The following is a 72,089-nucleotide window of genomic DNA, read 5'->3' as shown; positions in this document are numbered from 1 at the left end:
TAATAGGTCACGGGTAGCTTGCCAGGCTTTGCCGTGGGTGCGAGATACTCTCGGTAGCTTGCCGGGCTCTTTGTGAGGGGCGGAGGAATCGAACCTGGGCGGCCCAGGTTGGCCGCGTGCAAGGCAACTGAATTTTTGTTTTGGCTTTCCAAGCAATGCTCAGACCAGCAGTTAGTTCTTTGCAAAGGAGCGCGATGTCATGCTGCTCAGGCCCAGAATGGGATACCGGGGCCCTGCAGGGCTGCATCTGATTAACTCCCTGAAATCCACCCCACTATGAGTACAGGCCTGGCACGCACCCTAACTGAGGATGATCTCCCACCCCCAGGAAGTAGCTTACTGTTTAAGGGAAGAATTTTAGAACATTGCCGATAATTATCTTGCACGCTCTTCAGGTTTAAATACAAGTTTTCTTTGCCATAACAGAAATGCTGTAACCCAGCCATTCCTCAGTTAAGATATATTATCCCCATTAAACAGTCCGATTCTGCAGAGCAAGTTTGTTTAAATGAAAGTTTTATGATGGTCTCAGCTTTGCTCTGCTCATTGTTAACTCCCCAAGCTCAAACTGTCGGCCACTTCAAAAGTGAGATATAAGGATTTAATGAATAAATGGATGAATTTTCTTTTCCAGGATAATAATATTCTCTGAAACGTTCTCCACAGATTACATTCCAACCCCCACCTGTCTCAGCCCCTTCCTGCTACCACCAAAGAGACGTTTCATTGTTTCCTTTCTATCCTGCCCAGCTTGAATTGATTAGACACAGTCCTCAGACCTTGATAGCTATGCTGTCATTGCATTAATCACCACCACCATCATCAAAAACATTAAAACATTTATATCATTAATAAACAGTAAAAGTTCGTGTCAAAGAACATTGTAGAGCCCCTGGAAAATGTTTTCATTCAAAGCAGATTGCATTTTGCTTATAAATTAGGATCCTTTCAGTTTCAAAGGAAAGGAAATCTAAGAAGTGATATATATATATATATATATATATATATATATATATATATATTCTTTTTGGGTCACACTCAGCCACTCAGCAATGCACAGGGGTTACTCTTGACTCATGCACTCAGGAATTACTCCTGGTGGTGCTTGGGGGACCATATGGGATGCTGGGAATTGAACTCAGGTCGGCTGCGTGCAAGGCAAACACCCTACCCACTGTACTATAGTTCCAGCTCCAGAAGTGCTATATTTTTTTGTTTGGGGGCCACACTCAACAGTGCCCACGGCCTATTTCCATCTCTGTAATCACTCCTGGTGGGGCTGTGGTGACCATATGGGGTGCTGGGGACTGACTCTGAGTCAGCCTCATGCAAGGAAAGCACCTTACCCACTGTTATATCACTCCAGCTCCATTCGAAGTGTTGTGTTTTTGTTTGTTTTGTTTTTTACTTTTTGGGGTCATACCCTGCAATGCTTAGGGGTTATTCCTGGTTCTGCACTCAGGAATTATTCCTGGTGGTGCTTGGGGGACTATATGGAATGCCAGGAATCAAACCCAGGTTGGCCACATGCAAGGCAATCGCCAAACACATTGTACTATTGCTCAGGCCCAGAGTGCTATTTTTTTTAAATCTTACAAACTATTTTAAAATTGAAATTTTTTTGCTTGGCAGTTACTAATGAAAAGTCAAAGCCTGAATTTTTATCAGGAGAACAGTTGAGGATTGATAGGAACTTGGTTTACAAATAAATGATCTGTATTGCCTTGGCTGATCTTCTGGTGTGCTGTTTTGTTTTTATAATGTTACCAGATTTTTCTCTTCATCAATACAGGAGAGAGGGTGATTGCTTTTCTGTTCCCACCTCCATATCCACCTCTAAAATAGTTTAGTGTTGTCATGCCTTATAACACCTTTCGCTACTTCTGAGAATCTTTCCCCTATACCGTGGTACTTTTTATGTGATATGTAACTAGGGCAGGGGGAGTGGATTAACAGAAGACCTATGTGCAAAGTTCTGTCAAATCCCGAAAGTTCTTCAGGTTAGGCATGGAATTGAAAAGACCTTCATTTCTCTTTCACTTGTAATAAAGTACATTAGACTGTAAAACATTATTATAAATTATGATTACAATTATTCATTTTCCAAACAACCTTGGAACCCCATATGATTTCATAAATCTTCCAGGAGTGACCCCTCATCACAGAGCCAGGAGTAGGCCCTGACACTGCCAGGTGTGGTCCAAAAACCAAAAAATTTGTCATCTCCTCTCTTCTTCCTTCCTTCCTTCCTTCCTTCCTTCCTTCCTTCCTTCCTTCCTTCCTTCCTTCTTCCTTTTTTTTGGGGGGGGACTAGAATTAGAACTAGAAAAAGTCAACCCTGAGGCTCTTGTGAGTACAGGGACCATCATTTGCCCAGGGAACCACCAGCTGAGATATGTTCTATTCCACAGTCATCTAAGAGAAGCTGCATTCCTGCCACCATGTCTTCAAACTCACTAGAATTAAACTTGGGAAAGTCCCTCTTCTTACAGATGTATATGTTCTGGTGAGCAGAAACTTGAACTAGTCCCTGCATAGTTCAAATTACCACATTCACCTTGTTTTGCAAATTGGTGAAGACAGGCATGGTGATTTGACCAATATGGACTCTGGATACTGCATCCTGGAGCTTTCCAGGAGGTTAAAATTGGTAACAGCGTGAGCTCAGATATGAGTGTCTTCTAGAAATGGTTGTGTCCCACATATGCAAGGCTGTCCATAGAAGCAGCATGCTGCAAACACCACTATGATTCTACCTGCAATGATTCTGCACTGGAAAAAGAGCAGAGTAGTCTCAATTGGCTGCAGACATTACTTCTTACAAAGAAAATAAGTGAAGCCAAAGTTTTATTGAACAATATTAGGTATTTTACTTAGCATTATTCTAAAGATTGTCATATATAAAATTAATTATATAATTTATATATGTATACTAATCATATAATATATATAAGTAGTTTGCTTGTGGTAGAAGAAAGTATTTTCTTTTTTTTCCTTAAATTTTTATTAGTGAAACACCATGAGGTACAGCTGTAGACTTACAAATTGAAGAAAGTATTTTCTACTGTGTTCAGTTAATTATATTGCATTGATCACAAATTAGTCATGCATTCAGGCTAAGACTGCATTTTAGGTTTTCTTTACATTTCTGTGAGATGTACCACAAAAGACAAGTGTTATTAGACAACTTTCATAACATAAAATCAGTCTTGGTGTTAAGTTCTTCACCAATTGTCAGAATGAATCATAATATTTAGGGAATTGATAGAATAGAATTCTGAGTCTGGAATAAACTTTACTTTTATTTTCAATTGATTTCTGACAATGGTGCCTAGACAATTAAACAGGGAAAGAATATTCTTTTCAATTTATAGTGCTGACATAACCAGATATCCACATGCAAAAAAAAAAAAAAAAAGAGGGCCTGAGAAGATAGTATTCAAGGTGCTTGCCTTGAGCATAACTGATCCTGGTTCAATTCCTGCCACCACATTTGATTCCTCAAATACTGTTAGGAATTACTCCTGAGAACAGGAATAGCCCAAGTACCACTAACTATGATTCCCAAATAAAAATAAAATTTAAAATGAAGGTGGAGTGACTGGAGAGATAGTATAGTAGGTAGAGTCTTGCACGTGGCCAACTGGAGTTCAGTTCCTAAAACTACATATCCCCTGAGTTTCACCAAGAGTGATCCCTAAACACAGAGCCGGAACTAAGCCCTGAGCACTGTGGGTATAGTCCCCAAACAAACAAACAAACAAACAAAAATTTTAAAAGGTGGATTTCATTTTTACACTGTATATTAACAAATTCAAAATAAAAGAATTAAAAATAAATGACAAACTAAATAGTCAAGGGCCTAATGATACAATTCTTATTTGTTTTTATTTTTTTCTTTTTGAGTCACACCCGGCAATGCACAGGGGTTATTCCTGGCTCTGCACTCAGGAATTACTCCTAGAGGTGCTTGGGGGACCATATGGGATGCTGGGAATTGAACCTAGGTCGGCTGTGTGCAAGGCAAACGCCCTACCCACTGTGCTATCACTCCAGCCCCTAACTATACAATTCTTAAAAGAAAATAAAGGAGTAAATCTTTGTGATCTGAGATATTAAGGATTTTTTAATTAAATTCATTTATTTATTTTGAATACCCATCCCTCCACCAGTAACCATTTCTCACCACCACGGATCCCAGTAACCCTCCCACTCCCCATCCCCCTCCATCCCGCCCTGCCTCTGTGGCAGGGCATTCCCTTTTGTTCTCTCTTTCCTAGTGGGTGTTGTGGTTTGTAAAAGAGTTAAGGCTGATTTTCAGGGAGAAATGTAGGATAATTTACTTTCCATTGATCACTTTATATATAAGGAGATGTCACACGGCCGCATAAGCGGCCACGTGGTTTGGAGTAAAAGTCCTGGTTCCTGCATAACCTTTCTTCTCTGTGGCTGTGTGCTGTAAAGATGGCGCTGGGGGGCAGTTTGTGGGCATGACTTCCGGAATCAGAGGTTACTGGGAGCCGGGGCGTCCCCGGCACTTTGGAGTGAAAGCCCTGTTCCTGCATGCACAAGCTGTGCTTGTAGAGGCTCATGGTCACCGGGGTTCCATCTGGAGGAGGCGGGATGCTGCACCTACCCCATCTGGTGCTTCCCGGTGATCTCGGCTCTCTTTGGGACCTGGAGCATTCTCTGGGAGCTGCAGCCTTTCTTCTCTGTGGCTGTGTGCTTGATATTAAGGATCTTAATAATTAAGGATCTCTCAGCTATGACATGCTGAGATAAAAGAGAAAAATAAGGGCCAGGGAAATAGTGCAAGGGTTAAAGTCCTTGCCTTGCACCTGGCTTGTAGCCCTAAGAGTGACCCCTGAACACAGAGCTAGAAGTAACCTAGCATAATACCTGGTGTGGTCCCCCCGTCAAGAAAAAAATGGACAAAATTGTGTTCAATTTTGTCAATATTATGAGTTACTGTGCTTTTTTGGTTTTGTTTTGAACCATACCTGGCAGTGTTCATTGATTAGTCCTGGCTCTGTGCTCAGGGATCACTTCTAGCAATGTGGACCAACCATATGTGATATCAGAGCTTGAATTAGGTTAACTATATGCAAGGCAAATGCCTTCATCACTGTGCTATTTCTCTGCCCACCCCCCATAATATTTTATGTTTCAAAGAACACCATTCATAAAATGAAAAGATAGACCAAAGAATCAGAAAAGATGTGTGCAAATTATATATCAGGTCAGAAAGGTATATCCAGACTTTATGAGAAACTCTATCAAGTCAAAAATAGACAAAAGTCACCAAGCTAACTGTGACAACTACATTTTAAAAAAAAGATCCAGATACATGTTTTTCCAAAGAAGACACATGGTAGTCAATATACACTTAAAAAGACACTCAGGCTGGAGGAATCAGTCAGGATGGCAGATGTGTGCAGAAAGTAGATAAAGGACCAAACATGATAACCTCTCAGTATCTATATTGCAAATCATAATGCCCAAAAGTAGAGAGAGATTATTGGGAATACTGTCTGACATGAAGGCAGAGGGAGGGTGGGAAAGGGGGGCATACCGGGGATATTGGTGGTGGGGAACGTGCACTGGTGGAGGCATGGGTGTTTGTTCATTGTGTGATTGTAACCCAAACATGAAAGCTTGTAACTATCTCACAGTGATTCAATAAAAAAATAAATAAAATAAAATAAAATAAACAAGACACTCAGTCTTGATTCCAAGATTGATACCTAGTAATGCTCATGGAAGCATTATTCATAATAGCTGTCCCGTTTTGTCCTCTGGTTGTTCATCAATTTGCTCGAGTGGGCACCAGTAATGTCTCCATTGTGAGGCTTGTTGTTACTGTTTTTGGTATATCGAATATGTCACGGGAAGCTTGCCAGGCTTTGCCATGCGGGAAGCCACTCTCGGTGGCTTGCTGGGCTCACTGAGAGGGGTGGAGTAATTGAACCCGGGTCGGCTGCATGCAAGACAAATGCTATCTTTGGCTAAATGCTATCCCTACCCACTATGCTATCTCTCTGGCCCTTCATAATAGCTAAAACATGAAAACAACTAAAGTGCCCATTAAAATGTTAATAAGTCAAATTTGATATATCCATGCAATGCAATTGTAATTATACATGCTGAGACAGTGATTACCCTGAAAATATGATGAGAGCTGAGGATGTGGCCTTAGTGGCATAGCACATGCCTTGCATATATAAGGATCTGGGTCTAATCCCTGGCACCATGTGGCCACTGAGTGCTGCTAGGTGAGACCCACAAGCATTGCCACCAAAGCATACATTATGAAGGGTGAAAAGGATCAAAAATTAGAACCACTTTTTGTATGAATCCGTTTGTTTGAATAAGCGTATGTATACCCAGAATAGGCAAATCTACAGAGGCAGAAACTAGGTAAGAAGTTGTCTTGGGATTGGTGGTAAATGGGGAGGGAATGCTAATTATCCTTTTGGTGGGGGAGGGATATTCTCAGACAGATTGTAATGAGCATTACACAGCTGTTAGTAAACTAAGAATCACTGCGTTGCATATTTTAAAATGCGAACATAACACACTTATGCAAACGGAGTCTCAATACGGCTATTATTAAAAAAAATTACCCTGAGTTTGAGCATGTAATTTGTTAGGTAGGGTATTTGTACTACAGTGAACCAGGCTGTTCCTAATTGGAACTGTGTCAAGATTGGAGTATTTAGTTTTCATGCAGAGGAAGAATGAGAACCCTGCAGTTTGTGTCTGGATTTGAATCCTGACATGACCTTTTATTAAGTCAAAGGATCTTGGAAAAATTATTTACTCTGTGCTTCAGATTCCTCATTCATAAAATGGGAGTAATAATGCTACTATGTCAAAAAGTTTTTACAAAGACAAAATGAGTTAAATATTTTCATAGTATCTGGTACAGAATAAGTCATTGAACATCTATATAATAATTTATTATTATTTTATCATCTACAGAATTCAAACATAACCCTCTGGTGCTCATTGAATTCCAACTATTTCTACAGCCAACTTTGTGGAGTAAACATGAAAAAAGTAGCCATCTTCTGAATAAAGAAAAATAGATATCTTAAGGATAGATTTTGGACAGATAACATCAAAACAAATAGAGAAGAATAATAAAACATTTGCCTCATATTGCTACATTTCATTTATAATGTGAGCAAGGGAGATATTAGCAAATATATTCTAGGAATTGTAATTAGACTCACCTTTTAAGACTTGTAATTAGGAAATTCTTTCGCTGCTAACTCAATTGTTGAATTAAAAGGATTGGAAGCATTTTGTGGCAGTGGGTCTCACAATTCTGACCTGAATTGCATTATAGTGATTCAGTTCCGTGTCCTAGGAAACTGGAAGGACAGAAAGAGTATTTGCCAGAGGTAGAAAGAGTGGGATAGCTGAGGGTCACCTTAAGAGCCATGAATCTTTATTAGAAAGGATCTTGAGAGTAAATTGACCAAGGGTGATGGATGTTCTAGGGTTAGAAAGGTTAGTAGTAGTTCAAGAATAAGGAAAGTAGTTCACATGGGGAAAATTAGTTATTAGTGATGTAAGAGTATTCAGCCTTGGCCAAAGAAAAGTTCTGTTGGCGTTAGGAGGGTCCATGTTATAGGTTCATTATATTGGCTGGTATATTTTTAAGAGTCTTGAAAACTTGAGCCTGGAAAATGTCAATGACCATTGCCGATATTCGGAAGAATATTCGTTTTTCTGAATAGAGGAAAATATGTTCTACTTTTAAAAAATCATTAGCTCTTGTATTTGATATAATTGCCAAGTTTCAGATCATACTCGTGATCTCATTATTTATGTATCTTTGAAAGAAATTGACTTACTTTCTAGGTGAAGCATGCCATATATGACATACATGTAACACATCTCAGATAACAAACAACAAGCTAGGTGACTGACTTTTATTTATTGTCCAGTGAGATTTCTCATCTGTAGGGAATGATTTTAAGGTCATTTTCTAATTGGGTCTTAAGAAGCGCAATTATTTGTTCAATTGTTATGTTCTTGTCTGAAAACCCTGTTGAAAAAAAAACCCTGTGTGACTTCACTTCTCTGTCCACATCAAAGAAGAAAGGGAGGAGTAAGCTAAGACTTTTAAAGATAGAAGACAATGATATAGCAAAACAAAATCTTGGTCTAGTATAAGGCTGTGGGATTATTATTATATTTATAATTTATAATATTATAATTATATAAGATTATATATAATTATATATATCTTTTAATATAAGATTATAGAATCAATCTGTATTAATTTAACTAAAGGTAGATTAGAAAGAAATTCGAGATTGATAATCTGTTTCATTTGACACTAGACATAGTGAGAGTTACAGGGCGGGGTCCCCTTGGATGTTGCACACACATTTCCTTTGGGATTTCCCCGAATTATTTTTCACTGGTGTTCATGATTTTTAGAGATTGTGCAAACTTATTACTATTATGTTTACGTATCACATATTTCATGTAGTCATTTGTTGCTTCTGAATATGGGGGATATATACTTCCTACAGCAGAGAATGGTATAAATAGAAGTAACATTAAGTTGAGAAGCATATTCATTTTGATGAAATGACCTTGTTTCTGAATTTTCTCCACAAACTAAGAACTGCTAGTGGTGAGTTTAGAGAGGGGGAGAAACAGATTTATGGGATATATTGCTGAAATTCATTCCATTATTCAGACATTAAGATTCCTTCTGGAACTTCCTCAGCCTATTGGTTTTCCATCGCAAAGGTGGGTAGAGTCATGCTGTCTTCTTATAGGAACGATTGTCTATTGATGTTAGGGTAAAAGAAAAGTTGGCTTGATTAAGTGTCACTGGGGCTGTTAAAATAAATTTGAACAATGAATAGAGGATCCACTCATTCCTTTCTGCCACTTTTTCTCAGTTTCGGTGTCATTTGTCTATTAGATGGCTATTTTGGGGTGGTCACACCCAGAGGAACTCAGGACTTACTCCTGGCACTGTGCTCAGGTATCACTCCTTGCAGTGCTCAGGGGTCCACATCAGATGCTGGGGATTGAACCTGGGTCTGCCACATGTAAGGCAAACACCCTACCTGTTGTACCATCGCTCTGGTCCCCATTTATTGAGTTTTGTCTCTAAACGCCTTATTTAAAAAAAAAAGAGACATGGAGTGAACAACCTGGTATTTATTACAGCTGTTCTTGGGTGTTAGTCTCTTATTTTGTTACTTTATGTTACCCAGATGAATGCAACTTTCTACTCCATGGCTTCGAGGCCAGCCACATATTCTAGGGGTAAAGGCAGCTCAGATAGAGAAGGGAGCACCAAATAAAGGGTGCTGGGAAGATCTGCCCAGGATGGGAGATGCATGCTGAAAGTAGACTATAGACCGAACATGAGTGCCACCCAATGCCTCTTCTGCAAACCACAGCACCCAAAAGGAGAGAGAGAACAAAAGGGAGTGCCCTGCCACAGAGGCAGGGTGGGATGGGGGATGGGGGGGGTGGTGGAAAGTGGGCACTGGTGGTGGGATGGGTACTCGATCATTGTATAACTGAAACCCAAGCACAACAACTTGTAAGTCTACAACTGTACCTCATGGTGTTTCACTAATAAAACAAAAACAAAACAAACAAAAAAGACAGCAAATGAAATCTTTATAGCATGAAAAGGGTTTACTAATGCAAACCAGATTTTAATATCTAGATCAAAATAGTGTTTCTTAAGGCCTTGTCTCTGCAGTGGAGTATCTACCTCACCTAGAAAATTCAAAACACAAATTCTCAGGTCCTTGGCCAGAGTTGCTATAACAGAAATCCTGGGGTCCAGCAATGTGTATTTTCAGAAGCCCCACAGCAGATTCAACCAAACACCACAGAGAGAATTCTGCTCTCAATGTTGATGCAGTTAACAAGTGGGCAGCATTTTTGAATTTCTTGGACACTAGAAAGGCATCATCTTCTACAAGTGTACCTTGGGCAGTCACTAGGTCCACAGAAGAGTTAGTCCTAGTAAGGCTCACCATTCAGGGCACCGGGACTCACAAACTTCACATGCAAGCAGAGCCAGTTCCTGACAGCAGGAGCGGGCTTTAGCCGGAGGCCCCTGCTCACAGAAAATCCAGGTCTTTCCCGTTCTCAGCCACTTCTCCCCACGAAGAAGCATGAGTTCTGGTGTTGCTAAAATAACAAGGGTTCAGATTCCACTTCTGGCTGTCCAGTATCAAGTGGTGGGAAAGTTATTGCATTCTTCTGAGCCTCAGATTTTGCATCTTTGGAATGAATATTTCCTGGAACTCACCATGAGGTTTATGTGTGTGACCTGTAGCAGGTATTCAATAAAAACTGGTTCCATTGCGTTGTGGTGCCCTAGGACAGACTGGGGCTGGCTAAAGTCATGCTGAATGGTGATCTGGGCTGCTCTAGTTGTTAATTATTTCACAGACAAGTTCTGCTTAGTAGTAAAATCACATTTTCTCATAGAACAGAAGTGCAAGTCTTACATATACAAATGCAGGTAAGTGGAAAGTATACTTAAGAATATGGAAAATAATGTTAATATTTAAATTATTGACAAAACAAGATGTGTCACATTTGGGGCTATCAATCAAATTTAAGACTATTATGCAATGATCTCTTCTGACACCATCACAGGAATGTTTGTGAGGAAGTTAAATAAAGGCCAATGATCACATTGTTGGCATGATGAATTCTAACAAGCTGTTGGGCCATGACTGGCTTTCTCTGCACTTTTCAAGGTGCAGTTGAGCTTGGAATTGACCCACAATTCAAAAGAAGCTCCAGGGTTCCAGGAAGGGCATAGAGGACTGTTTTGCAGCTCTGAGAGAGTCAGGTGCAAAATGTGGGTACCCTGAAATGCCCCCCCTCCACGGTGCCAGGTCCACTGTCTGTGCCTTATGAAGCCTTTGAGGTCCTGGTACCTGGTCCCCATTTTTTCCAGCAGACCATCTGCACATTAATAATTTACCTTTGCTACCTTGAAGACTTTCTCAAATATAAACTCCACTGCAAACAACACACCCAAACCTCTTTGATTTGTATCCTTATTTTCAAAACATGATTTCTAAATTATCAGTATTACTATCTCCATCAAAATGTTATTTAAGAACACTAATTCTCCAGTTCCTGGTCTGTGGCCTGCCAAGTCTCAAAATGTAAGAGATTTTTTTCAACAGCTTTGAGGCAATTTCTAAAGCAATTGACCGTCTTTTATATTGCTCAGTTGCAGTTTTAGCCAAAGATCAGAATTCTGTCAGTAAAATAAAATCAAGTAAAACAGAACATTAGAAAAACAAATTACTACGACTCATTTCTCGTAGGAGGTGTAAGGTTCTCTCAAATTTCTCTTATTGTGGACTGGGCTTACAGATACTCATTTTTAGCAGGTTCAGCTTACCTGTTTGTTCATGGAAACTATATGTCATATCTAAGTTGTTAGATAATAGTCATGATCACATAGACTATTTTCCAAACTTGGATATCACTATTCAATGTGAATCATACTTCTCTTTAAAAAATACATTTTAGCATTTAAAATATTGTACTCCAGATTCAATGCCTATTTCAAGAGAAATAAATGGACTCCTAAAAAAATCACACATGCTATTTTGTGAGGAAAAGTACACCCAGATGAAGTAATGGATATTTAAAAATTTATAAATGTATACTAAGAATTTGCAGAAATAACACTTTTTAGGGAAAATAAGAAAAAGGTACAGAACCAGGCAGAGCACTTTAAAATTTCTGGGGCTCTATATAACTTTGCTTTTTGACAAAGGCAATTTTAGATTAAAATTGTGAGGGAATGAGTAAGTCAAAGAGAATAATTGACTTTTGTGTAAAACCCCAGAAGACCACTTTTGTATTTTTATCATTGAAATACCCATTAAAATGGGTCTCTCAGGGCCTGAGAGATTGTATGGCAAATAGGGCTTGCCTTATAGATGGCTCACCTAGGTTTAATCCCTGGCACCTCATGTAGATTCCTTGAAGCAAGCCAGGAGTGATGCTGGAGCTATAAGTGAGCACAGAACCTGAAGTAAGCTCTGAGCACAGGATTAAGCCCCATATACCACCAGATATGGCCCAAAACAGACAGAACAAGAAAACAATGATCTAATTTCTTCTTATGCTATATAATATACCATGAACATCAACAATATACTTCTCACTTCCAATGTATTGAAAATCTCAGCTACATATTTTTACATAACAGTCCCATATGTTCTAATGGTTTTCAATTGCCCTTCCCCAGTTTTACATGTGAAATCATTTTAAATTTATTTCAACTTTACAATTTGGTGCTCTGTTTTCTGAAACATAGACCATAGACATAGATTTTTCTGAAAATCATAGACCAGCACAGTTTATGCATTAACTCCTGATCTACCATGAGGTTGGTTTTTGCCCCTCCTTCTGAAAAGTTTACAACGGTCACAAGTTGATGTAACAATTTAGGGTCATTTTGGAGAGAAAAATTTCATATACTCAAGTTAGCACTGAGGTGGTTCATGTCAAAGCTGGAGAACAAGACCTGCATCCCAAATGAGGGCATCTTTTTTTCTGCTGCTTAGTGACTGTGAGAAATGGCTGGGTTAGAAGAGAAAAATATTTTAGCGTTGCAGAGCAAAGGTGACTTCCTGTTTTGTTCTAGGGTTTGTTTCCTTCACTTCTGGAAGAAGGCAGTGTGTCCAGACATTCTGTAATTCTTTTGCTCCTGATTTCCGTTGAAAGGATAGGTTGCAGGGCCCTCCAGGTCATTCCATTTACAATGTGCCCTCAAAGGGAGGGGTTGAGAGTGGGAAGGAGGAAAAGAGGTCGCTCATTAGTGGATAGTGCAGACCAGGAGGCGATCTGTTTTCTATTTTCTTCTCTAAATTGTTCCTGTGGATGGAAAGGGTTTTATTGTCTTCATCATCATCATTATCATCCTTTTTATTACCTGACATGGTGTTATTTCCCTACACATTTCTCTTAAGTTATTTTATCTTAATGAGTAACAACAGGGGGGGAAATTCAAGTACTTAAAGTTAGTTTTTACTGAAGTTTTAAAAGCAAAATTCAACAGCTCTCAATTCTGCAGGGGAAGGAAGGAAGGAAGGAAGGAAGGAAGAAAGAAAGAAAGAAAGAAAGAAAGAAAGAAAGAAAGAAAGAAAGAAGGGAGCAAAATGTTTCTAGCTTTTGGCGTCGTAGTAATAATTATGCGCAGCATATATATTATTTTAACTTTTTTTTTTTTAACGAAAGCACGCCCCATCGCTCTTTAAAATACAACCTCAGTTCTCTGAAAGCTATGGGTGGATGGAGGCCCCACCGATGCTCCCAAGGGCCTAGAGACATGAGATTGGGCAAATCGTTCCCCCCTTAGGTCGGATTTTCTGCAAAACTGGACCTTGTTGAGGTGAAGCGGGCACTTGCGTAAGAAAGTGCGCAGGGATTAAGACTGGGGTAGGCTCCCGGGGACGGGGCTTTTCGGTGAGGGACAGGGTGGACGCCGCAACGAGGTGCTGGGGGGCGCTCCGCCGGTGCAGCGCAGCGCGTGGGGGCGGGGAGAAGCGCTTCCAGAATCGGCGCCGGCTCGAGTTACCGCATCCTCGCGGCCTCCCGGGGCGTCCCTGGCCCCGTCGAGGCTCCGCCCGCGTTTCTGGCCGCAGCTCACGCCGCGCATCTCTCCTCCGGGCTCGCCTTGCTACAGTTGCCAACGCTCCTCGCCCACTCGTTACCCCTCCCCCCTGCCCGCCTCCTGCCCGGGACTGCGGGAGACTTTCCAGCAGCTTTGAGGACCCTTTTTGCAACCCTTTTTGCAACGGGACGCCCCGGAGCTGCAACCGCGTCCGCTGAATCCCGCCTCGATTCGGGTTTTCCCTCTCGCTTCCTCTGGTTTTCCCCTTCTCGGACCTTCTGCGAAAGTCCCCAAGGAGGCTCCGGGAATAAACCGACGCCGCGGCGCGAGGAGGAGACGTCGGGGAAGAGCCGCGGGAGCCGCCGGGGCGGTGGCCGAGCTCCAGCAGGCTCCAGGGACCCGGTGGGCAGAAGCGGACTCGAGGACGCTGTGAGGTCGCCCTGAGAGAAGGTCCCGGACCGCCGCGTGCCCGTCCAGGCGGGGGAGGAGGAGGAGGAGGAGGAGGAGCAGGAGGAGGAGGAGGAGACGAGACGGCGTCGCGCGCCCCGCCGCCCCCAGCGGGCCCAGCCGGGAGCATGGAGCGCGGCCGCCTCGGACCCCCCGCGGGTCCCGCGGCGTTGGTGCAGCGCGGCCGCCCCTGGGGGCCCCCGTGGCCGCCCGCCGGGCCGCTGGTGCTGGCCGCGCTCTGCCTGCTGGGCGCACCCGCCGCCCGCGCCGCCGCCTGCGAGCCGGTGCGCATCCCGTTGTGCAGGTCCCTGCCCTGGAACATGACCAAGATGCCCAACCACCTGCACCACAGCACGCAGGCCAACGCCATCCTGGCCATGGAGCAGTTCGAGGGCCTGCTGGGCACCCACTGCAGCCCCGACCTGCTCTTCTTCCTCTGCGCCATGTACGCGCCCATCTGCACCATCGACTTCCAGCACGAGCCCATCAAGCCCTGCAAGTCGGTGTGCGAGCGCGCGCGGCGGGGCTGCGAGCCCGTCCTCGTCAAGTACCGCCACGCGTGGCCCGAGAGCCTGGCCTGCGAGGAGCTGCCCGTGTACGACCGCGGCGTGTGCATCTCCCCCGAAGCCATCGTCCCCGCCGACGGAGCGGGTAGGTGCGCGCGGCCCAGCTTCGGCGCGGCCCTCCCGCCCCCCAGGTCCCGGCGGCGGAGCTGCCCTCCCCTCTCGGGTGCTCCCCTTCCCTGCCTTGCCTTCCCCGCCGCCTCGATCGCTCCTCTCTAAAGCAACGATTTTTTCCCCCCCATCTCGCCTCGTCTGGGGGCCACGGTGCAGCGGTCTGCCGCAGGAGGTGTGATGCTTTTCTGCAACGCACGACAGATGGATCACACCTCTGTCGGCATTGCACCTCTACTTCTGCACTTTCTTTCTTCATTTGTTGGAGCTTTCTTGCACGCGCAGGCATCGTTTGCTCTCCCCTTAGCTTCTTGTCAAGTCTGCGTGGAGAAAGTAGAAAACGGGGGGGCCCCCTTAGATGCCACCGGCTCAGAACGCCAAGATAATTCAGTGACCTTACTCAGACCCGCAGATGTTAGTGGTATGTGTTTGCTCAAAATCCAATTTGAGCAATTACCTTCACCTTAAATTTTCCCTGCCTTTCAGTGAGATAAATTGTTCTTCCTGTCCAGACTGAAACAGCTGTGAAACATTGCTATGCACTGCTAATTAGCTTCTGTGACTCGCTCCAGCCCCAGCCACAGAGCTGGCAGAATGAAATTGCTGGGTTCTTTTCACGTTCCCGCATGACTTCAAGTCATTTTGCAAATGACATATGGACAAAGGGAGCTGTATTTAAGGCGTGTCATCATCATCCACTCATGTAATGTAATTTTAAATTTCATTCCTTATCCCACTCTCTTAGGCTGTATGATTTATCTTCCATAACCTTTCTTTGTGTGTGTGTCTCAATCACACATTCATTTCAGTCTTTTCCTACCGTAAAACTTTATTGCAGGACTCAATTGCAAGTTGTTGCCTTATTAGTTTTGGGGTTAATTATTGCAGTCGTTACTCTAAAAGCCAGCTAAACTTCGTTCATTATGGTCTATTTAATTCTGTCAATGTCATTCCCACCAATGAACCCCAAACTTGAATTTCAACCGTCATACATACTAACAAGGAAACCTAGTCTTTTTCTCATGGCCCACTCTCATTCTTCCTCAGGTCAACTCTGTACTTAGATGTGTGGACTTAATTACCTTCATCTCTGTTCATTTCTTGGGCATGAACTTTTTTCCTCCCATGCCTCTCAGTTTACTCAGCAGAGTTGAGGTTCGTAGTGCATTTCTAATATGGTTCTTGGTTGCCAGGGAACTGATTTGGAAAAATTACTTTCTGTGTCCATGGACTTTTTACCATAGTGAGGAGGGGTTAAGTGCAAATAGCCGTAATTTCAAAAGCAGACAGGAAGATTTCAAGAATTTTTTTTATTATCACCTTAATTCATTTATCATTCTTGGAATATGTCTTGTCTAATTGACTTTAATGAAAATCAAGGGCTAGTTGTAAAAGGTAGTAAGTAGGAAATAGATTGTTCTTTGGGCTCTACCAGCACTCAGGAGCTTTGGACATAAGACAGGCTCTTCTGACTCAGAGGAGCTCATTCAGTTGCTACCCTCCTTTGCCAGGTACTTAGAATCCATTAAAATGTTGCCACTAACAGGTCAAGGAATAGGAATGAGTTGCCCTTAGTCCTTGCTGAAATGCATTCCTCTCTTTCCAAGAGAAGACTTTCTCCAAAACCTCTCTGGGATGGGCCTCAAATTAGTGGGGTTTGGCAAGGTGAAGGACTCTCCAAGCCACAGTCAATGTGGATGGGTGGCAGTTTCCCTAAGTGTCCCAGAGTTACCTATAATTGTGGACCAACTGTAGAAAAATTGTCTCACTGATGCAACTTAAATAGGATCTGCATGGAATCAATTTGTCAGTCCTGGGGACCTGACTTCTGCACTGTTCAAAATATCGTATCGGCCTTGCTGAAGGCATTTTGCTAGAAAAATAATTGGGCTGTTTCCATTGAAACCCACTTTAAGAGATCGACTACCTTCTCCACTCTACCAGAACCTTCAGTGTGAATCAGAGAGTATGGGAGCAGGAGTGGAATGAAGGGAGAGTGAACCTAACAGATGGAAGTGGATGTTTCGAGCCTGAAAGTTTCCCTGCCTTCCCGGGCCAGCTTGCTGAAAATTACTTTCTCTAAGATGAGTCAAACTGTTAGGCACCTGAAATGGCTAGTTTAATTTCTGATGAGATGTGATAATTCATGAAGCAGAGTTCTCCTCTCTTCCTCTAGGTAGAAAAGAGTCCTCTCTCTGTGACAAAACTATCTACTCGATTCTAAAAATGAAGTCTCTAAATAAAATACAACCACTTTCACATTCCTTCATGGCCAAGTGTTTTTTTCAAATCCTACTATTTACAGAGATCTACACCCTCGTGGTATAATTCCACAAACTCCACATAACTCCACAATCATAGAGCATTTTACAAAGCAGTCCTTTTTTGTCTGTTTTCTGGTTTGGGGGCCACACCAGCTGCGCTAAGGGATTACTCCGGGCTCTGCACTCAGGGATCACTCCTGCCTGTGCTCAGCAGCCACATGGGGGCTGGGGATCATATTCCAGTTGACCACGTGAAAGTCAAACACCCTGCCCACTGTACTATTGCTCCAGTCCCAAGCAATCTTTGGAGTATTGATCCAAAATACTAGAGGCAAATATCAGCTTACTTACTCAGCTAGTTCAGACATTTAGCTAAGACTTTACTGTGTATGATAAGTAAAGAGCATGGATTTGGTGTTGTAAACTCCAGTTATTGAATCTTGACTGTGTGTCATGTTATTTATAGGGAAATTATCTATCTTTATGATCAGAATTTTCTGATCTGCAGCATTGGGAGACTTCAGTAATGTTTATCCCATGGGCATGGTGCAAATGAAGTGAAACAGCATAGAAAGTTCCTGGGTTATAGTTTGCCCTACTGCTACTGCTATTTTACTATTATCATTGTTATATCCGATAGCTATTTTGTTGTTGTTGTTGTTGTTTTTTAAATGATAATTGGTCAGTGTGGCCACAGCTTAGAACTCTCATCACCTTGGCACCGGGAAATAAATTTTACACGGAGGGCTAACTAGGAAAGCAGATGTCATTTCTTCCAAATATATCAAGTTAATCTTTCATTTTATACAAAAACGACCTGGATGTCAGGTTCAAGAACAAATCACTTTGAGAGCAACAGGAGGAAAGTCTGATGGCTGTCTGTTAGTTACAAACAGTTTGTCTTAGAAACGGAGACGTGAATACTTTTAGAAAATGTATGGTATGATATTTAACAGCTGTTTATACAGCACCCATGGTTGGCCCTGCCAAGGGCTTTATAATCATTCCTCAGTCAGCACTGGTTTCGCGGTAGTGTTCACTTGTCGCTCCAGCTTTGGCTCAATGCTTTTCTCCAGGCCCCTTCTCGCCTGGCAGAGCTGTCCTAACTTTCACATGCACGAATTGCTATTTAATCATTTCTCCACTCTGAGGAACAGGCAGTCTTTTCTTCAACACTGCTCTACAAATATTTGAGGGGCCAGCTACCAAGAAGGAAGAATTATTTAGTGTGATATGAAAAGGGAAATGGAAAGGAGAAATGGAAATTTTAGATTATAACTACAGAGAAAATATAATTCTAAGAATTCTTCATCATGTGAAACATTGGAGGTTCCCTGGAAGGGTAGCACTATAGTACTGTCATCCGTTGTTCATCGATTTGCTTGAGTGGGCAACAGTAACGTCTCCATTGTGAGACTTGTTGTTACTGTTTTTGGCATATCGAATACGCCACGGGTAGCTTGCCAGGCTCTGCCATGGGGGCAGGATACTCTCGGTAGCTTGCCAGGCTCTCTGAGAGGGGCGGAGGAATTGGACTCGGGTCGGCTGCGTGCAAGGCAAACACCCTACCTGCTGTGTTATCTCTCCAGCCTGGAAGGGTATGAGAAAAAAAGTTTTATGCTGTTACGGTTTTTCATTTCATTTCATCATCCTGTTAATCGTCGATTGCCTCGAGCAGGCCCCAGTAACGTCTCTTTCATCCTAACCCTGAGATTATATTCACGGCTCTTTAGGAGAATGAGACCCATCATTGTTACTGGTATTTGGCATATTTGGTAGGCCACGGGGAGTTTGCCAGACTCTGCCCTGTGGGCAGGCTACATTCGGATAGCCTGCAAGTTTGTCCAAAGTAGGAATGAGGTAATAAGATGTCGCGCGGCCGCAAATGCGGCCGCGCGGTTCCGGGATCTGGATTTTATAGTCTCTGAGTCTTGGCCGCTGATGGGATTACACGGCGCCAGGGGGCCAGGTGGTGGGTGTGACCCCCGCCTACTGGAATTTGGAGGATCTGGGTGGAAGATGCTCGACTCCAATTCGAGTAGGCTTGGAGGTCTCGGCCCCGGAACCCGCGTGGCTTTGTCCCTCTGCCAGTACCTTCAAGTGTGCAGAGAGTGGTCTCAGCATGGTGGTGGCTGGTCCTGGAGGTCTTCGGCTGCCGTAGCCCTGGTCGGGGCGGGGAGGAAAGCTCAACCCGCTCCCCTCCAAGAGACTCCGGGAAGGAACACCCAAGCGCGGGGGTAGAGACTGCTGTTACGGTATTCAATTTTATTTATATCTAACGCAATAAACAGTGGTAATGTAATGTTTATAGTCCTCCAATATTTTTCTTTGAAAATTTTATTTGAAACCCCATGATTTACAATATTATGCTATTTTACAACGATAGAGTATTATGCATCCCCCAGATTATCCCCTTCCCTCTGCCACTGTCCCAGTTCCGGCCCCACCGCGTTATTCCTTTCCACTTTACTCCCCTGTGGGAGCTTCCTGTCAAAGACCAGTTCTCAGTTTCTGTTACATTTGGACCTTTATTACTCACCTACTGTGCTTCTTTGTATCACACATACGAGAGGGAGCATTCGGTGTCGTTCCTCTCCTTCTGATTGACTTTACTCATCATGATACCCTGCAGATTAATCCAAGCAATTTTTTGGTTTGGTTTTATTTTGGGGCCACTCTCAGCAGTGCTCAGGGTTTACTCCTGGCTCTGCACTCAGTCACCAATCCTAGTGGGCTTGGGGACCGTATTTGGTGTAAGGGACAGAGTGCTGATTGGCCATGTGCAAGGCAAGTGCCCTACCAACTGTGCTATCACTTCAGCCCAAGGTTTTTCTTAACTGGAACATAGGAGACTTTATGTAATTTCTATTTTTATGACAATTTATTATCATGTGTCATTACCATTTTCTGGGATTATAGTACCATAACGAGTCAAGATAACGTCTAATTATTACAATGTCTATTAATTTCAACTGGCTTTAGTAGTCCGTAGATGGTAAACTTATTTTCTTCCCAATTAACAGAAACATGAGAATACTTTTGTTTTAAAATTGATGTATGATTGGCATATAGCATTTTGTCAGTTTCAGATATACAGCATAATAATTTGATATTTATATTGTGAAAGGTTCATCAATCTGCCACAATACAGTTATGACATTTTCTTTTTTTGAATTATTATAGTCCTTTTATTTTATTATTATTTTTAGAGCATTACAAGGCTGTTCATGATTGGATTGCAGTCATAGAATGTTTCAACAGCCATCTCTCTACCAGTGTAATTTCCCAGCACCAATGTCCCCAGTTTCCTTTCCACTCCCCCAAATTTCCCTCCCACCCCCCCGCCAGCCTGCCTCTATGACAGTCCCCTCTCCGCTCTGCTCCGCTCCTCTCCTCTCCTCCCCTCCCCTCCCCTCCCCTCCCCTCCCCTCCCCTTTCCTCCCTCCTCCCCTCCCCTCCCTTCTTCTCTCTCTCTCTCTGTCTTTCTCATTCTCTCTCTCATTTTAGGCTAATGGTTTGCAACACAGATGCTGAAAGGTTATCATGAATATACCTACTTTCAACACTCGGTTCTTGTCCAGAGTGATCATGCCCAACTATCGTTGTCATACTGGATCTTCCTCTGTCTTAATTGCTTCCACCTCACACACTTGTGATACTTTCCAGCCATTGACTAGTTCTCCTGGCCCCTGTTTTCCTTGGCCATGGATAATAGTCTCATACTATTTTTTTTAAATTCCACAGATGAATGCAGTCATTCTTTATCTGTCCCTCTCCTTCTGACTTATTTCACTCAGCATGATACTCCCCTGTTCATTCTTTTATAGGCAAATTTTATGACTTCATTTTTCCTAACAGCTGTGTAGTATTCCACGGTGCAGATATGCCATATTTTTTTATTCGTTTGTCTGTATAGATTCTGGCTATTGTTAATAGGGCTGCAATGAATATTGGAATGCAGATGGTGTTTCTGCTGTGTTTTTGGGCCCCCAGGGTATATTCCCAGAAGTGGTATTGCTGGGAGCTCAACTTATATATATATTTTTTTGAGGAATGTCCGTATTGTTTTCCAAAAAGGCAGCACCAGTAGGCATTAGCTCCAAAAGTGAAGAGAATCTCTTTCTCCCCACATCCACTCCAACACTGGTTGTTCTTGTTTATTTTGATGTGTGCCAGTCTCTGTGGTGCGAGATGATACCGCATTGCTGTTTTTATTTACATATCCCTGATAATTAGTGATGTAGAGAACTTTTTCATATGCTTTTTGGTCATTTGAATTTCTTCCTTGAGGAAGTTTCTGTCCATTTATTCTCCCATTTTTTTTGATGGGGTTGGATTTATTTTTTTTTAATTGTAAAGTTCTACCAGTGCCTTGTATATCTTAGATATTAGCCCCTTATCAAGTGGGTATTGGGTGAGTAGATTTTCCCATTCCATGGACTGTCTTTATATCTTGGTCAGTGTTTCTTTTGAGTTGTAGAAACTTCCAAGTTTAATGTAGACACGTTTGTTAATGTTTGCTTCCACTTACTTGTTCAGTGGTGTTTCATCTTTGAAGATGGCTTTAGCATCAATGTCATAGAGGGTTTTGCCTACATTTTCTTCCAAGTACTTTATGGATTCAAGTATGATATTGATATTTTTATTTTACTTATTTATTTTTCCTGGAAGTTAAAAAAAGTTTTTATTGAATCATAATATTATCATTATCACTGGAGCAATAGCACAGCGGTAGGGCATTTGCCTTGCATGCGACCGGCCCTGCCAACCTGGGTTTGATTCCTCCACCCCTCTGGAGAGCCCGGCAAGTTACCCAGAGTATCTTGCCTACACGGCAAAGCCAGGCAAGCTAACTGTGATGTATTCGATATGTCAAACACAGTAACAACAAGTCTCACAATGGAGATGTTACTGGGCTTGCTCGAGCAAATCGATGAACAACGGGAGGACAGTGGTACAGTGCTAATAATAAACACATTTACAAAGTTGTTCATGATTGGACTTCAGTTATATAATGTTTCCTTTTTTTTATGTAGGAGTACTGCTATTTATTCAGCCACTGATGAACTGATTGAATTGGGCATGAACTCCACCTCACTTTTTATTTTCTTTCATTTTTTATAATTTTATTTATTGAATCACCATGAGAGCAGTTACAAAGCTTTTGGGTTTAAGTCTCAGTCATACAATGAAACACCTGTACCTTCACCAGTGCCCACTCTCCACCACCAAAAACCCCAGTATACCCGCATCCCACACCCTCCCCCTATTTGTGGGGCAGATGATTTCTACATTACTCTCTCTCTACTTTGATCACATTCAATATTTTGACACCAGACCCACCACTATTATTTGAGATTTTACCCCAACACTCAGATTTGCTGAAAAGGCAACAGTAGACAATTTGTTTTCTATTGCTGATTAAGAATAACATATGATGTCGTGTGACTGCAGTAGTGGCTGCGCAATTTTGAAATTTTGAAATTTTAACACTTAAATCTAGAGGGATTTCTGCCAAAACCTGCTGCGTTCCGAAATTTGTTCCTGAAGTCTCTGGGATCATAGCCGTTAAGCAACTGATCAGAAGCCAGAAAGGCTGTTCATGGGAGGCGACTCGGGGTCTCCTTGGGGTGGGGAGGAAAGGGCTGACTCCACCCCCATCCTGTAAGTCCCCACATGTCTCATCACTGAGGCCCCAAACCTGACTGTCTAGTGGCCTCTGGAGGATGGCAGCCACCAAGTCACCTAGGGGGAACAAAAGAAGGGACAACATCCTTTCCCCCCCTGGGGTGGCCCAGCGACAGTAACCTACTGCGGGGTCCGGACGCATTTCTGCCAAAAGCCACTGGGTTCCAAGATTTGTTTCTGAGTCTTTTGGATCATGGCCGTTAAGCAGCTTGATCAGGCGCCAGAGAGGCCGTTAGTGGGTGACAACTTGGGGTCTTGTAGGGTGGGGAGGAAAGGGCCGGCTCCACCCCATCCCGTGAGGCCCCGCGTGTCTTGTCACTGCGGGCCTAAACCTGACTGGCCAGCGGCCTCTGGTGAATTGCAGTCACATAGCTGCCAAGGGGGAGCAGGCGAAGGGACAGCACACTTTCCCCCCTGGGGTGGCCTGGCGACAGTAACCTATTGCAGGGTCGGGCACATTTCTGCTAAAAGCTGTTGGGTTTCGAGATTGGTTTCTGAGTTCTGGGATCATGGCCATTAAGCAGCTTTATCAGGGGCCAGAGAGGCCGTTCATAGGTGGGAACTCAAGGTCTCGTTGGGATGGAGAGGAAAGGGCCAGCTCCACCCCCATCCCGTGAGGCCCCACGTGTCTCGTCACTGTGGGCCCAAACCTGACTGTCCAGTGACCTCTGGAGGATGGTGGCCACCGGGTTGCCAGGGGGAACAGGCCAAGGCATGAAACCTATTCCCACCTGGGTTGGCCCAGCACCGGTAATCTACTGCAGGGATCGGACACTTTTCTGCTAAGAGCCATTGGGTTTCGAGATTTGTTTCTGAGTCTCTGGGATCATGGCCATTAAGCAGTTTGATCAGGAACCAGAGAGGCCATGCCTCCAATTATATAGCTGAGCCCAAGGTGTTTGTGGGTGTTAGGTATTTCTCTACCTAACTTTTGGCCGTTTACTTTCTTGGTAAACTTTGCCCCAAGTTTTTGAGGTCTGGCCAAAGGCACAGCAGCAATTTTGGGGGTATCTGGAAGTCTAAAGGCACCATCAGGCTACTGATGCAATCGCCTCACAGGTAAAATTGACATGCTGGCAGCACCATACCCCCTCATGTAATGTTTCAAAATCCATCTCTTCATAATGTTGAGGTCTTTAATCCATTTTGATCTGACTTTTGTGCATATCATTAGATAGAGGTCGGAGTGCATTTTTTTACATGTAGCTGATAAGACATTTTCTTTTGATAAGATCTACGCTCTTAAAAACTTGCAAATATGCTATATAGTATATTAGTATTATAATCACAGTGTTGCCCATAGAAACCCCATGACTTACTGTGTACATGGAATTTTGTGTCATTGACCTTGATCCATTTTACCCATCAGCTCTAGCAACTACTACAGTCTGTACTCTACATCTATGAAAGGTAAAGGTAAAGGTAAAGGCCCTCCCGTTGATCGTCGATTTGCTCGAGTGGGCCCAGTAACGTCTCCATTGGAGACTTTGTTGTTACTGTGTCTGGCATATCGAATACTCTCAGTAGCTTGCCAGGCTCTCCGAGGCGGGTGGAGGAATCGAACTCGGGTCGGCCATGTTGGCCGCTTGTAAGGCGAACGCCCTACCCGCTGTGCTATCGCTTAGCACATCTATGAAAAGGCATATTTTATTTATTTTTAAAAATCTCCTTATTTTGTTTCATTTCCTCTGATTCCAAGTGAGATGATAGTATTTGTGTTTTCTCTGTGACTTATTTCACTTAGCATAAGTGCTCTCAAGTTCCATTTATGTCAAGATATGAACCCAGGTCTCATACATGCAGGGATTTACTGTTGAGCTCTAAGTAGTCCTGGCCTTTATATGTTCTTCTTTGATCAAGTAATCAATTTTGTATATCATAGTGTGGAGTGTGCACGGAGGTACAGATATTTCTATTCCCACAAATATTGCTCAGGTCTCCAGTTTCCTTTCATCCTCCCTGGCACTTATTATTTTTCATCTTTTGAATTTTATTCTTTCCAACAGGTGTCAGGTCATGATGGTTTTGTGTTGCATTTCTGATATTGAGTTTCTTTTAGTATATCCCTTGTTCATCTCTGTTGCTTCTGAAAATAATTTCTGATCAATTTCCATAGGCAGCAATCATTTAATGTGTGTCAGTAGTGTGATGCATCTGGTTTTTGGAGAGGGAGGTGTGTTTAGTTTTTTTAACCAAGAGACAGATGTTGGGTATATGCCTAATACGTGTAGACTCTTCCTAAATAAAAATGTGCTCGTAATTTATTATTTCATGGAACTCAAAAAACAATTTAGGATTGAAAAATATTGCAACATTGATGAGGACTCAAGAGAAGTGATCAGGAAAGGTGATCAAGAAAACTGATAATTCTTTCAGAAGAAGGAATAGATCTTGTCCTTGCTTGACCTCCAGATGAAAACTTGACAGCCTCACATCATTAATTAGAATACGTGTAGCGATAGCACAGCGGGAGGGCATTTGCCTTGTGTGCAGCCAGCCTGGCCAAGCTGGGGTCGATTCCTCTGCCCCTCTCGGAGAGCCTAGCAAGCTACTGAGAGTATCTCGCCCACACAGCAAAGCCTGGCAAGCTACCCATGACGTGTTCAATATGCCAAACATAGTAACAACAAGTCTCAATAAATAGAGACGTTACTGGACCTACTCGAGCAAATTGATGAACAATGAAAGGACAGTGACAGTGTTTGAACCAAGTCAAACTTGGGACAAACTAGTTTGTATGGAATAATTATTTTTTTAGGTGGGGGGGTCACACCTGGTGATGCACAGGAGTTACTCCTGGCTCTGCACTCAGGAATTACTTCTGGTGGTGCTCAGGAGACCATATGGGATGTTGGGAATCGAACCTGGGTTGGCCGCGTGCAAGGCAAACGCCCTACCCACTGTGCTATTGCTCCAGTCCCGGAATAATTCATTAAAAAATTTTTTATTAGTGAATCACTGTGAAGTTACAGTTACAGACTTATAAACATTCGTGCTTGCGTTTCAGTCATACAGTGATCGAGTGCCCATCGTTCCACCAGTGCCCATTCTCCACCACCAGTGATCCCAGTATCCCTCCCGCCACCCTCACCCTATGACCCCCCCACCCGCCTCTGTGACCGGGCATTCCCTTTTGTTCTCTCTCTCCTTTTGCTGTTGTGGCTTGCAATAGAGTAGAGTGGCCATCATATTCGGTCTATAGTCTACTTTTGGTACGTATCTTGTATGGAGTAATTCTGGAAATTTTAATAATATGTTCTGAATTTTGCTTTATCACCTCCTTTCAGATTTTCCTGTGGATTCTAGTAACGGGAACTGCAGAGGAGCAAGTGGTGGTGAGTATGTCACTCTCTTCTTGATTTTTATGTGTGGTTGAATCAGTCTGATGAAGCCTAGATAATCAAGTCTTATTGCATCCTTTTGGACCCTACATTTTATTTCTTTCTTTCGGATTTGGGTCCACAACGGATAGTGTTAAGGGGCTATTACTTGCTCTGTGTTCAGGTGTGACACTTGGAAGTGCTGAGGGACTCAGATAGAGATGCACATCAGGCGAGTGCTTCAACCCCTGTACTATCTCTCCAGCCCAAGGGCCCTACCATCACCTGGCACTGGAGTATTTCATTTGTAGAACCCCATGAATAGCAGTTTGTAAAGCATGGTGCCCAAAATAAAATTTTAAAAAATAATATACTTTTATAAACTGGGATGAATTTCTTTCACTAAACGTAATGCCTTTTAAATTTACCTTAAATTGTTGTGTGCACAAATGTCCACTAATTTTAATAATTAAATGTTTTATGACTTGTATGACTTAACATTGTTTATCTATTGATGCCTTGAGATTATTTGGGTTACTTTCAGTTTTTGTCAATCAGAGGCAGAGCTACTGTAAACATTTGTACATAGGCTTTTGTGTAAATATAAGTTTTCATTTCTTAAGGGAAAATATATAGTCATAGAAATAATGGAGATATGATAAGGATGTGTTTGATTTTATTGAAAAACTGGCAAACATTTTTCTGAAATGGCTGTGCAGTTTTTCACTAGGATTGTGTACAAATTCAGTTTCTTCACATCTTCAAAGGTACTCAGTATTCAATCAGCTAATCAGTGGCTGAATAAATAGCAGTACACCTACATTTAAAAAAAAACAAAGGTACTCAGTATTGTTAGTTTCTTGGATACTGGGGAGTGGAGGTAGGGAAAGGGTCCTTCAAGCACTGCTAAGTGGTCCCAGGAGCCCTTCTGTGAATAGTTGTCCCCCAATATGTGTGTGTTTGTGTGTGTATACACACATATACATATACACACATGATTTGTAGATATTATTATATATATATGATTATTCCCTCCTTCTGCTTGTTTTGAATTTACTTTGATGCTTTTTCCAGAGGTGCCCAGAGCTTACTCCTGGTCCTGTGCTCCTGTGCTCAGGGATCATTCTTAACAGGACTCCATACAGCCGGGTCAACCATCCCCAAATGTTGAGAAGGGCCAGAGATAGTACAGTCGGTGAGGTGCTTGCCTTGTATGTGAGTTCAATCACTGGCATATGGTTTAGTGTTATGTATATTATGCATATTTATATAGTTTTTGAAGGCATAATGATTTACAATAGTTTTTATGTTAAAGTCTTAGGCATAAAGCGTCATTGTACCATACAGCAGCAGTACCAACATCCTCTCCACATTGGCTCTAGATCAGGATTAAACTCAGTCAGCACTGGTTCCCGTGAACATTTCTACCTCACTAATGGCCTTTCTTCCCAAGAGATGAAGGAAGGGTGTGGATGAAGAACAAATTAGAGAGCATGATTGACTTTTAAGAGCATTGGCTGTATTTTGACAGTTGAAATTAATGGAGAGGAGTAGAAGGAAAGAATAAAGAGTTAGAGGGTGAAATGATTATTTACAGATAAGATCAGTGTGTTTATGAGTAGGAGGAGCTTCAAATTGAGATGAGATTTGTGTGAGGTGGAAAAATTTGTCTAATGGGGAGAAACACATGTTTTATTGAAGATATGATAATGGGTTATGAAAATTTAGGGGATTTTGTCACCTGAAACATAGTAAAATGAGACACTGGCGAGCCAGCATTCTTGAGAAGCAAATAAATTTGAGATTCATATGTTCACATGATGGTGGTTTGGGGACCATGGGTATAAGGGTAGTTGACAGTGACAAAGACAGGAAGGGAGGAACCTCTTCAAAGGAGGATGGTGGTGGGAAATGGATGGTCATTGTTTTTGAGGATGGCTTTGAGTGGTCTGACCTTGGCACATGCCCCTCCCCACTGTTCTGGGCCTAATTCTGAATGCATGGTGTTGGTTGTTGCAGCATCAGCGTTGCCTTTCCTAGCTCCTAAGGGTTATTACTTTCCTTGCTTGTGGAATGAGAGTCCAAGACTCTGCTTATATCTTTGACTTGGTTTTATTCCTTCTTGTCTAGATAACTTTTCTACAGGGCTGCCAATAGGCAGAGTTTGACACAGGTCTTGGCTACCTAGTGGAATGGCCACATCCAAGCTGTGTGTTGTAACCCAGCAATACTTCTCTGGACCATGGTGTCTCTAGTGCCCTTCCATGGTCACAAGTTACTGCAGCTCAGACATGGCAATTGTGGGGTTTAAGTTGGCACATGTGGAGAGAGGGTCAGTGTGCCCCACTTTGGGGTCCTTTGGAAATCCAGAAATTGGATTTGGTCAGAAACTTAATTGCCGCACTGTATATTGTACATTTTGTGATTTACTGCTATAACATCTGGGGCCTAAGTAACCTGCCATACCCTCTGTTTTTTTGTGGGGGAAGGGTGCAGATTTATGTCTGGCAATGCTCAGGGTTTACTCCTGAATCTGCACTCAGGAATTACTTCTGGTAGGGCTTGGGAGACTATATGGGATGCCAGGGATTGAACCCAGATTGGCCCTGTGCAAGACAGATGTTTTGCATGCTGTACTTGCTCAGACGCTTGATATCACATAGTGTCCAATCAGAAAGGAAGATAGTTTTCTAGCAGGGTGTTAGGCTTCTGAGTGCTCTCTTAGTTGCTGCCACCATTGTCCCAGGATTTGTTGAGAGATGGGAGACCAGAAAGTGTTATGAGCAACCCTTTTCCATTTAGAAAAAAGGCCTAAAGTAGAGGTTGAGGAAGCACCAACACTGATTTGAATGTGTCTGTCTCTCTGACATAGCTCTGAGGGAATGCTGATGGGAAGATGGTAGATGAGTCTCTGTAGAGCCCCTTTCTCGGGTTATTCAGCGGCATGACCCCCTTTTCTTAGAGTTGGCAGACTTTTACTGGAGTGCTGATGTCTATTTCTAGTTTCCAGGCTGGAAACCAGGCCAAGGAAATCCAGAGGGACAAAATGATGCATCAGTATCAGCTGGATGGTTCTTGTCTTTCCCCTATCTTCCTGCTCTTGTTTACTTTTCAGAGGTTGCTGAAAGTAGCTGATTCATGCATTTTCTTTAGGTTTTGCAACTCTTTTCAGTGAGAGAGACATACTGGAACCTACTGACTCCTTATTACTGTAAAATAAAGTTTTAAATGAAATTTCACAGGCATGCAGGAAAAAGCACAGTTTCCAAGCATGCAGCTCGGAATACATTTCACAAAGTAAACACTTATATAAGCACTACACAGTCAAGAATCAGGGTGCACACTGTTACTGCTTGTGTTTTGTTTCTACCCTTCTTCCTAAAGGTAACTTATTTTTTTCTTGGACACCATATTATATTTATTCACTTTATTCTTTACAGCTTCCCTCACCCCCGCCGCCGACCCCCCCCTTTTTTTAAAAAAAAAATAGAATTACCATGAGATACAAAGTTACAAAGTTGTTCATGATTGGGATTCAGTCATACAATGTGCCAACCCTCAACCCTTCACCAGTATACATTTCCCACTTACCAGTGTCCCCAGTTTAAAGGTAACTTCTATATGGTATTATGTATGAAACATCATTGACCCTTTCTATATATCCTATATATGTATTTAGTGTGTTAATGAGAGACTCCCTTTTCTCTTCACTATGTCATGTATAGCAGTGCTTAATAATTTCCATTGCTAGAGATTATTTTATTTAATTTTTAATGTTTCATTTATTTATTTATTTTTAAGTTAAACCACAGAGAGATACACAGTAACAAAGTTGTTCATGATGGGTTTCATTAATATAATGTTCCAACATCTGTTCCTTCATCAGTGTTCATTTTCCACCATCAGTGTTCCAAGTTTTCACCTCTCCACATGGTGGATACTTCCCTCCTCCCCTTTCTCTTTCTCTCTCTCTCTCTCTCTCTCTCTCTCTCTCTCTCTCTCTCTCTCTTTCTCTCTCTCTCTCTCCCCTCTCTCTCTCGTGTTTTGCCAACTATTTACACCATATTATTTACACTATATTGTGTTTATTATCTCCAATACCAGGTATGGTTTCCTAAGCACACCCAAGGAATGGGCCTTATCTCTTGTATTAGCTATCTCCAGTCTTAAGACTCCTGAGTTTTTTTTTTAAAAAGGACCCCACCCCTAAAATAAAAATTTTTGTTTTGGTTATTCAAGACCCACAATGCTCAGTGGAGACAATTACAAGCTCAAACGTGAATGAATTAGAAGAGGAACATTTTATAATCCCTGGCTAATGGGAGGCGCCTAACAAATATTATTTAGTAACAATAAGTCACATTAATACTTAAGCCTGTAAGTCATGTATCGGTATACTATATTATAGTAATAATAGAGATCATGACTAAAATAAATATGATAAACACTAGATTTCATAGTCTGCCCTTTTGCTCAAAAATATAAAAGGAGGGGGCTGGAGCAATAGCACAGCAGGTAGGGCGTGCTATTGCCTTGCATGCAGCCGACTCGGGTTCGATTCCCAGCATCCCATACGGTCCCCCGAGCACTGCCAGGAGTAATTCCTGAGTGCATGAACCAGGAGTTACCCCTGTGCATCACCGGGTATGACCCAAAAAGGAAAAATATATATATTTTTGGCGCCGTGTAATCCCATCAACGGCCAAGATCCAGAGACTATAAAACCCAGCTCCCGGAAGTGTGCGGCTGCGCAACATGTTATTATCTAATTCTTATTTTGGACAAAATGGGAGGCTACCGAATGTAACCTGCCCACACAGCAGAGTCTGGCAAATTCCCCGTGGTGTACCCAATATGCCAAATACCAGTAACAATGATGGGTCTCATTCTCCTAACCCCGAAAGAGCCTTGAAATTGGCACTTTTTAAAATCTCAGGGCTAGGACAAAGGAGATGTTACTGGGGCCTGCTCAAGGCAATCGATGAACAAGAGGATGATCGTGATCATGATCGTGTATTTATTCATTTTAAATATTCTTTAGTGTTTGGTCTTTCTTCAGCTTTTTGTTGCTATCATGAATGCTATCTTTTTTCCTGTAAGAATGTCATATCTAACATTAGTTACTATGTATATTTTCTACCTTACTCTAGTAATTAGAACTGATTTGGGTCTGTGTATCCTGACTTTCTGTAAGTTAACTATGTATGGAAATGTAACATTTATAGTAATTCCCTTGTCTATGAAGGATATGCTCCAAAACCCCTGTCAGTGCATGCCTGACTGACGAAGTACAAAACCTTATATAAAATGCCATTTTTCCCCTTATACATACATACCTATGATAAAATTTAATTTATAAATTAGACTCAATGAATAATAATAAGGAAATAAAAAGGACAATTATAACAATTTATTGTACTAAAAGTTATATCACGGTCTCTCTCAAGATAGCTTATTGACTAAGTATGTAAAGCCAAGAAAAACAAAAAGGCAGAAAATGTGCAGCCTTCTGTATTTTATGAAGGTATAAATGTACTTAAGACATAACTTTTCATTACATTAGAGCAGTTTTCACTGTTGATTTCCACTGAATCTTATCAGAATAAAATTATTTTATATGAGGTTTGTTCTTATGCGCACCTCAATAAATGCTTGATTTTTAAAAACCACAAAGAATGAAATAATTTTAATCATTTTGTTATTTGTTTAATGTAGTTGAGATTGTTTTCATAGTGTCATAAGTTAGGGGAGAGGAAATTTTTGGTTTCCAGTAATGGTGCTATTTCAAAAATGTTTCTTGCTATTATATTTAGTGAAAACAGACCAAAAATCTTATGTGAATGATAGTAAAATTGGTGAGTCAGAATGTCTGGTTGAGCACTTAAATGTGCTATCAATTTGTCTAGACTTAAGATTAGAGTAATAGACTACTTCAGTGTGTCAAAGAGAGAGAGAGGACATTGGCAACACTATAACTAATATACAAAAATAGTTCTATGTGTAAAAACTCCCTAGAATGATTGCAGTGTCCTTGGATTCAGTGTTTACTGTTCCTTTTTTATAAGTGCTTTCCTGTTCCATGGTAGAATGGGAGGAGGGAAAATGAACAAACAGGCAAAAGTCAAGTTTACTCTGGATGTGAAAAAGCACTTTGATATATGTATTGAAAGGAAAATACAATTTGTTCACACTCAAAATTTCACTTTGGAGTAATATAGAGTAGAGATTGATTATAAGACAGGAAATTAAGAAGACATAAAAACATCAGTACCTACATAATTTCTTTTCAAAAGTATCTAGTTTTTTTCTCACTGGACCTAGGAAAAAGAAATTCTTTTGCATGGATAATTTGTCTTTTGCTGTAAAACTTGACTGTCTTTTTGTCTTTTTTTTCAAGGGGGGGTATAAAAATGACAGAAACGTTAGGACATTGCTATTATAAACTGCTATTATAATGAAGAATAATTTCTCATTTCCTTAACATGGACTATGAGGATCAATAATTTCAGTTATTTTCTACTGAGTCACTCATTCTATTAAATCAATAAAAACTAAGGCAGGTATTCAAAAGATACAGTGTGTTGGTGGGAATGCTGACTGGTTCAGCCCTTTTGGAAAACAGTATGGACGATTCTCAAAAAATTAAAAATTGAGCTCCCATTTGACCCAGCAATACCACTCCTGGGAATATACCCCAGAGAGGCAAAAATGTATAGTCGAAGTGACATCTGCACTTGTTTGTTCATTGCAGCACTCTTTACAATAGCCAGAAACTGGAAGAAACCTGAATGCCCAAGAACAGATGACTGGTTAAAGAAACTTTGGTACATCTACACAATGGAGTACTATGTAGCTGTTAGAAAAGATGAAGTCATGAAATTTACATACGAGTGGTACCACATGGAAAGTATCATGCTAAGCGAAATGAGTCAGAAAGAGAGGGATAGACATAAAAAGATTGCATTCATCTGGGGGACATAAAGTAACAAAATAGGACATTAATACCCAAGAATAGCCGAGATCAGTACCAGGAGGATTACTCCATGGCTTAGAGGCCAGCCGGGCATTCTAGGGGAAAGGGCAGCTCAGATAAGGGAGCACCAAATAAAGGGTGTTTGGAGGATCCTCCCAGGAGGGGAGATGCATGTTGAAAGTAGACTATGGACTGAACATGTTTGCCATTCAATGCCTCTTTTGCAGACCACAACACCCAAAAGGAGAGAGAGAACAAAAGGGAATGCCCTGCCACAGAGGCAGGGAGGGATGGGGGGGGGTATAGGTGTGGGAGGGATGCTGGGATCCATGGTGTTGGAAAATTAGCACTGGTGGAGGGATGGGTGTACTTGATCATTCTATAATCGAAACCCAAGCACAAAAATTTGTAAATCTACAACTATATCTCATGGTGTTTCACTAATAAAAATTTTTAAAAAATTAAAAAACAAACAAACAATCAAAAGATACAGTGTAAAGATCTGTTTTCATGAAAAAAATTCTGAAAAGGAATCCTCCCAGCTTTTCACTTTGTGATGGTTACAAAAAATTTGAAAAATCATCAATTTCCCCAGAGAGGAGAGAGAGTTGGCAAAATCTGACACCAATTGACTGTATCAGCGTGACAAAATTATTTAACCTCCCCAAGTCTGTTTCCTAATATAAAATCAGATCACATTGACCTCTGAGTTTCCTTCGGATAATATTTTCTAATTAGGGAAACATTAGTAGTATTCCCTGGTGGAAGTTGGACACTCTCCCAGAGTTCTCACTAACATCTCCTGGCCCCTTTTCAAAGGTGTTTCAGACAAACTCCTCAGCAGCTGCTAAGTAACTGGAGATTCCTGATTGCCTGTCTCTGCTGGGACTGCTGCAGCCACCACTCTTTACTGGATGGCCTGTGCCCAAGTTTGGATGGAATAAAATCTCTTTCCATTTCCAAGCTCCCTCCCTCCCTCCTACCCTCCCTCCTTGTCTTTCTTCCTTTTTTCCTCCTTCTCTTTCCTCTTTCCTTCCTTCTTAAAAAAAATTTTTGGGACCACATCTGGTGATGCTCTGGAGTTACTCCTAGGTCTACCCTCAGGAATTCAGGAATCACTTCAGGGTCCATGTCTTGGGATGCTGGGGATTGAATTCAGGTTGGCTGTGTTCAGGGCAAGTGCCTTACCTGCTGGACTCTCTTTCTAGCTCCCTTAGGGTACATTGTTAACGCAACACTTGATATCTCACAAGAAAAAAGGGACAAATTGCATTCACTTTGTTTTGGAGATAGTGAACGACCTTATATCCAGAAACCTTGTGAAAGGCAGTTTATTAAAAAATTTCCAAAGACATAAATGCTGAAGGAATAAACTAAATTTCCTTTTCATATTAATTTAGTGTTAGTCTTCTCAATCTTGAGCAATTCCTTTTTATAAAGTACAAATTATTATGAATTGAGATCTTTATTGCAATATTTGAGGTTTGTTTTTCCAGCTAAAGTGAGCAAATGTTGTTTTTACTTTTGAAAGTCTTTATTATATTACTTAGTTTCACCAATTAGCTTGATTTTCCATGAACTGCCTTAATCTAAAATGTAATTAAATATAATATTCTTTATTTTGTTTCTATATTTAGGAAATATTATTTTAAACACAATGAGAAGGTACTAAGTCCAATGTATGGGAAAATTAAAGGAATATCATATGAGTTTTATTGATAACAATTTGTTGAGGTATTTACATAAAATATGATCTTTCTTTTTTCCAGTGTAGTCAAATATTAGAGGTGTTTCATTTCAATAGTTTTTGCATTCATTTCTTGGTTAGCTAAAGTAAAATTATTAAATAAATTATATTTATTTAACTTTTTAAAAATTATATTTAACTTTTTTTGGTTGGGCAGACATCCACGGAGTCTTCTTATTTTTAAAAATAATTTACTTATATTTAGAGTCACATGTTTATAATAATGTTGGTCTTCGTGTATATGGTTACCTCAACTCAAAACCACCAAAATGTTCAAGATCATTGACCAGCACCCTAAAGTAATCTTAAATATATACCAAATTGAATTTTTGGGGTGGGGTTAGAGATGGGATTTGGGCCACACCCTGAAGCACTCAGGAGTGACCCCTGGCTGTGATAGGGGGAACCATATGCCCATTTGTCATAGGAGGGATTAGATCAGGACTGGCCACATACAAGGCAGTTGGCCTTACACCTGTATTATTTGTCAAGCTTTACATTGAATTTTGGTAAATGTGTGATTCCATTTAATTACATTTCCAGATCAAGATAATATTTCCATAAAACCTCTGAAAATGATCTTTTCTCTAATTACTTATCCCTTATTTTGAGCCAGGCATAACTCTGACATTATACTGTAGCACTGTCCTCCTGTTGTTCATTGGTTTGCTCGAGCGGGCACCAGTAATGACTCACCACAAATTGTGAGATGTGTTGTTACTGTTTTGGCATATCAAATATGTCACGGGTTGCTTGCCAGACATTTTACTACCATAGATTAATGGTTTGTTCTTCAGGTCTCACGGATCACGGATCACGGTCCTCCCGTTGTTCATTGATTTGCTCGAGCGGGCCCAGTAACGTCTCTATCACGAGACTTGTTGTTACTGTGTTTGGCATATCGAATACATCACGGGGAGCTTGCCAGGCTCTGCCGTGAGGGCGAGATACTCTTGGTAGCTTGCCGGGCTCTCCGAGAGGGGCGGAGGAATCGAACTCGGGTCGTCCATGTTGGCTGCGTGCAAGGCAAATGCCCTACTGCTGTGCTATCGCTCCAGAACACGGGGCTGGAGCGATAGCACAGCAGGTAGAGCGTTTGCCTTGCACACAGCCAATATGGCCAATACGAGTTCGATTCCTCCGCCCCTCTCGGAGAGCCCGGCAAGCTACCGAGAGTATCTTGCCTGCATGGCAGAGCCTGGCAAGTTACCCATGAGGTTCTTCAGGTTTATATGACAAAAATCATATCGTACATCTTCTTTTGTGACTTACTGCTTTTGCATACTGTTTCATACCTGGAACTACATATGGTTTTGTGAGCCCCACTAGGAATTATCCTTGAGCTCAGGGCCAGGAGTAAGTCTTGAACACTGTGGACCCCTGCCAATAAAAGAATAGAAAATAATTCTAGGGGGTATGGTGCCACCAACAGGTCAATCTGTACCTGTGAGGCGAGTGCATCAGCAGCCTTCAGACTTCCAGATACCCTAGAGTTGCTGCTGTGCCTTTGGCCAGACCCCAAAAACTTGGGGCAAAGTTTACTAAGAAAGTAAATGGCCAAAACTTAGGTATGCGGAAGACACACCCACAAACCACCACCAGTTCAGCTGCATACTTGGAGGCAAGGCCTCTCTGGTTCCTGATCGAACTGCTTAACGGCCATGATCCTAGAGACTCAGAGTCAAATCTCAGAACCCCGTGGCTTTTGGCAGAGATGCGTCTGGCCCCCACAATGGGCGACAGGTGCCAGACCACCCGGGGGGAAAAGGTATTGTCCCTCTGTCTACTTCCCCTTAGCAGCTCAGTGGCTGCCATCTTCCAGAGGCGATTGGACAGTCAGGTTTGGGCCCACAGTGACAAGACACACGGGGCTCATGGGATGGGGGTGGAGCCGGCCCTTTCCTCTCTGCCCCAACAAGACCCTGAGTTGCCATCCCACAAATGGCCTCTCTGGTTCCTGATCAAGCTGCTTAATGGGCATGATCCCAGAGACTCGGGAACAAATCTTGGAACCCAGCAGCTTTTGGCAGAAATGTGTCCAGTCCCTGCAGTAGGTTACCGGCGCCGGGCCATCCCAGATGGAAATAGGTTTTGTGCTTTGGCCTGTTCCCCCTGGCAGCTCAGTGGCCGCCATCCTCCAGAGGTCATTGGATGGTCAGATTTGGGCCCACAGTGATGAGACACACAGGCCTCATGGGATGGGGGCGGAGCTGGCTCTTTCTTCCCAGCCCCAACGAGACCCTGAGTTGCCGCCCACGAATGGCCTCTCTGGCCCCTGATCAAGCAGCTTAATGGCCATGATCCCAGAGACTCAGGAACAAATCTTGGAACCCAGTAGGTTTTGGCAGAAATTCCTCCAATATTGTTAAAATTTCGTAATTCCGGGACTGGAGTGATAGCACAGTGGGTAGGGAATTTGCCTTGCACGCAGGTGACACAGGTTCGATTTCCAGTATCCCATATGGTCCCCTGAGTATCACCAGGAGTAATTCCTGAGTGCAGAGCCAGGAGTAGCCCCTGTGCATCACCAGGTGTGACCCAAAAAGCAAAAATAAATCACGGTCACGATCACAATTATTCTGTTGTTGGTTAATTGCCTCAAGCAGGCACCAGTAACGTCTCCTTCGTCCTAGCCCTGAGATTTTAAAAAGTGCCATATTCAGGGCTCTTTCAGGGTTAGGAGAATGAGATCCATCATTGTTACTGGTATTTGGCATATTGGGTACGCCATGGGGAGTTTGCCAGACTTTGCCATCTGGGCAGGTTACAGTTGGTAGCCTACCAGGTTGTCCAAAGCAAAAATAAGATAATAAGATGTCGCATAGCCACAAATGCAGCCGTGTGCTTCCAGGAGCTGGTTTTTATATTCTCTGGGTCTTGACCGTTGATGGGATTACACTGTGCTGCGGGGGGAGGCAGGGAGTTGGTGAGTGTGATTCCCACCTACTGGAAGATGGAGGATCTGGGTGGAGGATGCTCAGTCCCGATCCGAGCAGGCTTGGAGATCTCAGCCCCGGGACCTACATGCCTTTGTTCCTCTGCTGGTACCTTCATGCGTGTGGAGAGTGGTTTCAGCATGTTTGTGGCTGGTTCTGGAGGTCTTCAGCTTCCGGGGCTCTGCTTAGGGCGGGGAGGGAAACTCAACCTGTCCCCCTCCAAAGGGCCTCTGGTGAGGACAGCCAGGTGCGGGGACAGGAGACTCTACGCTGTTCTCTTCCGGGAGCTGGGTTTTATAGTCTCTGGGTCTTGGCCGTTGATGGGATTACATAGTGCTGGGGGCAGTTGGTGGGTGTGACCCCTGCCTACTGAAAGATGGAGGATCTGGGTGGAGGATGCTCAGCCCTAATCCGAGCAGGCTTGGAGATCTCAGCCCCGGGACCCGCATGCCTTTGTTCCTCTGCTGGTACCTTCATGCGTGTGAAGAGTGGTCTCAGCATGGTGGTAGCTGGTTCTGGAGGTCTTCGGCTGCTAGGGCTCTGCTCGAGGCGGGGAGGGAAACTCAACCCGTCCACCTCCAAGGGGTCAAAATAAATAAATAAATAAATAATTCGGAATTCCAAAATCGTTCGGCCACTGCTGTGGCTGTGTGACATCATATGTTATTCATAACCAGCAATAGAAAGAAAATTGTCTACTGTTGCCTTTTCAGCAGATCTGAGTGTTGGGGTAAAATCCCAAATAATAATGGTGGATCTGGTGTCGAAATTTTGAATGTAATCTAAGACTAATGTGGAAATCATCTGCCCCACAGGTAGGGGGAGGGTGTGGGATTCGAGGTATACTGGGGTATTTGGTGGTGGAAAATCAGCACTGGTGTATGGATGGGTGTTTCATTGTATAACCGAGACTTAACCCGAAAGCTTTGTAACTGTTCTCACGGCGATTCAATAAATAAAATTATAAAAAAGGGGGAAAAAAGTAAGGTGGAGTTCATGCCCAATTCAATCAGCCTAATCAATGGCTGAATAAATAGCAGTACTCCTAATTAAAAAAGTAATAAAAAGGTAAATATAAAAAAAGAATAGAAAATAATATTGAAGTATTTTAGTAAAGTAAAAGTAAGTAAAGGCCCTCCTGTTGATCATCGATTTGCTCGAGCAGGCCCAGTAACGTCTCCATTGGAGACTTTGTTGTTACTGTGTCTGGCATATCGAATACTCTCGGTAGCTTGCCGGGCTCTCCGAGAGGGGCGGAGGAATCGAACTCGGGTCGGCCATGTTGGCTGCGTGCAAGGCAAACGCCCTATCCGCTGTGCTATCGCTCCAGCCCAAGTATTTTAGTAAATAGCTATTTTTGCTTTGGGGGCACACTTCACAGGGCTTCGGGCCTACTCCCAGCTCCATGCATGAGGGTCACTCTTGGCAGTGCTCAGAGGACCATGTGTTGTTGGTGATGAAACCCTGGCCTTCAGCATGTAAGGCTTTGAGCCATCTCCCTGATCCTCAGAAGAAGGTTTTTTTTTTTTTGTCACACCCGGCAATGTTCAGGGGTTACTCTTGACTCTGCATTCAGAAATTACTCCTGGTAGTGCTCAGGGGACCATATGGAATGCTGGGAATCAATCCCGGGTTGGCTGCATGCAAGGAAAATGTCCTACCTGCTGTGCTATCACTCCAGCCCCCTGAGCAAAAGTTTTAGAAAGAAATTAATAGTACGAAATGCATACATACACACCCACATATGATTAATGTGGATTAATTTTATAATTAACCCAATGGGTTAATTTTCTGTTTATAGAAGTCCTTACATATTTCTTGAAGGGCTGGTTTAATGGCAATGAATTCCTTGAACTGCTTGAAAAGCCTCTTTCAAATGTAAGTATTAACCTAGTTGGGTAGGGTAGTCTTGGTTGGAGTTCCCTTTCCATTCAACACTCCATATATATCAAGCCACTACTTTCCTGGCCTTTAGTTTCTATAGAGAGATCTACTAATAGTGTTATGAGATCTATACCAAATTCTGTTTGTGAATTACTATTTATATCCTTAGCAAGAGTCAAGTGATGTAGACAGAATTAAGTTAGAAATAGATTTATAACTTGCTTATGGCCACAGAACTAGGAAGGAATGAAACTGAGTGTCTGTGTTTGTTTTGTGACATTCTTTAATAACTATTAGAATGGTTATGTAAATTGCCATGTTGGTTGTTAAGCAAGATTACTTACATCTTATATGTATCTGATAGTCTTTAAACTCTGGGCATGTTAATTTTGCAGAGTCATACCTGTTCCTCTGAGCATATATGAACTGGGATAATAGTACTTAGTTTCGTGAACAGTGAAGCCAATTGTTGATCGTAAGAGAGTGATGGGGAGAAACCAGTGAGAAGATGAGAGAAAGGGCCCTGGAAGTGTCTGGTGGTTGTGCGTGGCTGCCTATGAATGGATGCTGGCATGTTATACTGAGGGTCCTGATTTTGAAATTTGAGGCCAATGGATTGCTAATATTAAAATATTCCCCACATTCCAAGGACCCATTGTAACTTCTTAGGTTATCTTGTCATCACCAGCCCCTTTAACTTTCATATTTTTCTCTTAGATAAGAATAACTTAGTTATTTTTTTTCCCTCCAAGGTGAATGCAAGTGAATTAATATATTATTCTCTCTCTCTTTCTTTCCCTCAGAAATTAATATGCTAGGGCTAAATAAAAATAAAGTTAAAGGCAGTTCTTTTAAAATTGAGCCTTGTGAGAATAAATTTATTCTCCTCTTAATTACTCTTATTATTTTATTGAGCTACTAGTTATTTCAACTACATAGCTTGAGTTAGCAAATAGAGCATATTTGCACTTGGTTATATGCAGAACTTACTCCTGGCTCTGTTCTCAGGTGTCACTCCTGGAAAGACTCTGGCAATGCCCTTTAACTTGGGAGACCCTTTTTATGCTCTTAATTCCTAACTCAAGGTATGCTTGAAATAACTAATAGATTCTTCCTCAAGTAAGGTTATATGGTAACCACTCATAGCAGACTCAGTCCTGTGATATTTTGCTAAACATGTTTATTAGAGTTTTTCAGAATTGCAAATTGTAGACAGTGCATAATTTTTTATAAATAGCATACTTTGGGGGGCTAGAGTGATAGTACAGCAGGTGGGGAATTTGCCTTGTATGTGGTCAACCCAGGTTTGATCCCCGGTATCCCATATGGTCCCCCAATCCCACCAGCAGTTATTATTCCTGAACTCAAATCCAGGTGTGAGCCCTGAGAAGTGCTTGTGTGACCCCCAAACCAAACCACCACCACCATAACAAAACAACTAGCATACAGTTGTATCCATATCTAGATGAAAATAATTTAGAAATGAAAAACCATTTATTTCTACAGAAATATTCTCATCTTAAACATGTCTCTAATTTAAAAATATTTACATTGTTTGGGGGAGGGGACTTTGGCTGCTCTCCTGGAAAGGCTCGGGGAACTATATGACAGACGAGGGGGATTAAATCCAGGTAGGCCACATGCAAGGCAAGTGTCCTACCCTCTGTATTTCTAGGGAAATAGATGTTTGTATGAATAAACTGTCAAAGAAAGATAATCCTTCAGATCTATTTATCTTTTCGTGAATTCCGTCAGAAATTAATATGCTTGGGATAAATAAACATAAAGTCAAAGGCAGTTCTTTGAAATTTAAAAAAACCATGTTTTGGTACAAAATAGGACAACGATGGAGCAGAATTAGATAGCTTTCCAGCTTTTGTATTTTTCAGTCTGGGGAAGGATCTCCAAGAGTGTGTGAGGACCAGTGACCCTCCCAGCAGTACTTGACCAGTGGTGAAGATCTGGGCCCAGGCCCAGTAGCACAATGATGCCGGGGACACCCACAAAAAACTGCCTCTTAGTAGGCAATGACCTATTTCTATAAACACTAAAGGCATCTCCTTTAGGATTCAGGGGTCATGTGCTCCTCAGGATTGGTAGTGAAGAGGATTTGTTTTGGGGGGCTTGTTGGAGTGAAATATATGAGCATATAGGCACTGAATAATAGACTTTGTAGATACAATAAACTTGAGTGTAGTTCTAGGGAAACACAGGTCAGAAACACAGTATTGCTGAGATCTTTCTCATTTAAAATGTATGTCTCAGGAAGAAAATGTGATTAAACAAAGAACATCTAACTTTGGAAATTTTCTCATGGTTACGTATTGTATTTTTCAGAACGCTGCAAGTGTAAACCCATTAGAGCTACACAGAAGACCTATTTCCGAAACAATTACAACTATGGTAAGGACAACTTTATGACTGACCTATAAATTGCTTTATTTAGAAGGGTGTGTGTGTGTGTGTGTGTGTGTGTGAGAGAGAGAGAGAGAGAGAGAGAGAGAGAGAGAGAGAGAGGAGTAGAGGTGTGTGTGTGAGAAAGAGACAGAGAAAAAGAGAGAGAAAGAGGAGTGAGGTTTTTAAGAATCAAAAACAAAAAACAGCTTCTTTTTTGGCCACAGCTCATGGTGCTCAGGGTTACTCCTGGCTCTGCACTCAGGAGTCACACCTGGTGGAGCTTACAGGACCATCTGGGGTGTCGGGGATTGGACTGGGGCCGGCCATGTGAAAAGCAAGTACCCTTCCCACTTTTGCTCCAGCACCCCAAAACAGCTTTTAAGAGCATCTTCTTCATGAGACAAGCAATATTTCATACGGGCAAAATTCTTAACAAATGCTTGATTCTTATATCAGGCATATTGCTGACTTTCTGACCTTCAGGCATATTGTTCGCCTTTCCACATGCAAGGCAGATGTCCCACCTGCTGTACCATCACTCCAGCCCCCCAATAACCACACAGCAAAGTATTTAGAACCATATAAATAACTACACAGAAAAGTGTTTCAGATCAGAAACACTTAGGGAAGGAGAGACGATGGGTGAGGTGCTTGCCTTGTACATGACTGTCCTGGGTTGTATTCCAGGCATCACATATGATCCCCAAACACTGCCAGGAGTGATCCCTGAGTGCACAGCCAGCAATAAACCCTGAGGATGACTACGTATGGCCCAAAAACCAACCAACCAAATTAAAAAAAACCTACTAATTGCCATGTTTATCTACCAAGTCAATAATAATCTTCTGTCAAGACAGCAGTTTAATCCAGAGCCCGGCAGCTTGCGGCAGAAAAGTGAATGGACCATGCATTAAACTGTAGTGCCATGCCTCCCCGGGAGGGAAAGGGTGTTGCTTCCTTCTGCCTCTTCCCCTCCCCCCCCCCCCCCGCCCCCCGGCAGCAAGGTGGCCGCCGCCTCAGAGCTTATAGGAAAGCAGGTATGAGCCGGCAGTGAAGGGGCAACAGCAGTCTCATGGGAAGGGGGGCAGTACCGGCTCATCCTTCACACCCTAACGAGGTCACAAGTTGTCCCCCATGTGCGGCTCTCTGGCACGACCATGGCTCCAGAGGCAAAAGAACTTAGTCCAGAGCCCAGCAGCTTGTGGCAGAAAAGTGAATGGACCATGTGTTAAACTACGGCACCATGCCTCCCTGGGAGGGAAAGGGTGTTGCTCCCTTCCGCCTTTTTCCCCCCCCAGCAGCAAGGTGGCCACTGCCTCACAGCTTATAGGAAAGCCAGGTATGAGCTGGCAGTTGTGGGGCAACTGCAGTCTCATGGGAAGGGGGGCGGTACCGGCTCATCCTTCACGCCCTACTGAGGTCACGAGTTGCCCCCCACGAGTGGCTCTCTGGCACAGTCTAACACCAGACGCACAGAAACCAATCTCATAATTATCTGGCTCTTTGCAGAAATACAAAATCATTATATGATTCTCATAACCATCTATAGAAAACAAAATATTTCACAATGCCTTTTCAGCAATTCTGATTGGGGGGGGGGGGAAATTCTAAACAATAATGGTGTATCTTTTGTCAAAATAATGAATGTAATCAATGTAGAGAAAAGTTAAGTAGAAATCATCTGCCTCACAGGCATTGGGAGGGGTGGAGGGGGGTATATTGGGGTTCTTGGTGGTGAAAAATGAGTAGTGGTGAAGGGAGAGGTGTTTGATCATTGTATGACCGAGACTTAAACCTGAAAGCTTTCCAACTTTTCCCACAGTGATTCAATAAATAAATATAAGAAGAAAAAAATAAAATTATAAAAGAAAAAATGTAAGGTGGAGTTCATGCCCAATTCAATCAGCTAATCAGTGGCTGAATAAATAGCAGTACTCCTACATAAAAAAAAGACAGCAGTTTAAATTTTATTAATGTCACTGATGCTTTCAACATAACAAAATGATTGTTGAATACAATAAACATTTATTTTAGTCTTCATTTTTAGCAACTGGAAAACTCGATTGTTTGGCCACCCTAAATGTAATAGCAAGTGATGGTTCGACTCTAGACTACCAGTGCTCAAAGCTACTTTCTGAATAATCAAAGGAAGGTCATCAGCTATAATTTAAGTTCAACTGGCTGAACTAGGAGCACTTAATGCACAAAGAATGGCAAAACTGGTCTTGATTGTTTCTTTACTGGGTCTTTCTCATGGGTAGCATTGGCAGAGTCGGAAAGTAATCGCCAAAAATGATTCGTATTCAGTTAAAGAAAATACATTGTTATGTAGTTCGGCCTAGAAATGTGATATTCTGATAACATCTTAGTTGAAGAGCTACCAGGCCAATTGTAGCTGACAGAAAGCTGAAAAAGGCAGCTACTTGTTGTGTCTGCCTGGTACTATGTGAGATAGCTTCCATATTCTTGTAGTTTCCTCATCTGCTCTTGGAGGTATAATATTAGCCTGATTTCATCAATAATTATTGAACTGAAGTTACCTTGTCTTAGATTATTCAGAAAGTAGGTTTGGGCACTGGTAGTCTAGAGTCAAACTATCAGTTGCTGTTACATTTAGAGTGGCCAAATAATAGTGTTTTCCAGTTGCTAAAAATGAAGGCTAAATTAATGTTTATTGCATTCAACAATCATTTTGTTATTTTGAAAGCATCAATGAGATTAATAAAATTTGAACTGCTGTCTTTACAGAAGATTATTGTTGACTTGGTAAATAACCATGGCAATTAGTAGTTTTTTTTTATTTGTTTGTTTGGTTTTGGGGCCACACGTAGTCATCCTCAGGACTTATTGCTAGTTCCCACTCAGGGATCTCTTCTGGCAGTGCTCGGGGATCCTATGTAGTGCCTGGAACATAAGCCAGGACAGTCATGGACAAGGCAAGCACCTTACCTACTGTTTCTCCTTCCCTCAATTGCTAGTTAAGATAAATTTAAATGTTACTCATATTTAACAAGAGTTATCAGCACTTTTAATTTGCCTAAGTTAAATTAGTTTGGTTTCTAACTTAAGAGGAGATAAAATCTTGCTAACTTGAAAAAAACCAGATTTTAAAAAAGAATATTATTACAATGAGAATTATATTGAATTTACCTGTCTGATTTCAGAATAAGACACACATAACTTGTTTGGTTCTACTTTTTTACTTTTAGGTATTAAAAGAGAAATGAGCAAGTCCCTGCAAGAGTGATCTTTACTATCTTAAAAATATTTGCTGTATACTAAAAGATACAAAGTAGAAATTCTCAGTTTAATCCTTTTAGAATAAAAATATCTAGATACCTAAGTTCATATTCAATAGACTAAATTTTTATTTTTCTCTTACTACTTAAAATTAATCTGGTTTCACAGAACATGAACATACTTTCCAGGTTTGAAAGTTTAAGATTATTGAAATTCAGTGTCTGCTTACTTATCTGAACCAGACTGATATGAAAATATATGAGGGAAGAAGTGGGTTTAATTTTTAGGAGAGTATCATTTTAAATAGAAAAACACTATGTGGACATTTAAGCACAGTAATTAAATTTCCTATCAGGGAAATTTAGTTGTTTTTGTGTTTTCTTACTATCAATTAATTTTCTTTTACTTCTGTAGTCCTACAGTGATTTGTGCTGCTAATTTGGATTGTGGGGGAACCAAACCCAACAATGTATAGAGATTATTCCTGGCTCAGGGTTCACTCCTGGCAGGGCTAATGAACCATATTGGGATCAAACTTGGATTGACTGTTACAAGAAAAATGCCCTATCCACAGTAACCCACAGTACCATTTTTCTGGTCTTGTGTTGCTATTTTTGGCTATAAATTTAAAATCTTGGAAAGAGTATTATACATTATAGAATAAAAAAGCATTAGACAGGGGTTGCTGTGTAAATATTATATAATAATATGGGATATATATATATATCACAATGAATAGGGTGGAGATAATTATTTCCTTCATAACCACACAAACAACAGGTAGCCCATAGTTTAAGAATTTTTTGTAAGGATTTATAGCTATTTTTTTAAAAAAAAAAATGAAAGGCACTCAAATACAAAGAAATGCCCCAAATAAAATGCACCTTTAATTTAATAATAAGTTGATTTATTTTACATTTTTAACGTATCTGATATGTCAATTGAAAAAACAGAGTGGGAGAGACTATTAATTTAGTCAAAAACTCTGCTTCATTTATATTAATCCTGTTAAGAGCTCTTGAACGTTAACAAAATTGCCTAAATAATAAAGTAAGTCTTGTAGAGAGATATTTATTTTGGAGTGGGTACATGTGTTAAAAATGTCTACCAAAATAGTTGACACGTTGGGTAAATAAATCATTAGTTTGAGAACATTTGCACAGTTCACTCATCTCTAATAACTGATGGATTCTGTGAAGCACTCTCCTGTAAACCAGGATAAAATAAAAACTGGCTGGGGATGTGAATTTGTCATCAGATTGTCTCAAATGGTATTTTAAAAGGGGCTGTCTTACCTTTTGTTAAAAACACAAACTAAAGAAAACTTTTGCTTACAAATCTCACCAGGCAAGTAATTTAGGACATTATCTTGTGTTCTCTGTGAACTTGAGATCTTTACATAGAGTAAAATTAATATAGTTTAATTCCTGATGATAGAAATTGAAACAGCACATCTACTTATATACACATCCAGAATGAAATTTTAGAAAAAATTTTAACTCAACCTTTGATTTTCTGTGTGAATTTCTCACAATGAAATAAAAAACCACATAAAAATATAAGTTTTTTAAAAATTATATAAAATATAAAAACTTTACTGTGTCTGGCATATCTAATACGTCACGGGGAGCTTGCCAGGCTCTGCCGTGTGGGCGAGATACTCTCCGTAGCTTGCTGGGCTCTCCGAGAGGGGCGGAGGAATCGAACTCGGGTCGGCCATGTTGGCTGTGTGCAAGGCAAACGCCCTAAAGCTATAGTGCCCAAAAGAGAGGGAGAGGAAGGGAAGGGGAGAAGAAGTGATTGAAGAGGGGGTGGAAAGGAAATTGGAGACATTGATGGTGGGAAATGTACATTGGTGAAGCGATAGGTGTTGGAACATTATATGACTGAAATCCAATCATGAACAACTTTGTAACTGTGTATCTCACTTTGATCCAAATTTTTAAAAATGTTGAAAAATTAGGTATAATTAAATACAGGCACACGTGTATGTACATTGGTGTATGTATACATGCAAACAAATTGGAAAGGAGATCAAGGTTGAACATTAAGAGGATAGGCATGTTTTTTATTTATCATTTACTACTGCCTAGGGCAGGAATATCTGCTTGGCTTTTCCCTTCTATTCTTTGAGCATTGTATTAAGAATAGAAACTGGGCGGGACTGGAGCAATAGCACAGTGGGTAGGTCATCTGCCTTGCATGCGGCCAACCTGGGATCGATTCCCAGCATCCCATATAGTCCCCTGAGCACCGCCAGGGGTGATTCCTGAGTGCAGAGCCAGGAGTAACCCCCGTGCATTGCCAGGTGTGACCCAAAAAGCAAAAAAAAATAAAGGATAGAAACTGGGCACCTCTTTTTTTTTAAATTTTCTAATTGAAAGGTAATTTTTATTTGGTCCACACCTGTGCTCAGGGTGGATCACTCCTGGTGGGGCTCAGGGGACCCTATAGGATGCCAAGGATCCAACCCAGGGTAGTCACGTGCCAGGCAAGCGCCCTCCCCTCTGTACTATCTCCCCAATGTACATTTTTCTTTCCATGATTAACATTAACATTTCATTCACTGTATCACTGTCATTCCCTTGTTCATGGATTTGCTCAAGCGGGGCACCTCTTGTGTATCCTAACAATGTATCTGCTTTATTGTCTTTTGTCCAGTCATTCGTGCTAAAGTCAAAGAGGTGAAGAGCAAGTGCCATGATGTGACTGCAGTAGTGGAGGTGAAAGAGATACTGAAGGCGTCTTTGGTAAACATTCCAAGGGACACTGTTAACCTTTATACCAGCTCTGGCTGCCTGTGCCCTCCGCTTAATGTTAATGAGGAATATGTCATCATGGGCTACGAAGATGAGGAACGTTCCAGGTATGCCCCTTAAAGATTTGGAATATTTTCTGTGTCTAGGCAACCCTCGCTGTAGTTGTCTAGAGATCTTAGCTCTTGCTTGCTTTAGCACTTATCTAGCTTCTAGAAGATCATGGGTAGGTGCTAGTTGTGCCCCTCAGTTTCACATATACATAGATGTGTGTATGTGTATGTGTGTGATTCCCGCAGGGTGTGGTTACTGCATTTGTTTCTTACTCTTTCCAAACTTCACTGTCCTCCTGTTCTATAAGAAGCAGTCTATTTATTTCTTGTTTATGATTGCCTGTATTTTTCAGTGACATGTTTTAAGTTTTTTTTAAAAAAAATGTTTGATTCTTTAAAAATACAGATTACTGTTGGTGGAAGGTTCTATTGCTGAGAAATGGAAGGATCGCCTTGGTAAAAAAGTTAAGGTAAGCCTATGATTTATGTTCTAGATATATATAAGTATACTTGGAAAGGGGCTGGAGAGATAGCACAGCGAGTAAGGTGTTAGCTTTGCATGCATCTGACCCAGGTCTGATCCCCAGCATCCCATATGTTCCCCTGAGCACTACCAGGAGTGAGTTCTGAGTGCAGAGCCTCTAGGAAATTCTGAATATTGCCAGGCATGACCTAAAAAACAAACAAAAACAACCAACCAACCAAACAAACAAACCCCCAAAATGTACTTGGAAAATAAAGCAGAAAATAAACTATTTGTCATAGAATTAAAATGGCTGCCTGAGAAATATCATTTAAATTTCATGAAACTATATGAAAAGTATCAAAACATCAGATATACACAGGGAGAAATGTATGTATATCTGTATGCATATTTATATATTTAAAAATCCAAAGATTCACTTTTATTTAATTTTTTTTGAAGAATGAGTTCTCTGTGTTGAGGTTCTAATAATAGGCTCCGAACTTGTCAAAGAAGCCTCGTGTGGTTTCTCCAGAACTGATAGGGTGACTGTATATTTCATTAATATATTTAATTCATTAAGATAGTTCACATATTTCTTCTTCTAATTTACTGTTATACGATATTTAGAGTATTGCTTCCATTCTCGTATTCATCTGGTGATGGCTAGGGGGCTGCACCACTGCCAGGCACACATCTACATTACAGGGAGAAATAAAGTGGAGGTGAAAAGGACTTTCTGAGTGCACCATCTAGCAGGGTTTCCTTGGTCTGAGTTCCATGTAATTCCTAGATCCAAGAGAGACTGAGAAATGTTTTTTCTCTGGATATACTGCTTGGTTGAAAAAAAATTATAGTTATATGAGTGAAAGATGGAAGAGAATAAAACTTGGGTTAGAAAATGTCACTGTTGTTCCATTATATTGAAATCAATTCCTGTGTCCAAGGCATAGCTATTTTCATCTGCATTCATTTGTAAAAGATATGACCCAATTAGACTCAAGGGTAGTGTAGTTTTAAGACAATGACTCTTGGTTATGGAAGTGATACATTTTCTGGAAATCACATAGTAGATTTACTATGTAAGGTTCCATTTTTTCTTACTATGGTAAGCAAATCTCCTTAGTATAGAAAGAAATAAAAGAAAGAAAGAAAGAAAGAAAGAAAGAAAGAAAGAAAGAAAGAAAGAAGGAAGGAAGGAAGAATATGCATAGAATATCAAATAATTAAAAAGGGTGTGTGTGTGTGTGTGTGTGTGTGTGTGTGTGTGTGTGTGTACTTGGTGGGTGGTGATAGAGCAGATATCGTAGGGATATAGTACATCCTTTTCCTTCCTTAAATTTGAAAGTTTTGAGAAACATTCACAGAGGAAGTTAAACAGCCCTGGGCAGTTTACCTTATGCAGCTTGTATTTAACACAGCAGATACATTTGAGTTTGAGTGACCTACAAAAAATGTAAAGAGCATTATTTTTCATGATTAAGCGCTTCTCCACAGACACCTGTATCCCGCAATGCATTTGTCAAAAGTGAGATGTATTTTGAGTTCAAACTTGAGGTATTTTCTATTTGTTTCTCACTGAAATTAATTTGGTATTTGGCAAAGAAAAAGCAGCTCTTTACTATGGTGAAATCCTTACTATCCTTTCAATTTGTTTTTTCCGCTGCTAATGCAGAACAGAGATTTGTCCTAAATTCCCATACCATTTGGAAGAGTTTTCAGCATCCTTGTTGCAAAATCTGCAACAAGAGTTGCTACTTTTCTTTTGGTAACAAGACAGTGTCTCATGAAGACCTTCGTGGCTTGTTTATACCATTTCTTAGTATGGAAAACATTTTCCATTGCTTTCTACGGACTAATGTTTTTTTTTTAAATTGTGAAAACACTTATATTCTTTTTTTTTCTTTTTTTATTAGTGAAAAACCATGAGGTACAGTTATAGGCTTACAAATTTTGTGCTTGGGTTTCAGTTATACAATGATCAAGTGCCCATCCCTCCACCAATGCCCGTCATCCATCCCCATGGGTCCAGCATCCCCCCCCCCACCCTCATCCCCACCCCCCCCCGTCCCATCCTGCCTCTGTGGCAGGGTATTCCCCCTTGTTCTCTCTCTCTTCTTTTGGGTACTGTGTTTTGCAAGAGAGGCTTTGAATGGCAATCATGTTTGGTCTATCGACTACTTTTAGCATGCTTCTCCCACCCTGGGAGGGCCCTCACAACACCCTTCATTTGGTACTCTCTTCTCTATCTGAGCTTCCTTTTCACCTAGAGCCTGTGGCTGGCCTTCCATTCATGGAGCAAAATTACTGGTACTAATCTCAGCCATTCCTGGGTGTTACTCTCCCTTTTTGTTGCTTTATGTTCCCCAGATGAATGCAATCTTTCTGTGTCTATCCCGCTCTTTCTGACTCATTTCGCTTAACATGATACTTTCCATGTAGTACCACTTGTATGTAAATTTCATAACTTCATCTTTTCTAACAGCTACATAGTGCTCCATTGTGTAAATGTACCAAAGTTTCTTTAACCAGTCATCTGTTCTTGGGCACTCAGGTTTTTTCCAGATTCTGGCTATTGTAGAGAGTGCTGCAATGAACAAACAATTGCAGATGTCACTTCGACTATACCTTTTTGCCTCTCTGGGATATATTCCCAGGAGTGCTATAGCTGGGTCAAATGGCAGATCAAATTCTAATTTTTTGAGAGTCGTCCATACTAAAACACTTATATTCTTAATCTAGCTTTAAATATGCTAAAGGGAAGAATTAAACTCGAAAAAGTTTTTATTCATATCCAGATAACTCCAGCTAAGACTTTTTTTTTTCTTTTTGGGTCAAACCTGCTGAGGCACAGGGGTTACTCCTGGCCCTGCACTCAAGAATTATTCCTTGTGGTGCTCAGGAGACCAAATAGGATGCTGGGAATCGAACCCGGGGTGGCCGCGTGCAAGGCAAGCTCCCTACCCACTGTGCCGCATCCAGCTAAGACTGTGAATGGAAAATAAGTTAGTTATAATTATTAGATCTTTCAGTTTTCCGGTCTTTCTAAGAGAATAATAAAAGATTTTATTGAGATTTTGTTTTTAGGAAATTAAAACCTTTATTAAAACTTTCTTTGATAAAAACTAGAGCCTCGATCCCCTTGGAGATCTAATTGAGAGAGTCCAAGAAGTGAGACAAGAGATAATCATTTAAACCAAAACAGAATTTTTATTAGTGAAACACCATGAGGTACAGTTGTAGACTCACACATTTTTGTGCTTGGGTTTCAGTTATACAATGATCGAATACCCATCTCTCCACCAGTGCCCATTCTCCACCACCACTAGTTCCAGTATCCTCCCACCCACTCCCATCCCCCCATCCCACCCTACTTCTGTGGCAGGGCATTCCGTTTTGTTGTCTCTCTCCTTTTGAGTGCTGTGGTTTGCAAAAGAGACATTGAGTGGCAATCTTGTTCAGTCTAGAGTCTACTCTCATCACGCATTTCCCATCCCGAGAGGAACCTCCCAACACCCTTTATTTGGTGCTCCCTTCTCTATCTGAGCTGTCGTTTCCCCTAGCATGTGTGGCTGTCCTCCAAGCCATGGAGTGAACCTCCTGGTACTTATCTCGGCTATTCTTGGGTGTTAGTCTCCTATTTTGTTACTTTATGTTCCCCAGATGAATGCAGTCTTTCTATGTCTGTCCCTTTCTTTCTGACTCATTTCGCTTAGCATGATACTTTCCATATAGTACCAATCACGGATCACGGATCATGGTCCTCCCATTGTTCATCAATTTGCTCGAGCGGGCCCAGTAACGTCTCCATTGGAGACTTTGTTGTTACTGTGTCTGGCATATCAAATACATCACGGGGAGCTTGCCAGGCTCTGCCGTGTGGGCAAGATACTCTCGGTAGCTTGCTGGGCTCTCCGAGAGGGGCGGAGGAATCGAACTCGAGTCGGCCATGTTGGCCGCTTGTAAGGCAAATGCCCTACCGCTGTGCTATCGCTCCAGTCCTATAGTACCAATAGTATATGAATTTCATGACTTCATCTTTTCTGACAGCTGCATAGTACTCCATTGTGTAGATGTACCAAAGTTTCTTTAACCAGTCATCTGTTCTCGGGGACTCAGGTTTTTTCCAGACCAAAACAGAATTTTTAAATGTAGTTTTATCCCTTCACCAAACACTATAACAAATATGCATGTAAACTGACTAAACTGTGTTAAATATATTAAAATAAAGAATTGTTGAGGCTAGAGTGTTAGCAGAGTGGGTAGGGTGTTTGCCTTGCATGTGATCATCAAGTTCAATCCCCAGAATCCCATCTGGTCCCCTGAACAACACCAGGAGTAATTTCTTATTTTTTTAAAAAAATTTAAAATTTTATTTTCATGAAGTTGTTAACAATAATTGTCAACATTCAATGTTTCAACACCAATCCCACCACCATTACACCTTCCCACCACCATTATTTCGAATTTTCCTACCACCACCCAAGCATGCCCCATAGGCAGGTGCTAAGTAATTTATTTTATATTTCTTGTTATGGTAGTATGAGATGTTCTGGAGTTCTAAAATTCTAAAATATTTGGGGTCCGGAGGCATTTCTGCGGCATGCTGCTCTTTTCTGAGTTTCATTTGTGACTCTGAATCATGGCCATTGATGCACTTAAATGACGCACAGAGACAGCTCTTGGGCATGATTATCAGGGTCTCCATCCCTGACTCCATGAAGCCTGGAGTTTTCAGTCACTTGACCCTTCATACCTGGGTTTTTCAGCAGATTCATTCTCATGCATGTGGACTCAGGATGAGCCTGTGAGGGTCAGCCATGAGTGTGGCGGGGATTGCCAGGAGTAATTTTTTTTTTTTTTTTTTGCTTTTTGGGAGGAGAAATTTCTGAGTGCAGAGCTCAAGCATCACCAGTGTGGCCCAAAACCAAATAAATAAATAAATAAATAAATAAACCCCAAACTCTTTTAATAAAAATAGTTCATGTATTAAGCACTTTATACATTTTATCTGTTAATTATCAGGACAGTTTTATAAGCAGGTTTTGTTAATAACTCCAATTAATAAATGATAAAAATGGTACCTAGTTTATGAAATTTGCTCGGTAACTAGTAGATTTAGAATTTGAACTTGACCCATTGGACATTACTTTCGTGCTGCTTAAAAGATAGTGGCTCCTAAGCCTGTAGCATTGAAATCGCCTGAAAGTTCATGTTGTGATGGTTAGATAGGAAGATCTTGGGCTCTACCCTAGACCTATGAATGAGAATGCAAATTATATTAAAAAGTCCAGGTTATTTTTATGTTTACTGAAGTTTGAGAAGTACAATTAGTTGTAGTGATTATCTTAATTCTCTATCTTTAATACCCATAATATAAATCCTTATAATTTATTATATAACATGTAAACATTACTGCTATTGTTACTATGAAATATATTAAAGTTGGTTATAGTTATTATAAGTTTAGTTATATGTAATTAAAATTTCAAAAAATCATAATCTAGATACTCTGGTTATATTGTTAATGTTTATGGTTTTTTTTTTTGCGGGTCATGCCTGGCAATGCACAGGGCCTACTTTTAACTCTGTGCTCAGGGATCACTCCTGGTAGCACTTGAGGTATAATATTGGGTGCTAGGGATCAAATCCAGGTTGACTGCATTCAAGGCAAGTGTCTTACCCTCTATTATCTCTTCAGCCTGTTTATGGTTTTCAAGTACATAGTTGCGTCTTGCCATCACCAAAGTATCCAAGATTCTCCAACACTGTCTTTAAGTTATTCCTAGTCTGCTACCTTTCTTTCCTTTGTTCCACCTTCTTACTGCCAGTAATCTCAGTTTTGTAGTCCAACGTGAAGCTTTGACAGTGTTCTATACTGTCTGTTCCCTTGTTTCATTTCCCTATATATGACAGGTGAGTGAGGTTATCTGGTGTTTGTTTTTTCTCTCTTTGACTTATTTTGCTTAACACAGTACCCTTTAGTTCCAAAATGCAAGATTTCATCTTTTTATATAGCTATGTTGCTTGTTTTGCTTCTTGTTGGTTTGAGAGCCTGTCTGGCAGTGCTTAGAGCCCATACATACCATCTTTATTCATTCATCTGGAGATTTGGAGTTGTTTCTATATCCTGATTATTGTATTAAGTGCTACATTGAATATAGACAAGCATAAATCTTTTAAAATTTGTGCTTTGTGGTAGATGCCAAGAAGGGTACCTGCTAGGTCATATGGAAGCTCTATTATTTTTTGGAGAAATTACCGTACCAATGGAGTACTATGTAGCTGTTAGAAAAGATGAAATCATGAAATTTACATACAAGTGGTACTACATGGAAAGTATCTTGCTAAGCGAAATGAGTCAGAAAGAGAGGGACAGACATAGAAAGTTTACGTTCATCTGGGGGAACATAAAGTAACAAAATAGGAGACTAACACCCAAGAATAGCCAAGATAAGTACCATGAGGTTTACTCCATGGCTTGGAGGCCAGCCACACATGCTAGGGGAAACGACAGCTCAGATAGAGAAGGGAGCACCAAATAAAGGGTGTTGGGAGGTTCCTCCCAGGATGGGAGATGCATGCTGAAAATAGACTATAGACGGAACATGATTGCCACTCAATGCCTCTTTTGCAAACCACAGCACCCAAAAGGAGAGAACAAAAGGGAATGACCTGCCACAGAGACGGCGTGGGATTGAGGGGATAGGGGGTGGGAAGGATACTGGGACTAGTGGTGGTGGAGAATGGGCACTGGTGGAGGGATGTGTACTCGATCATTGTATAACTGAAACCGAAGCACAAAAATTTGTAAGTCTACAACTGTACCTCATGGTGTTTCACTAATAAAAATTTTTTAAAAATCACCGTACCTTTTTTTTTTAAATAGAGGCTGAATTAGACATCATTGCTACAAACAGTGAATAAGGTTTTCTTTTTTACCACATCCCCATCAACACTGGCTGTTTCCCATATTTTTGGTGTATGACCATATGGGGTGCTAGGATTGAACCTGGATCAATTGTGTCCTGGACAATTAATTGCCTTACTCACTGTACTATCTCTTTGATCCCTAGAATACTATTTTCTAGTTGGCTCTATCTCCTCCACTTTCCATTTTTTCACTGCTCAATTCACGTAGACTTTTAAGGGTGATAATTTATTATGTCTTGAGTGGATATCATATTGTATTATAACAGAAAGTTGAAAAATAGCACTTTCTTCAAAATCACTATATTATTCTTCCATTTGTTGATCATTTGTGATGTTTCTTATATCTATCACTTCAGGAAGTACTCAAATATGTGAATAAGTATTTTATTTCCAGTTACCAGAGTGAACACTTTCACATTAAGATTTGATATGAAAGAATTTCTAATAAATGATAGGTGACGAATTTTATGCTTTATAAAAATTAGAGAATTGTGTGTGTTCATGTCACACCAACTTCATAGTAACCCTGGTTATGTATGAATTCTGTACTTTTGGAAAAGAGGTAAAATGCCTTTGTGGTCTGCTTTTGATGTCTTGGCCAGTTGTTGGTACAATAGAAATGGTGACGCTGATGATATATGCACGTGTCTATTTTCTGTTTTAAATTTCACAGCGTTGGGATGTGAAGCTCCGTCATCTTGGATTGAGTAAAAGTGATTCCAGCCACAGTGATTCCACTCAGAGTCAGAAGTCTGCAAGAAACTCTCACCCCAGGCAAACACGCAACTAAATCCTGAAATGCAGAAAGAACATCTGTGGGATTTCTATTAAGACTTGTATTGCTCGACTAGCAAAGGAAAATTGCACGATTGCACGTCATATTCTACTTTTTTTTTTAACCACAAAAACCCATGTGGTAACTGATATAACGTCTATTTTCTTCCATTTTCTGCTTTTCCTCCCCCCACTCCACTTTTTTGTGGTCTGGGTGCAGAACCTTAGGTATATCTATTTCATGTATCACGGGAAATTATTCTTTTCAATAATAATAAATACATGGGCATCTAGGCTTCTGTGATGGAGAATAAATGTGAAATTACAGTTCTGCACCCAGATTAAAATGCAATTTTGGAGCAAAGAGAGATTTCTGGCATACAAAGAAAGCTTGATATGCTGTAAAATATACTCTGCTGATCTAATTACAGCCTAATTTTCACATGCCTTTTGGGCATTCTCACGCTTGCAAACCCTAAATGTTTATAAAGGTAAAATGGCAGTTTGAAATCAGATTCCTCACAGGCAAAGCAATCAAGCACCAGGAAGCATTTAGGAAGAAGAAACTATACACAAGATGAATTATTTGCAAGATTGGCAGGAAGCAAAATAAATAGGAGCTGGAGAAAGAATATTTTGCCTGATGGAGAAGAACAACTAAAAGCAGTAGCTGTTGGAGCAAAAACAGTAGCATTTTTCTTTTGGCACTGCGTTTGATTTGTTTATGAATATGCTAATCAGCAGTACAGGATCACATTGTAACTAGACATCTGCTGTTATCAGCATATCTCATAGAATTTGCTTCCTTTTAAAGAATTCCATTGGTGTTAAGAAATAGGGCTGGAGAGATAGTACAACAGGTAGGGTACTTGCCTTGTATGTGGTCCACCTGGGTCCAATCCCTGACACCCCATACGGTCCCCTGAGTCCACTAGGAGTGATCCCCACATACAGATCCAGGAATCAGTCCTGAGCACTGGGTGCAGCCCCAAAACAAAACAAGTCTAACTTGCTGTGTTGATCAGGGGAAGACGTATGTATGCATGTGCATCAGAATTTTTAAGAAAAAGTTATGTAACTCTATAAAGTATTTTAGTTTCAGGACAGTAAAATGTGCCCAGTTTTCTTTTTTGTTGTGTACATGTGCATCTGTCCATATGTGTGTGTCTATGAACACACACCCAAGCTGGATTGAATTGCAGGTCAGTGCACTGACCTGCACTCTGGCATTTGAATTTGTGCTGTTTAATGCTCAACAAAATGCCTAATAAAAGGAATTATGGTTGTCAGAAGAGATGTTATTCTGACTCTTGAACGAAATGCATATTCTCATTTTCCAAGCTGCAGAAGGGTCTCCAGAGACCAGGAGGACAAGCAGTTCTTTTACTTCCTTCCTCCAGCAGTGTTGGTAGAGCCTGTGCTAATCATCTGCAAGTCTTATCTCCTTCAACTTTCATGTTTGATATTAGTGGAACGAAATTTCCAAGCTATGAAATGCTGAAAATAAAATACTGATGAAGCAAATGGTGCTGTGTTTCCTTCCAGAAAGTCACAAAACCACATAAGAATGAATTCCATTGGGTCACTGGTGGAGGGGTATGAAACTTGTGGTGGGTACTGGTGGTGGGTTTGGAGTTGGAATATTGAATGCTCAAAATTATGTTAGGCTTTGTTTTAGAAAAAAGTTGGCCTATTCTTGAAATAAAATCCTTAAAATGGGAACCGGTAGGGGTGGGGGCAAAAGGAAATCAATAATTCATTAAAGTTTTCTTTGTAAAGAGAAAACTGTTTCCTTCTGATGAGCCCCAAGGCTCCAGAAGTTAGAGTTACTACTTTTGCCAACTTGAGAATTCCAGTCTTCTGAACTCCTGTATGCTGCCTTCAGATAATTTCACTGTCTACCATTTGGGCTCTATTCACAGGTTGTTAGGACCCCTTTCTCGATGCTGCTTTTGTGACCTAAAAAGGTAAATTTAGGTGTCATCAGGTAGAATGTGTCACAACAAAAGAACTGAAATTTAGGATCCTACCTCCTGAGACCTATGTCTTGGATAGAGCTTCGAGGTCCTAAGGGTGAAATGTTGGGCTCCCTCATCTTTTTCTCATTCCTTCTAAAGGTCACTCCAGGAAGAGGATTAAGCATCATCAAGTCTTCCAAAACAAAAGAGGAACTTTAAGTGATAAATCTTTTGCAGTACAGGGAAAGTCATAGATGTTTCTAGCCCTGCTGTTTTCTTTGGGTTCTCTGTGTTTTCAATAATTTTGTGTAGAATTTAAGACTAAATATGCTCAGAACATATGCAATTATGATGCAAAGAAAAGAAACCAGATTCTTAGATTCAACAAAAGGTTTTTTTGGGGGGGGCACTTTCCATTGCTATGCTTGATTTTGTTTACTTGTATATAGGTTCTGTCAGTTATTTAAAGTTTCTAAGAGGGTGTGTTTCTAATATGAAATACATTTAATGTTGGAGTTTGGTAGTTGCAAAATTCCCATTAATAAATTATGGGCAGGCTTCTTTTGAGAACCGACATGATTTTAGCCTCAATGTTGACTATCTAATAAGACTGTAAAACTCTTGGACTAGGGATACAGTTCAGTGAGCTGACTCAGAAGGGAGAGTAGGGTTCAATCCTAGTACCACATGGTTTCCTGAGCACATAGGTAGGAACAGCCCCTAAGCACTGCTGGGTATAGCTCAGAAACCAATAAAGACTGAAACCCTCTCTGTTCTTTAAATGCCTTAATATAAATTTAGTACTCTCTACAGGCTTTTCCGACAGGAAGTGACTTTCAAAGACACCAAACTTTGAGAATGACAAAATCTAAAATTTCTTTGGAAAATTGTGTTTATCTTCAGGATTTTAATTTCCTGGACAAACAATAACATATGTTAGCTGTTCGTTGAATAAACTAGGAAAAATGAAAATAACAGCAAACTTAGATTTTCTTCACGAACACATTTGACTTTGTCACATACAGAGTGTAATCTGATTCGGGGCCATATGTTTCTCTGAGCATATGGGGGTGGGGTGGGACAATTCTATGTCTTTCCACATCTGTTACATATTAAGAAGGCACATACAAAAATTACAATCATTGTGAGTAAATAGCACCACATATTGCTTTTGGCAAGGAATTATTTGCCATTATTTTTTAATAGGAACATGGCAGAAACATAAGTATTTGATGATTGGTGTTTATTTAGACTTAATTTTAACATTTGAATAATGTGAGCATTAATGATATCAATTGAAGTAAAAGCAGAAGTTACTGCAATTGCTGATAAAAAGATAAATGTGCTGTGACATTGTTAAAAAGTGCAAGATCAGGCAGGTAGAAACTACTAACAGTTTTCCTTAAATCAAAGTCTGTTGACTGTATGTCTAAAAACCTACATAATAGGCTTTGCATTATACATGATGATTTATATACATGTGGCCTCAACTCTAACCCCAAATTCTGTCACTTCCTTTCTTCATTTGCCCTAGCCCAAAGCGTAAATGGTGGGTTGTAGTTCATAAGAGGTCATGTAACTGAATGTGGAATTTGTGGAGTGGTTGCTTTTAAAATGTACAGTTTAGTGCCTAAGGGATAGTACACTGTGCCTTGCACACAGTCTACACAGGTTCAGTTTACAGAACCACATACAGCCCCCTGGAGTAAACCCTGAGTGCTGAGCCAGGATTTAATAAACACAATTTTCCAAAGAAATTTTAGGTCTTGTGATTCTCAAAATTTGGTGTCTTTGAAAGCTAGTTCCTGTTGTAAAAGCCTGTAGAAAGCACTAATCAGATATATTTGTATTAAGGCATTTAAAGTAAGACCTGAGCACAGCTGGGTGTAGCCTCAACCCCCCCACCCAAAGAAAACAGTATGATTTATCTGTAAGTTATTTGTGTACCTGTATTGTTTTTTTTTGCACCATTATTGTTTAGAATTTCCCCCCCAAACAATCAGAATTGCTGAAAAGGCATTGTGAAATATTTTGTTTTCTATAGCTGGTTATGAGAATCATATAATGTCATGCGGCCACGATTTTGGATTTCTGCAAAGAGTCAGATAATTACGAGATTGGTTTCTGTGTGTCTGGTGTTATGGCCATGCCGGAGAGCCGCTCCTCGGGGGTAACTCGTGACCTTGATAGGGCGTGAAGGACGTGCTGGTACCACCCCCCTTCCCATGAGACTGCAGTTGCCCCATCACTACCGGCTCATACCTGGTTTTCCTATAAGCTCTGAGGCGGCAGCCATCTTGCTGCCAGGGGGGAAAAAGGCAGAATGGAGCAACACCCTTTCCCTCCCGAGGAGGCATGGTGCTGTAGTTTAATGCATGGTCCATTCACTTTTCTTCTGCAAGCTGCTGGGCTCTGAACTAAGTCCTTTTGCCTCTGGAGCCATGGCTGTGCCAGAGAGCCGCTTGTTGGGGGCAACTCATGACCTCGGTAGGGTGTGAAGGATAAGCCGGTACCGTCCCCCTTCCCATGGGACTGCAGTTGCCCCTTCACCGCCGGTTCATACCTGGCTTTCCAATAAGCTCTGAGGTGGCGGCCACCTTGCTGCCAGGGGGGAAAAGGTGGAAGAGAGCAACTCCCTTTCGCTCCTGGGGAGGCATGGTGCCATAGTTTAATGCATGGTCCATTCACTTTTCTGCCGCAAGCTGTCGGATTAAGTCCTTTTGCCTCTGGAGCCATGGCCATGCCAGAGAGCCACTCGTGGGGGGCAACTCGTGACCTTGGTAGGGAGTGAAGGACGATCTGGTACTGCCCCCCTTCCCATGAGACTGCAGTTGCCCCATCACCGCCAGCTCATACCTGGCTTTCCAATAAACTCTGAGCTGGTGGCCACCTTGTATGCAGTCCAGATGCATTTCTGCCAAAAGCTGCTGGGTTTCAAGATTTGTTTCTGAGTCTCTGGTATCATGGTCATTAATCAGCTTAATCAGGAGCCAGAGAGGCCGTTTGTAGGCGGCGACTTGGGGTCTCGTTGGGATGGGGAGAAAGAGTTGGCTCTACCCCCATGTGGTGAGGCCCCATGTGTCTCGTCACTGCAGGCCCAAACCTGACTGTCCAGTGGCCTCTGGAGGATGGTGGTCACCAGGCTGCCAGGGGGAACAGGCCAAGGTACAAAACCTATTCCCACCTGGAGTGGCCCAGCGCCAGTAACCTACTGCTGTAACAGGACGCATTTCTGCCAAAAGCCTTTGGGTTCTGAGATTCGTTTCTGAGACTCTGGGATCATGGCCATTAAGCAGTTCGATCAGGAAGCAGAGAGGCCATGCCTCCAATTATATAGCTGAGCCGGAGGTGGTTTGTGGGTGTCTCCCACATGTCTAACTTTTGGCCGTTTACTTTCTTGGTAAACTTTGCCCCGAGTTTTTGGCATCTGGCCAAAGCCACAGCAGCAATTTTGAGTGTACCTGTTTTAAAAACTCTTATGTCTAAAGTCTCGTGAAAATTTCTTGGGCTAAAAGGAATTGTAAGTGACTTATATACCTGTTTTTTTGGGGGGGGGGGTTTGGGGGAAGGAGGGTCATACTCAGTGGAGCTCAAGGATTATTCCTGGTTTTACCCTCAAGCAATTACTCCTGGTGGTGCATGGGGGATCACCATGGGATGGAACCCAGGTCAGCGTCATGCAAAGTAAGTGCCCTACTAACTGTGCTATTCTCTGACCCCTGAATACCTGTCTTAATAAATTATATACTTGAAGTCCCATGAAAAGTTCTTGAAAAAGTAGAAGAATCCTTGCCCTAGACTATGAAAAAAAATTCAGTGGCATAATTTTTATAGAGGATGTGCAAGCAAATGAGCCTTTTTTGTTGTTGTTTTGGGGTCACACCCCAAAGACTGTGCTTGGGGGCAACTCTCAATGAGATTCTGGGTATACATGTGGGGTGGTTGCTTCTGGTAGTGCTAGGAATTGAAACTGGGTCTCCTGCATGCAAAGCATGTAGTTGTTTGATAGTGATTTGCAGCGGGCCCCGGTAACCACTCTCCGGCCCGCAGAGGTGACCTCGTAACCACTCTCCGGCCCGCAGAGGTGGCCCGAGGCCCGAGGATTGATCCGATGGTGCAAGGAGGGACCAACCGAATGAACACGAGACACAAGAGACAGAGTACAGTTTAGAAATAGAAAAAGAGAGAAAAAGGGACAGGCTTTATTGAGGGATACAGGCTGTTTATATAGGGTCCGGGCAGCTCAGTCAGGAGCAGAGGCAATATAACCATATATGGTAAGGTCAGCAACAAGAGCTTTACCTAAGATTCAAGGTAGACATTTGCACATCAAAGGGTCTTGTGGCAGTAGGTGCATCCTGAGCTTTACATTTGTATATCAAAGGGTCTTAGGGAGTAGATGCATCCTGGAGGTTACTATAGATAAGGCCAGATAAGCTGTCAGCCTGATGTGTGGCTATAGATCAGGTATCTGCTGAGATCAGGATGTCCTGGGAGACTGTCACCAATGTCTGTCCCAAGCAGTTCCTAACATGGGAACCATGGCCAGGGTCTATGAGAGGGCTCTTGGCTTCCCACAGTGATTCTTTTGATATTAATAATTTATATTTTTGTCACTGTGTTGTTGGGATCACATCTGTGGTGTCAGATTAAACTCTGGGCCTCCACATGAAAAGTCTGTTCTTCACCTCTTGCTGAACACCTGGTGATACTCAGGAACTACTCCTGGCTCTGTACTTAGGAATTGCTCCTGGCGGTGCTTGGAGGACCTTATGGGATGCTGAGGATCGAATCCAGGTCTGCCTTGTGCAAGGCAAATGCCCTACCTACTGCACTATTGCTCCTGCCCCAGGATTGCTATCTTTTGTATTTGAAACTGGAACGCTGCTTTCTCCTTAGATCATTCCCTCCCATCATCAGATGCCTGATCTTGAAAGAAAACTATTTTACAGGACCAAATTCCCTAATTTTCTTTCCCTAAATGTTTTTATTATGATAGGCATACAACATGTTGAAAGAAAAATCACACTATTTTCTTTTGGCTAAAATGCAAGAGATCATGTGTTTCTTCTTCGAATGGTAGGTGTTAAGAAGTCAGGGAATTCAGCAAAGGAAAGCATGTGCTCTGGAAACCTTGTCCTGTCCAAAACGGAAGAATCTGTAGACTGTTGGGAGACTGATTCTGATTGAGAAATGAAAGGGGAAGAGAACTGTCTGCTAACCACAAAATGGGATAGTGCTGTGGCCACTCTTCCCAGCAGCCTCCACCCATCCACACACACCAACAAGGAGAAGAGATTGAGGTCGCAATTGCAGGGTTCTGTGTTAGGGAATCTGGGGCATCAGCAAGGGTGGTCAGGGGAATGTGTGAAGCTTGGGTTAACCCTGAGAGGAGAAATTGCCTTGTGAGAACTGAACACAATCTTTGTTTTTCAAGCAGGATAGTAAATTGAATTTACTTAAATACCTTTATTTCTATGTTATTTTTTAGTCACTCTGAAAGGAAGCAGAGTTTCCCAGAGATAGTAGGCTTCAAAAAGTGGCATGGAAAAACAATTTGGGATTAATAGTTTTGAATCAACTGGATAAAAGAACAGATAATGAGCAAAATCCAACTGAAAACTTTTCATAGGACTTCTAACTGAAATGGTATATCAGAACTTTAGAAAGAATCATGAAGTACAGAATTGTTATACTCACAAAGACTGGATTCTCCTGTGCCCCCCATATCTTCCTTTTCTTTTTGGAGTAGGGGGGCACACCTGGCGATACTCAAGGGTTACTCATATGCCCTAAGGAATTATTCCTGGTGGTGTTCATGGGATCATATGGTATGCCAGAGATGGAATCTGGGTCCACTGATGCAAGGCAAATTTCCTTGCATCATAGTGAAAGGAATATCATTTCTTTGGAGAAATGATATTTCTCCAGCCCCATATCTTCCCTTGTTTGTCATTCTGCTTCTCATATTGCTTGGCTGATTAAATCCCACACATACCTGGAATAAGTATATTCAAAGTAACTAAAAAGCATGAAGCAAATAGAAGAAACTGTCTGGATTTTAAAATTCATTGGTCAACATATCGGCATTTATCTCAGATTAAAAGTGTTGGGGGGAGGAGGGGAGGGATACTGGGACCCGTAGTGGTGGAGAATGGGCACTGGTGGAGGGATGGGTACTTGATCATTGTATAACTGAAATCCAAGCACAAAAAACTGTAAGTTTACAACTGTACCTCATGGTGTTTCACTAATAAAAATTTTTTAAAAAAAGAGTGTTACTTCCGAAATTCTCTGCCATTCAATACCTCCAGCTTAGGACTTCAGTGGCCTTTATTCCTCTTCATTCAAATGTTATCACTCAAAATGGCTCCTGTACATCAAATATGGTGTAGGTGCATTTCACTATACACACCAAAATCATAAGCTTCACTGTTGTGCATCATGTTATGGCAATAATGAATTTTTTAAATGGTTACTTTAAAAACAGAGCCATTTTTAAAGTGCCACATGGGCACTTGGATTTGAATTTTTGCTTTGCAGTTGGCTGTTTAGTTCACTATTCAGTTACGGCATCGGGCTGGGTTGACAGAAGTGGTGCGTTTTGAGCAGCACCTGGAGTACAATGCAGGTGCATAAAGTAAGTTACTCTTTTTTACTCTTGAGTCAGCTTTATGAGGTACACAGGTCTCAAATAAGACTCTTGAGTGCTTATACAACCAAGAAGAGAAAAAAAAGCCTTCCAAGAAAGCCTACTCCTTACTTTGTTTGCTCTTCTCTATCTTTAGAATGACAGACTTTTAAAAAGTCTATTAACTGATCCTCAGGTTGATGAGAAATCTTTCTTTCAAAAGACAGAAATTCCTTTTCTCTTTATGAGAAAAGTATACTTGTGAAAGTGTGCTTTGTGAGGTAGGTGTGCTCAGAATTGATGAAGGCTAATGAATTGTATTTTGATTTAAAAGTGGTAAGATTCTAGGGGCCAGAGAGTACACTGGGTAGCATGCTTGCTTTGTGCATGGCTTGCTTGGATTTGACCCCTGGCACCCTATATGATTCTCTGAGCCTGCCAGCAATGATCCCTGAGTGTAAAGAATATGCCCTCTGCATTTCTAGATGTGGCCCCAAAACAAAACTAACAAGATGATAACCTGGAGAATCTGTATAGGATTCAATTATACAATTCTACATATTTTAATCATATATATATATATATTTAAGGTCACGCCTGGTGATGTTTAGGGCTTAGTGCTGGCTCTGTGATCAAGGATCACTCGTGATGGGCTGAGGGGACCATATGGGATGCCAGGGACTAAACTCAGGATGGCTGAATGCAAGGCAAATGCCCTACCTGTGTACTATTGCTCCAGTCCCCATAAGGTTTTATATATTTTTATAACACCTATACAAGTTTGATTCCAAATATGGAGTTTTTAGTAGTCCAAATAGATCTTTTCTCTTAAATATAAGGTAGTAAACCTATAGAGAACAGATATATTTATGTAGTTATCACTGTACAGATGTCAATTTACACATTACTTTATTTCACCCTTTTTTCCTACTTCCCTTCTGTTTTTGTTATTATGCTGACAGGGATTGTGTAGTTGGTTGTGCTGGTTGCAAGGGGTCAGCCTGGTGCTGGGAATGTGGCAGTGGAAATCAGAGACGGCAAAATAATAGATGGCACTATGGCAGGGATTGCTCTTGAAATATGAGTTGATGCTGGGGTTCAAATTGATGGTCTTGTGCCTGTATAGTAGATGCGTTGTCACTGACCCACATTCCCAGAAACTTCCAAGATTGTTTTTTGTTTTGTTTTGTTTTGCTGCATCCAGAAGTACTCAGGGACTTCTCTCAGATCAGTGTTCGAGAATTGCTCCAGTGGTGTCAGGGCATGAGGTGGCACAGGACTTGAATGCAGGCTGCCAACACGGGTGCCAACACGCAAAGCACATGCTCCAGCTCATTGAGCTCTCTCCCCAGGTCTAATTTTTCAAGTTTTAAGTGTAATTGTTTGATTTCCCATGTCAGACTCGCAGTTAACTGCTAATCCACCTTCCCTGCCCTGAAACTGGGGTTTTCATTTTACTGTTACCCATTGCAATAGACCATTTCCTATGAGAAGTAAAGCAGGTTCATACACAACATTAAAGCTATGAGCAAAAAAAACTGGTGGAGGGATGGGTACTTGTCATTGTATAACTGAAACCCAAGCACAAAAATTTGTAAGTCTACAACTGTACCTCATGGTGTTTCAGTAATAAAAATTTTAAAAAATAAAAAAAAATTTAGGCCCCCAAAGAGGTTGTTGTGGTTCTTTGTTTAGCTGAGCAAGGAGATGCCACTTGCAATGATATGTGATCTTGGTATGAGCTGAGTTTTGTTAGAGGAGCTCCTTGGTGTTTTTCATTTTCTAGGGAGTTCCAGAAGTACTAAAATTATACCATGACAAAATGTTTATGTTTCAAAGTGCAGACTCTGTATTCCTGGCTACACACTGAGGGTTCTCAAAACAGAGGCAGCTTTTACTGAGACTTGGGAAATAACGATAACTCTGAAGGGCTTGTACTAGTACATATTGAGAAAATAGAATATAACCAAAGAATTAGCTGAAAAGGAGAACAACATAATTCAAAGGTTGGCAAATGTTTCTCCAAAGGATCACATAGTAAATATTTGAGGCTTTGTGGGCAAAACAGTATTTAAAAATCTGCTATTGAGGCTAAAGAAGCAGATAATGATCATACATGTATAAATATGGTGATGCTCCAATAGGACTTTATTTACAAAGATAGAAAGTAGGCTAGTTTGATTATTGGGCCAGAGTTTGCCTGCCTTTTTCATTAAAATCAAATGCCTAATAACTGGTTTAAATATTTTGTTCATATGTTGGACTTAATGAAAAAGGCGGTTTGGGTAACAGAGAGGTAATTATTAAGAAAGGCTAGGCTACTACTCAAATAGAATATTGCCTGAAAATTATGATTTAGAGATAAAATATTTTGGGTTTAACGTTATTCTTTTCAAGAATCTATTTAAAATGTAAGTGCTTACTCAATGCCTCTCTGGCAAAACACAGTACCCAAAAGAAGAGAGAGAGAACAAGGGGGAATGCCCTGCCACAGTGGCAGGGTGGGACGGGGGGGTGGGGGGGATAGGAGGTGGGAGGGATGCTAGGACCCGTGGTGGGGGAGGATGGGCACTGGTGGAGGGATGGGTACTTGATCATTATATAACTGAAACCCAAGCACAAAAATTTATAAGTCTATAAATGTACCTCATGGTGTTTCACTAATAAAAAATGATTAAATTTAAAAAAATAAATAAAAATTTAAAAAAAATATAAGTGCTTAAAAAACTTAAAGATTCCCCCTCCCCCTTTCCTCGCTCCTTTGCTCCTTCATAGGAGTTAAGTAACTTGGGAGAAACATCATGAGAATACCAGATACCTAGAGCAGAAAAGAGGGTTTAAGGGGGAAAGACAAAAAGAGAAGATATTCAGTGTCCCCTTTCAAAAAAAAAAATTAAAGCCCACATGAAAAAATAAACCATTTTACTGTTCAATGATAATAGTATATATACACTGTACACATATAATCATACACACATGTATATATAAAATTCCTGCAAAGACACTTAGGTATATTCTTTAGAAATGAAGTTCTACATGAATGAATATCCATATATCCAGATAGTACCATTTCTTTCCTGCACACCTAGCCAACAAATAACTATTTTGTTACATAACTTTGAACTAGGAATTGCAGGTAAATAATGGAATAGGACAATCCAGCAGGGAAAATGTATATATGTTTGAAGATACTAGAAGCTACAAAAGGAGCAATAATTGGGACTTGAGCGATAGTACTAAGGGTAGGGCATTTGCCTTGCCCGTGGCTGTTCAGTTCAATCCCTAGAACTCCATATGGTCCCCTGAGCACTGCCAAGAGTAATCCCTGAGCACAGAGCCAGGAGGAAGCCCTGAGTTCTGTTGGGTGTGACCTCCAAACCAAAACAAACAAACAAACAAAAAGATAATGTTTTTAAGACAGTCACTTAAACTTTTAAGGTCTTATTTTTTTTTCCCCTCCTTGATTCTAGTTTGATGTACTGACATATGCTACTTAAATTTCTCTTATTTTTAAAACTGAATATCAGTAACTTAGTATGGTCGATAGTCATCAATTTTTAGACTCTTATTTATTCTTTGTTTTCTCCTTTACATTTCTATTTTAGCTGCTAAAACTGAGAAAAGATATGGGGAAATGTTGCTAATGCCCTAGAAACCCACTTGAGTGTTGAACCCATTCACCATAAGCTTGATTTACAACTGCCTGCCTTGCTTGATGAATCCCACATGCCTTATAATTTAAACATCCTAATGTGCCTCTCACTGGAGTGCCTTTTTATTTGGATGTAAATTGATTCTGAAACTGCTCCCAGTCCAAAGTTTGTGCTTAATATACTGTAGCTTAGAGTTGAATTTGGTCACACTAATGTACAATCTGCAAGCTACAGGAATGAGGTTCAATTGCCACCAAAATTAACCTAGCTCGGGTAATTTAACCACAAAATATACGCTCCAGCTGACTATTTAACATATCACAAAATAGCATGGATCCTGGGCCATTTGACAAATAGAATGCAATTATGTCTGGATTTCTGCAGCTTTTTCCTTTCTTTGAGGGATTTTGGGGGAATTTTCAATGAAAGGCAGACAATATTTAACACCCTTAGGCCAAGAAAACCAAATAGAAACCATGTAATATAGTGGCTTACCTACCACACATTGCATGAAAGTAGTATACATTGCATTAAAAAAGAACATACATTGCATTTAAAATGTACTTAATCATTCCTATTTGCAGAGAAGTTTAACATTAAAAATACCTGTTATTAGCAAATTGCACTGAAGTTTTTTGCACATGAAAATGTCAAATGATAGGAAACATTTAGCTACAATCATAAAAGCTAAGCTCCCTGCTCCTTGCTCAAATATTCATTCTTCTTCAACACTTTACACTTAGCCAAATTTAAAGTACTTCAGGATTGGATTGAATATTACTTTGATAAATCTTCAAAATATCAAGTCCTACTTTTTGTATCCTTTGAACTCAGGAAGAAACACATTATCTCCAGATATACAAGGGTAGAAGAGTTCAGTTTCTCTTGGAAACAAATCCTGGGTGTTTGGCCTAATCTCAGAGGCACAGCCCTGTGGAGTGGAAATTTCTTACAGTGATGAGGTCAGGCAGACTGAGTAAAGTATGAAGCAAGGGATACACAAACATAAGCAGAGAGAACAGGCCTGAGCCACAGAGCTCAGAGAGGACACTGGCATTCCAGGCCTGGGAGTGTCACCAGGGCCAAAGGAGTAGAGTTCTGTCTCAAAAACAGTGGATGACAATTTAGCCTGGGTAGACTGACTCAATTCTCTCAGATGGCTACTTTTTTGTTTCATTATGTTGTGGTCTTATAATTTCCTCTTACTGGGGCGATGTCTGAAAGGGCTAGAACACTTGCATTGCATGAAGAGCCCCAGTAATAGTCCCTGGCACTGCCTAGTCCCCAAAGCACCACACTGAGCTGGGAGGTGACCTCAAGCATTGCCAGGTATGGTCCCCAAACAAGCAAACAAATGAAATTTTTGAGAATTGAAGTAGATAAAGTGATCATGTTAATTGCTTCCTTTACACCAAGAATCACATCATGATTTAAGTATCTTCCTACTATATGATAAAGATGAGTAAGAAAAAATTTTGCCTTAATAATGCGCAAACTTATATGATAAAGTAGAGTTTTGTGTTAATCTAGCATTGCTAAATTTTGGAGACTTGGTCATTTACTCATTTTAGGACAAGTCTTTAGAGTACTATTCTGCCAGACTCAATGTTTTGTTTTGTTATTTGGCTTTTTGGGTCACACCTGGTGATGCAGAGGTGTTACTCCTGGTTTTTCACTCAGGAATAACTCCTGGCAGTGTTCAGAGGATCATATGGGATGCTGGGCATCGAACCCACACCAGCTGAGTGCAAAGCATATGCCCTAATTGCTGACTATTGCTCCATCCTCCACACTCAATGTTTAGCAAAGGGATTCTTATCTGATACTTTCCTTTCTGGAACGTACAGTTAAATGATGGAGACAGGTGAGACAAACGACAGCTTGTGAGAAATAATAATGAGCACAAATAGGATACAATAATAGAGACTATTAGAGGAGATTGAGGGGAGAAGGCATGATTAACAAGGGTACTCATAGGCTTAGAATCTCAGTGCAGTTAATTAAACTTCTGGGTCCTTCATTTGTTACGTGTAATTCCCTAATTCTGTAAAATTCTGAAATTTAACATTAAGATTTTTTTCCATAAAAGCAATAGCACAGCGGGTAGGGCGTTTGCCTCGCACACGGCCAACCCGGGTTCGATTCCCAGCATCCCATATGGTCCCCTGAGCCCCGCCGGGGTAATTCCTGAGTGCAGAGCCAGGAATAACCCTTGTACATTGCCAGGTGTGCCCCCCCAAAAAGAAAAAAAATACTTGCTTCAATTTATCTAAACTTCAGAGTTCACAAAGTTTGTATTCAATCTCCTTAGGGAGAAGTTCCTAAGGAACAGACATTTGATTGATTCGAGTGGGATAAGGGATATGCAGGGCTGGAGAGACAGTACAACAGGGAAGGCATTTGCCTTGAACATGACCGACCTGGATTTAATTCCTTGTGCTGCATATGGTCCTTCAAACCCTGCTAGGATTGACCCCTGAACACAGAGCCAGGAGTAAGTGTGAGCACAGGTGAGGGTAACCTCAAAACCAAAAGGAAAAAAAGAGAGGGGCATGCCTTGCTTGATGTGGAATTCCAGGTGGGCTGAAGGATCAGTTGAAAAAAAATCTGGGAAAGGTCTAGCTAATTGGAAACATGTGGGAAGAGCAGAATGAGAGCAAGTAAATTTGGGAGGTCAATTTGGTCACAGTAGCAGAAGCAAACATGTAGGTCAGAATCAGGGACTTTGACTAGTGTCAGTGATATGAGACAGCACCAGAGTATTCTATGCAAAGTAATACGATGCTATTTGTGTTTTTGAAAGATGATTTATTTAGATCTATAAGATTTCTCTGGTATGGGTATGCAATAGTATTTGCTATTGTGGGTGAGAGATGATGGTGGTTTGGATTAGAGTGGTAACTAGGAAAATAGGTTTAAGATACATGTTTGATTTTTAAACCACAGGAATAATTGACAGGTTGAATGTGGATAATTAGGAAGTGAGAAAAGCCAATGTGATGAGTACTTTATTGTGTTACGCCACGTGGTAGTTGTGTTAAACAAATTTCTAGGATGGGAAAAATCAAGGAAAATGGAAATTTTTGGTACCTATATTGTGGGAAAATAGAAAATTATGATTTTGTTAAAAGAAATTTTAGAATTTATTAGTTATTCAATAGAATAATTTTGAGTAGGCAGTCAGATACATGAGCCTATAACTTAGAAGACTAAAGGTAAAAATTGGGAATCACCTTATATTTGGTAAATTCAACCTTTGTTTTCTTTTTTTTAAGAAGTTTTATTGGATCACTGTGAGATACAGTTACAAACTTGCATGTTTGCATTTCAGTCAAACAATGCTTGAGCATCATCCTTCCACCAGTGCACATTTTCCACCACCATTGTTCCCAGTACCGCGCGCTAACCGATTGCGCCACTGGAGCTGGAGCGATAGCACAGAGGTAGGGCGTTCGCCTTACAAGCGGCCAACATGGCTGACCTGAGTTCGATTCCTCCGCCCCTCTCGGAGAGCCCGGCAAGCTACTGAGAGTATCTTGCCCGCGGGGCAGAGCCTGGCAAGCTCCCCGTGACGTATTCGATATGCCAAACACAGTAACAACAAAGTCTCCAGTGGAGACGTTACTGGGCCCGCTCGAGCAAATTGAGCA

General features: G+C 41.2%; 1 protein-coding gene across 1 annotated transcript; it reads left to right on the top strand.

The window, feature by feature from the left end:
• Positions 1-14,181: 14,181 nt before the first annotated feature.
• FRZB (frizzled related protein) lies at positions 14,182-57,715 on the top strand. The gene is made up of 6 exons (XM_056111651.1): positions 14,182-14,746; positions 26,009-26,056; positions 41,919-41,984; positions 47,880-48,084; positions 48,434-48,497; positions 56,097-57,715. Exons 1-6 carry the CDS (start codon positions 14,224-14,226, stop codon positions 56,211-56,213), a joined length of 1,023 nt encoding a protein of 340 aa, XP_055967626.1. The 5' UTR covers positions 14,182-14,223; the 3' UTR covers positions 56,214-57,715.
• Positions 57,716-72,089: the final 14,374 nt, after the last annotated feature.

Source organism: Sorex fumeus, unplaced genomic scaffold (assembly GCF_029834395.1).
Source record: "Sorex fumeus unplaced genomic scaffold, SorFum_2.1 ptg000014l, whole genome shotgun sequence".
Lineage (NCBI taxonomy): Eukaryota > Metazoa > Chordata > Mammalia > Eulipotyphla > Soricidae > Sorex > Sorex fumeus.
Note: the sequence above shows the minus strand (reverse complement) of the source record. Positions and strands in the feature narration are given on the sequence as shown.

Coding starts and splice junctions, on each gene's coding strand:
- FRZB (XM_056111651.1), top strand. CDS start 14,224: ATGGAGCGCGGCCGCCTCGGACCCCCCGCGGGTCCCGCGGCGTTGGTG. Junction 26,057..41,918: donor CTGCAGAGGAGCAAGTGGTG/GTGAGTATGTCA, acceptor TGTATTTTTCAG/AACGCTGCAAGTGTAAACCC. Junction 48,498..56,096: donor GCCTTGGTAAAAAAGTTAAG/GTAAGCCTATGA, acceptor TAAATTTCACAG/CGTTGGGATGTGAAGCTCCG.